General features: G+C 31.4%; 3 protein-coding genes across 9 annotated transcripts; 1 reads left to right on the top strand and 2 right to left on the bottom strand.

Moving 5' to 3' along the window:
* Positions 1–19,241: 19,241 nt before the first annotated feature.
* LOC121122981 (isobutyryl-CoA dehydrogenase, mitochondrial) lies at positions 19,242–21,993 on the bottom strand. Of its 5 annotated transcripts, none has more exons than XM_040718056.2 (6): positions 21,278–21,993; positions 21,083–21,178; positions 20,918–21,018; positions 20,684–20,880; positions 19,757–20,468; positions 19,242–19,693 (listed from the first exon to the last, which is right to left on the bottom strand). In XM_040718056.2, the coding sequence occupies exons 2-6, from the start codon at positions 21,174–21,176 to the stop codon at positions 19,529–19,531; spliced, it is 1,269 nt and encodes a 422-aa protein (XP_040573990.1). In that variant the 5' UTR covers positions 21,177–21,178; positions 21,278–21,993; the 3' UTR covers positions 19,242–19,528. The 5 variants fall into 5 exon arrangements, with proteins under 5 accessions (XP_040573990.1, XP_071746625.1, XP_040573992.1 ...); XM_071890524.1 differs by having other exon boundaries at positions 20,684–20,866; XM_040718058.2 differs by having other exon boundaries at positions 20,684–20,853.
* A 1,914-nt stretch (positions 21,994–23,907) lies between these two features.
* LOC121122402 (short-chain dehydrogenase/reductase family 16C member 6) lies at positions 23,908–27,288 on the top strand. Of its 2 annotated transcripts, XM_040717381.2 has the most exons (3): positions 23,908–26,139; positions 26,319–26,554; positions 26,613–27,288. In XM_040717381.2, exons 1-3 carry the CDS (start codon positions 26,128–26,130, stop codon positions 27,190–27,192), a joined length of 828 nt encoding a protein of 275 aa, XP_040573315.1. In that variant the 5' UTR covers positions 23,908–26,127; the 3' UTR covers positions 27,193–27,288. The 2 variants fall into 2 exon arrangements, with proteins under 2 accessions (XP_040573315.1, XP_040573314.1); XM_040717380.2 differs by lacking the exon at positions 23,908–26,139 and having other exon boundaries at positions 26,146–26,554.
* LOC121122401 (snake venom 5'-nucleotidase) lies at positions 27,274–71,830 on the bottom strand. 2 transcript variants are annotated; one of them, XM_040717378.2, is made up of 4 exons: positions 71,305–71,830; positions 28,698–29,123; positions 28,140–28,638; positions 27,274–28,077 (listed from the first exon to the last, which is right to left on the bottom strand). In XM_040717378.2, exons 1-4 carry the CDS (start codon positions 71,572–71,574, stop codon positions 27,542–27,544), a joined length of 1,731 nt encoding a protein of 576 aa, XP_040573312.1. In that variant the 5' UTR covers positions 71,575–71,830; the 3' UTR covers positions 27,274–27,541. The 2 variants fall into 2 exon arrangements, with proteins under 2 accessions (XP_040573312.1, XP_040573313.1); XM_040717379.2 differs by lacking the exon at positions 71,305–71,830 and adding an exon at positions 29,434–29,830.
* Between the last annotated feature and the right edge of the window lie 259 nt (positions 71,831–72,089).

Genomic DNA, 72,089 nt, shown 5'->3' with positions numbered 1-72,089 from the left:
AAAAAATTAACCCCCTTCCCCCTAAAATCAACACTGATCATGCCATCTGTCCTATCTTTGTGTATATGAATCTTTCTTTAAAGTTTAAACAATAAATTAACTATTATAATATAAGTATATTTGCAAGGATTTGATATTTTTCTCAAATTATCCTACATTTTCGTCACTAGAATTGCACAAATCTTGCCATTTCAAGATTCTTACTTTAATTCAGATATCACTGTTTGTATCTGAGATTTAATATTAAATACCAGTGCAAAATCTTTTTTTTTTTGTACTTTTAAAGCTATTTGATTAAGCTTATTTTAAAAAAATTGCCATGTATACAGGACCAATACTCTTTTGGGTCGTGTTGCATAACAGTGGTACGAACGATTACGCTCTGGTGTAGTGGAGGTGAATGATGCGCACGTTCTCGCAGGACTGTCATTGAAAATGTCGATAAAATCATGGAAAATATCGAGATAGACCTTTCTATTAGAAGTCGTACCATCACCCTGGAGCTGAACGTGGATTATAAAATCGTTTTGAGCCATAGGAATAGGAGAGGAATTGTGTTTCATCAGACAATGCCAGGCCGTACACATCTTTTATAATGCGCCGGAAGCTCGGATGGGAAGTTCTTAGTACGGACCTGGCACCGAGTGACTACCACCTGTTCCTGTCAATGGCCAACGTCCTTGGGGGACAAATTTGGCCTCAATAGAGGCCTGTAAAAATGAGCTCCAAACAAGAAAGGCAATATGAATTTGGATTCTTGTTGGGAACAAGTTTTTAAACAAAATGGGGCATATTTGACTTACATCACTTCTTATAAAGCATTGAAATAAAGTGAAAAATATGGAATTACTTTTTCCCCAAGCTAATATATACTAGCGAGAGTGTCCAGCATTGCCCTGAATTATTAACCGTCAATGAAACGCCAAACCTAGCTATATTAATATAGAATATAACTCCCCCAGAAATCCTCAGTTTTATTCTTCATTTTTCATGCGCATGCACATCCACTTGCAGTTACACTTTATAAATGTATGGACTCTTTTAATGTTAAAATAATACTGTTAATTAATTGATAAGAGCGTTAGAAAATAAATTAATAGTGTTCAAGTTGCCAACAACAACACTAAACAAATGCTTAGTATTTACAACTCCAGCTATAAACTCCCCTTTTCTTTTCTTTTAACATGACACGCACGCTCAATGCCACTTTGTTGTTTACACAGTTCTAAGAATAACTCAAAAATGATGCATTTTCAATTATTTAAACATCTAGACAAATTTTGCTTTATTAATATTCGATAGATGTATATCGGATATAAAATTAATTGAGTAGAAATTCCTTGAGGTCAGCCTCACTTCCCTGACGAAAGCATAAAAGAGTGGTATTCCAGAGACAAGCCGTTAAAATAACAAAACTATTTTTGAAGATTTTTCTATTACGGTTGGTAAGATATATGTTGTTGCGTTTAGAGAGTCGCGTTTCGTGGAAGTGTAGATAGTCATTATTTATTCGTTCCAGTTCAGTCTTAGAACCAGTTTTATCATTCCTTGGGACTGATACTTAAGACCGTCGGTCTTTCAAACTGTTAGTACTAGAACTGATTAAAAAAAGAAATGAAGTTGAGTGACGTCATCACAGACCCCCTTTTATAAGTTTCAGGACTGATATGTAAAGGAATGAACTTGATCGAATCGAGACTGAACTGGACCTGACTGCATTTTATTCCTAAATAAAGACCGAAACAAAACTACTTGTAGGTTATCCTGGATGTTGGAGATATGTTTATCTTTTTATTTAAAATTATCTGGAGCATAGTAAAATCTCCATTGACACATATATGGTATAGAGTGATGAGGGCAATTCCTTTGAATTTGCATGGAAAGTCGTCATTACCTCACAATGAACCTGACTTCTACCATTTCTAATCAAATAGTTTTCGACACACGCTTTTGGTTTTGAGCATAGGTATGGCGTCTCGACCACAATTCTGGAACGAATTATAGTCAAGTACCGAAGTAACACTTTTTAGAATGTAAATACTTTTTTGTGTGCATATGGATTCAATCTACTTCTTTACTTTACAAAATATGTACTGTATTTTGTTATCATTCACATTATATGTACATACAAACATACAATGCACATCTTTTTTTGTCACAAGAGTTGTAACAACATGATGAAATGTAAAAATGATGCTTTGTTTTTCCAATTTTGTAATACATAAATTGAATACAAGGTTTAATATGTGAGACTTGGAAATTGTTGGCCTTTGAACCTGACAACTTTGTTTTGGGATACGTATCGGGCTGTACATGGATTGGTTTGTATTTAGGTCTTAAAATTGGCCCCGTCCAGTCCCTGTTATATATCTTTCAAAAACGTACCAAATTTTAAAGTACCCTTTATACGGCATCCTTTTCATTTATGTTACAGTAAAATACTTCACAACGTTAACTCACTAACACACACATGAACAGTGCATTTGTTGTTGCCAATAGATATTTATGCTCCTTTTATCCTGATAAGTACTCTGAATGTTGACTGATTGAATTAGTTCCTTTTTATCTGTGAACTATTCTGAACGATTATTGAATAATAATTCCAAACCTAACTACCAATTGATATTGAGCATCTTCTGTTTCTTCTCAAATAATAAGTTGCATGATAAAATAAAATTAACGCCGCCACCTAATTTTAACATCTGAATTAGATTAGGAAAACTTTAAACATCTTTTATCCAAGTGAATAGTTTGACATTATTCTAAAGGCCGAATTAAAGAAAGTTGGTGAAGACATCATACATGATGACGGCCTTTATTTAGCAAAGAGTTTTCTATGGGACAAATTTTGCTTACTTTAAATTTAGGACCGGAGGGGGGATTAAAAAATTCAGGACTTGTGTCTTTAGTATTTACTATAATCGAAGGAATCATACACGAGAGGAAATATCCATTGTTACCTGGCTAGCTGGTGTCTTCCTATATTTAGCTGATTTTAGACGTGTATAGTAGGAAAAACATCATTTATTTGATAACTGGAAATCTTAGCTGATTTTTGGCCGATTTTTAGTTATGTCAGGAATATAAATAAAAATGATTGGTTCGATTTTAGGCGTGTAAATTGATTACATTCAAGTTAAAAGTTTCAATGTCATAGATAGAGACGATATCTTTGTTAAATTTAAGCAAAAAATTCAGGCCCTCCCACCCAACAAACGATTTTTTTAAGAATGCCACTTTCAATAAAGGAGGTTTAAATTCATTTTTTCTTTTGTTGATCACCTCACAGATTTTCTAATATTTAAGCAATGGTACGCATATTCTCAGAAAATCCTCAATTGCCCCTCTAAAATGTTATATTAAGGAGCCCTAAAAAGCATAAACCCCTCTGCCTATAAACTATTTAATATATTTAGCCGATTTTTTAGGCGTTTTTTACTTTTTAACTAGCCAATTTTAAAATTACATATAGCCAATTTTGCTTCAACTAACCTAGCAACCAACTTTCATTGAATAAAATGTGAATTTTAAACACTTTTTTAATACTCACATTACGTAACTATTAACGTTGATTGTAAGTATATGCATATACCTAGATGGATGAATGTTCGTCCATTGTCCATAGAGGGAATTAACATATATGTATCTAACAAAACTCATTTATTTATTAATTCGATGGTTTTTTTCATTTATAATTGAAAAATATTGAATAAATAAGTGTTCAAAAGATCTCACTTCTCACCTTACAAACTTAAAAATATAAATTTTGTTGTCAGTGTTCTTAATGTCGAGCGTTGATTTGTTGAATACAAATTAGTTCTGTGAACACTCCTCAAAGGTTATAGAATAAGATCTTCAAAGTTGGGAAGTATTTCCCTATAATTGGCTAATTGACAACTAATTCTAGTTTTTTTGGTTTGATTGTATTCGTATCAAAGGTAAAGACTTGATAATCGAATATATTTATAGTGTAAATGCAGTTTATGTATAAATTGTTATCTCACGTGAAGTTTTCAATTATATTTGGTTAACAGGATTAGGGAGAAATTATATTATGTCATGCTTAAATTAGACGTGGGAAGACATACTGGAAAACCAATATCTTGGGCAAAATATCCAATATCTACATCGTATCAGTATAGGAGAAAATTATTAGAAATTCAATGTTTACTACCATATTTTATATTATGAAATCAGTAAAAGGAGGGATTTGAAAAAAAATATGTGTTGTTCTATTTTTGTAGCCAGAGAATACTTAAGACAAAAGTCACTTAGATAAATGAATGTATGTATTACTCACACATGAGTCATGACTTAATTACTTCTTAAAAAGAGTGCACCACAATGTTTGCCTCCTGAGTCATTACATTAGGTAAAAATCCAAGATAAGATTTATTTAGTACCAAGACTTATCAAGTTTGTTTTTCATAAAAATCGCTCTTTAAAAAAATGGTCATCTTGCTAACATGAATCTGTACTTTATAACTCAAATAAATTTATCTTTCATGAGTTAGCCTTTTCGATGCAGACAAACCTTAACCAGCACAAGCTAAAACAAAATAAACGAACATGCTCTTAAATTATTACGACTCCAAAATGAGCATTCAGATTCCAGAGCCTATGAAAAATGGGAAGCAGTCATATTTGGTTAGGATATGACTTTGTGACCAATTTTGACAAAACAACAAAAATAAATTTGAAGGATACAGATGAACCTAATCATTTGGAAAAAGTTGGGTCGGAAAATATTTTGATATCAGTCCATGTCTAGCTTAAATACGCATTCAAATCTTTATACAATGGTCATATATTATTATATACAAAATCTTAAGAGATGTCTTACAGATAGAGTGAATATATCATTTACTATTAGAAAAACAATAATTATAATAGGAGTTTAATTTGAGGTTTCGTAGAAAAGATTAGGAATTGCATAACTGATATGAGTCTCAAACGTGTGATTAATATAAATGGGATTTGTGTAATACCGAGAGGAGAAAGCAAGTGTGAGACATGTGGTATTACCAGAGATGGGTTTTTTGTAAGAGCTAGAGGAGAAGGTGGGAGCTAAATATATGGTACACCTAAATTAAGACTCTTGTTAATATTAGCTGCCTGTTTTATGATTTTGGAGGGAAAAAATAAATTACTACTATCACGTCGTTACCTGTATTGTATCACGCAACCTTTCCTCCGAATAGAAAGAAGGGCCGAAATCATCTGGTAGTTAGCCAAATAAGTCCATCATACCAACTGCTATATATCTCTTAAGTACTCCCAGACCATACATAACTTCTTAATTTTTTCTTGGCCTATTTACAACACATTTTATACACTAACATAAATTATAATTTATAAAACAAATTTAAGTGCATATATCGATACATATTTGAAACTAATCCAATGTAGAATAATTAAAAACACAGTAAAAAAATCAAACACAAAAATTTAAATCATTTAAAAGAGAAAACAAAAATAAAATAAGTCATCTGAGTCCCTTTAACACTTTGCTATATAATTTGATAGAGAAGATAACACCTTGGAGGGTGATGTCTCCTTGGACCCTCTTCGCATATATAATTTGCTGTACATTTGTTATGATGACGTCAATAAAATATTCTTCTTTTCCACTATAATAACCTAAAAACTCTTCACACCCGGTCTTGACCTTAAATGTATCTAACAAAGACTGCGAAACTCTCCCAAACAGATACTTCCATATCTCACACTGCCAAAAGAGATGGTCCGTCATTTCATCAACTAAATTGTAAAATTTAGCAAAAGCCCTTCCCGATCCTTATAAAACTTTGGACCCACATCCAGCGTTCCTGAAAGTAGGTCATTTTTGAGCCATTGACAAAAATTTAATTTTTATTGCTTTAATGCGACCAGCTCTTTTTATTTATCCCCTCACCGAGTATCCAAGAAAAGGGGACATTGTTAGCTCTATAAAGTATCTTTTAATTTCAAAAGTAGACATCAAAGAAGCTCTCATCCGGAAAGGTACTAAAGGTCTTTGGACACCTCTAAATTTCCATAATTTTGCACGAAAATTATGTTCCGCCATCTTATTTATTAGTGGGTTCTAACCCAGGACATCTGCTTCTATTTCTGGAGAGATTGTTTCCACTTCCGTGAGGCTCAGACGTTCTTTGATGGGCATAAGATCCCCCTTTCTATATATTTGGTCCAACTTAAGCTTTTTCTCTTCACCACTGATGTCGCTTCTAGAAATTAATTCAATATTCTTGAGACACACACGCTTTCTTATAGACAAAATAGATCCCTTCCTTCTGCACATATTTTTGATTTTTTGCAGCATTGATTGTACGAGCAGAAATACATCCTCGCCGTATTGCATCTTTGAAGATAAGTCATGAATTATGTTTATAATGTTTTTGTTGACTTCAGGATCATCCATGATACTTGAATTAAGTATCCACTGTTTTCCATTTCTTGTTTCCTTCGATGGAGGGTTTAATGTTAGTTGGATAGCCTTTTGGTCAGACAGCTTGGCATCGATTACATTATTTGATTTTATCGCCTTTCTTAAGAATCCCTTCGTCCGGAATAAATCTATTCTGAATAAACCACTTATTTTTTTTTTTTTGTCAATTAAGAAGAAAGTATGATGACTTCGTTGTTAAAAGATCTAATAATTGAGGATAATATTTTTGTTGCACTGGAGTGAGGATTCAATCCTTTACTAGTGGTATCTCTTTTCATTCTCAACTTTACGTTGAAATCTCTCCCAATTATTGTTGATCTGTATGAAAGAATTGACATAAGTTTATTTCTGGAAAATTCTGGATCATCTACATTTGGTTCATACAGTCCAATGAATTCAAGAGCTAGCACCTGAATAATTTGATTGAACCATAATGAGATTCCCTTCAGCACAACAAAAGGGAATTTTTGGATTTAGGCTCGATTTTATAAGTAAGGTAACGTTTTGGATTCCAGCTTGTTCAATCAAAAGACGAAAACAAGATATAATCTTGTGGAAATGAAAAATAATTCTCAAAATTACATCTAGTGTAACAGAGTATTACAACATCGTGTAAATTTAAAAACTTAATTCATCTAATGAAGGCACATTTTCATCTTAAACTTTGTAAGGAGTTGACATTTAGATATCTATCACCGTCACATTACTTCTTCGCCATTTTCAAAATATTAAAATCTACATAGTATTTTATTCGAAACTGTATTATAATATTACCTAAGGTAGCTATAGACTGGGATAGCCGCCAATTCAAATGTACAAGTGTAAAATCAGAAACAAAAATGATTAATAAAGTCAATATAATAAAGTATCATCAAAAATTTATGAAGAACCAAATATGATATATTTGAGTAGGATTTTTTAATTTATTCTCTTAGATTGAGACCTTTTAATACAACGTTAGTTATCATTCTGCATTATCAATGATAAAAAAAATGAATAAAAAATATTAATTTTAATCAAAATATGGAATGTATTTTTAGGATTTAAATGGGGTTATCAAGAATATTCAAATAAAGTTTTGTTTTGGAAGACACAGGAAATTTAGTACCTTTCTTCGTTGATATGATGCTTATTATTTTTTTCGCTTCAGACTTGAACGAATTTCATCATTTATTGACCTTACAAAGTTCCTGATATTGACATTGAATACTTTGCATGAAATCTTGCTCAAGAAATCCTGGTACTAGTAACCAGACTCACATTTTTTATCAAGAAATGAGAATACACTTTCATCGCCATTAATTCTTTGGATAACCGCACAATCAAAAATATTAGTAGCAGATGGACAGTCGAATAACTTTTTGATTAAATCTCGGCTCTTCAAAATTCTACTTAGGAAGTTGTTTACGTAGAAAATTGACAAAAGAGCACATTCGAGGGGGTAATAAGTCCTCTTCTATTAATCAACTCAATTAAACTGGTTTATCAACTTCTTCTTCGGTGGTAGCTTGAATATTATTGACATCGACGGAACTCTCTTTGATTAAAAGATTCTTGGAGCTGGAACAATATTTTTTTTAGAGACCGACCTTCCAATAAAACCACCGATGTAGTAAAAAGAAGCATTAAGTTCGGTATCTTCAATTTCGGTGTTACAGATGTTAAACACCAAATCCAAGCCTAATTTACATTCCAATTCATTGCTGTCTTCAAATATTCCGGACAATTCGGTTATTGGAACTTTGGTATATTTTGAAAAAGCTCTAAAGCGAAGAGTTTTTTCTCCTTGAAGAAGTTGTCTAATTGAGATGAAATAGTTTGCCCCTGCCATCCGAAAGAATGCCCACTTTGACTTTTTCTTCTAAGTTATTTAATGCATCTTCAATAAGAAATTCTTCTTTTTCTAGTTCTATGCTTTTCAAAAGAGACAAAATCTTTGGAATTTGCAGAGGCTCTGTAAGTATTCCATCTTTCTTAGCTAAGTACCAAAGATGATAAGTAGGTACAATGGAACCTTGGAGAAAAGCTTTGAAGCTCAGATTTTGTTTTATAATGATTCCTCTTTCTACCACAGGGAGTCCATTTTCACCCTCACAAAATCGGAGAATATCTATATTTTTGGGTTTGATTTGAAGAATTTGAAATCCGCTGGATAGAGAAATGTTCCCTTATGAAATGAAGGAAACGAAGCCGTGACTTTCAACTAGACTGTTCTTGAATCAATAAGTGATTCTAGACAAAAAACAGAGATGGTAACCAGATTAATGAACTATCTTTCAATTAGGAACGGACAGTTTCAAATGGAGTGATTTTGTCAGCTTCGAAAAAAGCTTTAGGCACTGAATATATCCTTTCTTTGTCTTTCTCAAAGTGAGAAGCTAAAGTGCCCGTAGATGATCTTCTTGATGTTGAAGAAGTTGATAGATAACAGCAACTTCTTTTAAGTGAGGCTTCAACACTTTCCCATCTGGGATTTTTTTTTTTTTTCTACTGAGATTCCTTTCCAAAGACTCATACGTGAAATCATCGGGGCGAAAATGAAGCAAGACAATTATTTTCAACTTTTTTTAATCCTTTTGATAGTTCTGATGGAATTAATTCACTTTTGTCTTCGAATGGGGTTAGCCGGGTGCCGGTGAGTTGAAACGTGAGGCGGGATTTTCTTCCTCGGTTGACCCAGAACACAACCAGGTGCAGCGAAGGCGCTTGGCATGGTTAATAAATCACCTTAATGATTAACTAAAGTATATTTCAAAGAATCCAAATGGATCCTAAACCAAATTAAATAGGGATATTTGGTCAATTCCATTACTGTTTTGAGATTAGAAAAGGAAAATAGTTGGTAAAATTTCCTTTTATTTATTTATTCATTATTTAACAAATTATTTTTGTGGTAACATATCCTCAAAGAATCTATTGTTCGCCGAGTACCTTTGAGTTTGTACAATATAATTAGTGAAATACCGAGAAAAAAAATTCCCTACGCCTAGATTGAAATTCTATGGAGGTCATGTAATTTGGAGCTACCTACCAGACGACAACAAGATATTTTGTCGAATATGCCGATGTAAGTACTCTTACAGCCCCCATCGAGAGTCAAATGACACTTAATGTCCTCGTCCCACATCAAGAATATGAATGCATACGAACAACATTTGACTCATGATGATTCTGACAACTTTAACACCGACCTCTTAAAGATGCTAGTTTCCTGTAATAAGCCTTTTTTTCAAAGTTTATTTTCGCAAAGTTTATGAAGGAACATCAATAGAACCATCCTTACTTGAAGGACTCTACATATATTAATTGAGGTTGTCAGCAAGGATGTAATCTCCAAAATTAAATGGAAAATTGGAGATAAGGATATTTTCATAGCTGTTGATGAGACTAAAGACAACCGGGAACAATCAATGACAGTAAAAGTGATGGGTTCTTTAGACGGCTGTTTCTTGGGTCGTCAACATGATAAACATAAAAGTTGCTAATACCGTTAATGTTGCAAATTTTGTCGTTCAGAGTATTCAACTAACTCTTGGGTTGGACATTGATGAAAATAAGTTATAAGTTTTTATCACGGATGGAGTGTCCTACTGTAAAACCTCAAAAGAAGCGACCCCCAATTGAAACATATTTTTTGTGTAGCTCATGGACTCAATTGTACGTAAAGAAGTCCCAAAGACAATGGAGCTCATTTCAGAAATAAAAGAATGTTTTTGAATGCCGGGCTAAAAAAACGGAACTTTACTGCTTCTAACCAAATTCCCATACCTCCAGCACCTATTGTCACACGCTAGGAAACTTGTTCGAAATCAGTTGATTACTATTTCAATAACTTCGAAGTAATCAGGGAATATTTATACAACCTAAATGAAAAAACACCAACGGTCGTTAAAGCTAAGGATTATAAATGATGAGTTTATTTATGAAGAATTGCCAATAATTAATCATAATCTCAATCCAATTACCAAGGTCATTACTGCTTTAGAAGGAAGACTTCCTTTACTTGCTAGCTTGCCTATTGTCGAACATTTACACGTCGATATCAAGCTAAAGCCATTCAAAACAAAACTAAATACATTTTTAGATGAAAATCCAGCGTACGACAATTCTGAGAAGATCATTTAAAGAAACACACCTATTATAAATTTCTCAAATATTGCTTAATAGTATTCTATTGAAAGTGTAGCTACAAATTAGTATTTATATATGATAGCCAAAATTTATTTTTACAAATAATAAAATAGCCAATTTATATATTAAATAAACGACGAGGGATCAACAAGAAATTGTATTGATGTTCTTTTGGAAACGGAGCATAAGTATAGAATAACTTATTACTTTGTTTATTTATCAAAAAGAATAAAGTTTGAAATAGCCATGACGTATCAAGCAAGATGCACGAATCAACAGGTGACAACAAAATACATAGGTTATTTTAATGTTAGCAAGGTAACGCTGTGCAATACAGAGTGGAACCTTCTACATTTAAAATAGCATTAGTGCAGGGAAAATTTATATCTATTAAATGTAAATGTCTTTGTGTGTGTATGACCAACAATCACAGCCAGACCAAAAATGGACTTTGCTGAAATTTTTCATGTTGGTTCTTAAGGCTCCAGAAGTGGTTCTAGTAACTTTTTTTAGTCTTCGGGAGCCATAATGGTCTTTAAATAGCGTTCTTAGCACTTTACCTGTACGAACTGAGGACGGAGGGGGAATTTTGGATATTATTAGGGTTAATTGATACTCAGGGAAGCGTCGATAGTAGAATTTAACCTGCCTCAGAGACCACCAGCCCACAAACCGTGAGTGTGGTGTATTCCGGAATATTAGGAGGGGTTCTTGGTGCCTAGAAACGTGGTGATGGTAGAGTTTTAACTGTATTTCGGCCCTGCATTTCACCTGTACAACCTGAAGGCCGTGGCATATTATGGATATTATGAGGGTTTCAATTCTACTCTGAGTCCTGGCAGGACTTATATAATCATATCTCCGCAACAAATCCTCAGGGTTACGCTACGCCTTAAATGGGTACATACGAATGTTCAATCAGGTTATGAATATAATTGAATCTATTCAGGATATGTTGTTCACTAATCAGGAATAAAATAATAATGATAATTGCTAAGGAAAATCAAAATTATTCTTCAGATTAATAATTCCAAAAAAAAACCAACAGGCCAGTTAAATTTTTTACCAGATTCACATTACTAACAAGTGATAATTAAGGTTGATAATTTTGGTAAGAATACAAAAGCGTGCGAGGAGAAGAGAAGAAATACTTATGGCATCATTGATTAAATAATATACATCTTCTTCTATCAAGAAAGTTATCATTCCCGCCTTTATTATTCAATATTAATATAATATTAGATGCTGATAGTCGATAGAAAACTGAATAGAATGCCTAAACTAACGTCGCCTTCTGTTTGGATTTCTGAAATGGAGGCCTAGGAATTTGGAAAATACTTATCGGATGAGAAACAGATGGCTTGTCGGATTTATCGATATAAATGTGCTTTTAGTCCCCTGTCTAGAATTACACGCCACTCATTATCCTCATCTTATAACAAGAGTATGAATATTCATCTATAAAATTAAGTTAACGATGAATACATCAAGTCAGACTTTAACTCTGATCTCACAAAGATGCTTATTGCATGTAATATAACCTTATCCATTGCTTATCATCCTACGTTCAAAAAAATTATGGAGAAATGACGGGAAAATTCTTCCCTTCCCGAGGAACCATCATTAAATTAATGGAGGATGTTGGTAATTATGCCATTTATAGAAACACCACCATTATAAATTGTGAAGTTGAAATAATTTTGAGCAAGTTTTGAGTCATCCACACCCAATTACGCAATGGAACTCTGAATTTTGTACCGTCTAATAGTAAATATTCATTTTTTTTAAATCTAATCATAAAATATGATTCTATTTTAGCCAAAATTATCAAGAATTATGATACACAACTCATTAAATGGCAAAAACAACTGCTTAAATGGTCAGAACAACGGGAGTAGTAGCTTTGGATGGTTCGCAACTAGTGTATCTGACATTAGTGTCTTCACTTAAAGACTTGGGTATGATCATGGGTATTTCCAATATTACATAGTCAATACATATTACTTTTTTATCACTTAAGGATTAGCTATGGTTGATAAGCGCCAAGAAATGGTGTTCAGAAAACTCATAAAAGGCAAAAACAACTGCTCTTAAATGGTCACAGCAATGGAGGTAGTTACATTGAGTGTAGCATTATAATTATATTGTGCGTATCCTTCATGATAATAGTACGCTGTTATACAAGCATAAGTAACAGCGAAAAAATATTTTTTGATGCCCTTAATAAGGACTAATATCGCCGGACATTACTACATAATTAGTTTTTGCACTAAATCTTTACGATGGATTTAATTCTAACATTTTTTTATTAGTATATTTATTGTCTAATTTTATGATTTTGAAATTCGATAGAACTACAAAATATCCTTTTAGTTTACTTCTTTTTATTAGTCCATGACCTGCAAAACGATAGGATTTGTTGATAGATAGGTTCTTCTTCAAAGTCCTTATTCAAAAATGTAATAAGACCACACTTGCATTCTAGTAGGTGTCTAATCATTTATATGTATATATTTAACCCATAGTTTCCAAAGATTTTGTAATTCCATTTCCACTCCTGCAGTCTGTGACACCGCATTAATCAGAGTAGGAACAAAATCCTTATACAGCAAATTCACTTAAAATATCAAGTGATGTCCAAGTTCCCATCTCTGGTAATAATTATCTACGTAACTTACGTAATTAAGTTAAATTAATAATTAAATTTGTGTATGGTTGTTCAAAGATTAAATGTTTGGTCGTATGGTTACTATTTGTTGTACAGGGAGTAAAATACTGGGGTTAGATGGTTCTGGGGGTAGATGGCCTGGGGATGAAAGCCTTGGGAGTAAAAGGAGGTAATTGATTTGGGGGTTAAAGGAAGGGGGTATTTGGTTCAACCCAAATAAATTATTGTTTTGAGTTTAGAAAAAAAACGGTTGTTCATTCTTCTTTCTTGATTTTATTAACTATCTATTAAGCATTCTTCTGATATTAATCACTATACTTTGCCGCTTATCTTAGGGTAATATTGAATAAGAGTAGGGGAGAGTGAGGATATTTGTTATGAAGGAGACATGTTACACTGCCAATAACTTTAAAGTGTAAAGTTATCTAAGAACCCTGTTCTTATAAAATAGAATATCTTCCTTTGTTCATCAAATCAACATAAAACCCGGGTTCCCTAAAGCTTACAGGTATAGAGAATTTCGACATTGAAATTTTTAACACAAAAAGTAAACATTTTTGGGTTTTGTTTGTTGAGATATACTTCTATTATAAAGCATGAGATTTTAATTTTATTTCATTAAATATCATAGTCAATGATGTTATTCAATTAATTAACATGCTTGTAATATATTAATCGTTTCAATATTCAGTTTACATCATTTATTCTGATTCAAACACTATGGAGGAGACTTGTTACATCCCATTTTTATTATATATACTCGTACTATATACTTATATATATTTAAATATAATATATTTAATTATGTTTAGTTTTTTGTGTAATAAACTTTAAGTAAACAATCACAATAAAAAAAAATATTTTTTTTAAAATTTTATTATTAACTATGCTCTATTTCTGTAAATGTTTTATTTGTTTATCTTATATATGTGATTATAAGTGTTTGTTTTATGCTGACAAACTGTAATAAAAAGTTTAAATAAATGCTTGAATATAACAAATGACAGTTTTTGCATGTTTCCTCCTGTTGTAACATGTCTAACCCTAAGCTGTACCATGTCTCCTCCTACAATGTATCATGTCTCCTCCTGGTGTATCAAGTATCCAACTTTTGGTTGGTTTCGAAAACACCAATAAACAGTTATTAATTATTGCACTACATCAAAAACACTCAGGAATTATTTGTCTTAGGTAACTACCTATGCCATGTTGTTCGGGCATTGAATTATCTTTTAAATTGTGGAACTTATGACAGTTTAAAAAAATACATGATTTTTTGTAACATGTATCCTATCTAATTAAATTAATCAAATCCCTTAAAAAAGTTTCAACTCTACCTGGATTCCAATTAATGGGATCTGCATCTATCCATTTTCCTTAGAGCTCATATTTCCATTTCCATATCCTAGCTGGTTCTAGGAGGATTTGCCTTGAACATTTTTGCCTTGTACATATTCACCTTGTACGTTTTTGCCTTGTAAGGCTTTTGCCTTTCTCAACATGAGACGTTTTGTCTTGTACTGTTTTGCCTTGCAAATTTTCCTCTTAAGATTTTTTTGCCTTGGATAATAATAGAAGGAATGCTACTTATTCTTAGTTATACAGGTTCGTTATTGGAATTTTTATCGTTGTATTCAGTATGGTGGGCCATAGGTACGCCCCTCACTTCTTGACAATTTATATAGTAATGAAATCTTTTTGGAAATAGCTAATAGTAATGAATACATTTTATTGGGCCCAGGTATAGGCTAAAAAAAAAATAATATCAGGTTCCTTACGACTGTTAGGTTCCAGACTATAGCTTTACAAAATATTCACAAATGTTCGATATAATAATTTAATATTTAAAATGAAGGAAATAATAAATCTTAGAGATTTTCTAGATATTCCTAGTCAACTTTTCAATTAATTCTGACAGAATTGTAAAAGTCCTTGCTCAATCTATTCTCTAACTAACATGAGGATTTCATCGACACAGGGTATATGCCTTTGGAGATTAGATCTTGATCATATTTAACCAAAATAATTTCATTCTTACTTTCATTAAATAAGTATTATCCAATGTTGTTTTTTTTCCTATCTTTCTCTAATACATTGAGAGTTGAATATAAATAATCTGGAACCAATAAATTATTCTGAATCATGCCCCAAGTTATATATTTTATGAAGTTGTTAATATTGATTTACTTATAACGATTCAATGCGGTTACTTTTAATAGAAAAGTAAAGGTTAAACACAACATAAATTATTGTATTATACAATGGAAAGGGGTTTCTGACTATTGTACACTTTTCCATATACTCATTTTATGCGATTTGGAGGTCAGTAAAGTGTTTGTGATCGTTTGAGTATCCGAAATAGTTCACTGAGCAACAATTTGTATTTCTTCGAAATGGAAATTGGTGATATTATTCTTCTGTATCTCTTGAGGAAGGAAACTTTAATGTAAGGGGATATTGTCCGACACAAGTTTATAAATTCTTGCTCATCAGAGATATCTCTGGTTCTAACAGCTCGCGGATACCATTTTCTTGATGTCTTAGGAAGATTAGCGGACTAATTGCACAATTTGCTTAAGTTCCTTAGAATTTAATAGTCGCTGATGTTCCATGTCCTTCCTAGGCATGGACTCTTTTTTTTTATGAGTTTGAAATAGACTGAAATAATCATTATAGTTAGTAAATGATATTCCAACTTTAAACTTCAAACTGTGATGATCTCCTAGTCCTATAAAATCCTCAAAGCTCTACAACTCTGCAGCTGAATGGGGGTGTTGATTTACTATTTATCAGCCACTAAAAAGGGTGCTATATTTGGAAAGGGTCTTGAAACTATGTTATTCGTCCATTTATTAGGATTCAAAATCATCACAGGAATAGGAAGATTCACAAAACACGCATAAGATATAAATACACAAGATTGCAAGATAGTTTACTCCCGAGACACAGGGAGGGAAGTACAGATAAAGGGTTGAAGCGAGCACAACAAAATCTATGATTGTGATAGCTGATAAATTAATGAAGTATCTTGATATATTATATAAAGATTAAATATATCATATTCACAAATACATGTAGACTTTCATGGACGAGGTCCCCATCTTGATCTATAACTCTAGTACAATCCTTGATGTGAGTAGAGAACGTCGCAAGGTAAAAAGTACAAGGCGAAAACATCTCAAGGCGAAACGTGCAAGGCAAAAAAAAAATATTCAAGGCGAATCCTACTGATACGATCCTAGCCACACTCCTTTTGATCCTCTCTTCATGTTCTGTTCAAGAGATCTCGTCACTATGTAGTTCACTCGGTGGATCTCATCTTCTTTAATAGAAGGATCGTTCATTGTGCAGATGTCCCTTCCCATCAACGTCTGTGATGGTGACTTGTGACCTCGTGAATCATTGCCTCTATGCTCAAAAATGAATAAATTTCTCCTAATTTTCTATGGAATAATCGTATAATGCTAAAAGAACTAATGAGTTCCATAAAAAGACAGAAACATCGACTGAAAACCCACGTGAGAGACAGAAAGGGTTCTCATCCTCTATCCCCTGCTCCTTCATTAAAATTCGTAAGTCCTTTTCTTCTCAAGTCTACTCTGCTTCGTCTCTTACTCTAAGAAAAATATTTCATTGATAATTCCTTCAGTTTCCCTGATGTATATAACACAGAAATAACTTATCTCAATCACAATTCCAATTATAAAGTAGAGTTTGAAATAGATTATTATATAACCTGGACCCTTGATTTATTTATTACTTGTATGCCTCTTTTTCATTTATATTAATAACTTCTATATCGTATTATTTTAAATTTGTCTGATTCTCTGCTTATAACTTCTAAAATGTATAAATGTATAGTTTATATAATTTTTTTTAAATTTTCAAATACGTATTTAACTTACTATTATAAACATACGTTAAAATATTTCAATAAATTATCTTCATAATGCTCACTATTTCAATGTAACGATAAAGACGCCATACTTTATATGATAATATACAAGCTTAAATCTCAACTTGGGAATAATTATTCTTAGATTGATATAAAAAAGGTGAACTTTTTCCATTTGTCTTTAACAAAGGCTTTAAAGGTTAAGCTTAGTATTGTAGTTTAAACAATAAATCTGTCGATGATTATTAGAACTAGTTTGTAAGTAATTTCCTTCAGCGCTTTTTAGCTTACTATTAAATACTTTTTTTTTTCAAAACGAAGTCACTTTATTCCCCCAGCTATTTTTAAAGAAAGAATCAGTGTAAAGAAAAAACTAAGTATAGCAATCGTCGTCGTCGCCAAGAGACGATACAAGTGCTATATTTGTAACTCTCCACGATAAATGAGAAATTTTAATAGATCAAAATGAAATAACTAATAAATAGTAATTAAAATGGCTGGTGTTGTCTTTTCAATAATACATTAAAAAAAGCGGGAAATTTTTACAACTTACAACTTGTACAAAGTTATTATAATTAATATTGAATTATGATAAACTCTAATTATAATTATTAAAAGGAAGGTTTTTTTAAAATCACAACAGTTAGAGGTTGAGTGAATTGAGATGGATTTTATTCCGAAAATGGGAATGCTGAAAAAAGAGGAAATTATGTTCTTAATAAAACTTAAATGTATAAATTATACAGTATAATATTATGGTCGTAATTTTTTCGGAAGGGCCGGGAAATTTTAACCTCCGTCAACATAGTTGAACAGAGGTTATGTTTTGATATATGTATGTTTGTTAATGTTTATTATTAGTCTTGAAGATTACGCCAAAAGTTACAGATCGATTTGATCAAACTCGATACGAAGTAAGAGGTCACTACATTTTGAGAGGTCAAGGTAACACAAAACATAAAATATCCACAATAGACCAGGCTTGTAAGCGTTCCGCTATTTTGGCGTTCTGTTCAATTTTTATTTTTTGGTTCATCGTTAAGTCATTAATTTCGTTCTGTTCCGCGTTCCGTTCTGTGTTCCAATGATTATGTAGTACCAGGCTTGTACAAATACACAAGGTATATATTGCAGATACATACATACACTAGCACACTCGTTAAATGAAGCTGTACAGTTTTTGAGGCATAAAAAAGTCGGATACTCCAAATGAAATTGCTAAATTAAAGTGAATATTGAAAAGCGAGCCAAAATTCACATAAATAGTTTTTTAAACTAAACCCCAACATTTGGCAACATTGACAAAATACATTGTAGCCAAGATTAATAGAAATACTATTACTCTTGATTGGATTGCAGACAGTAACTTTAAACACAATATCTAACTCAAATATCCACTCAATGTGAAGTCCTTTAAATCCCTACGAAAAATTACAACAAAAAATAAAAAACTGAAAGCATGAGAATTCGTTTCATGGAATACAAGAGAAATTAAATTATTATTCATTACTGCATAAAAGGGACATAAATAATAATTATGTACTATTTAGAGTGGTTAATTCACATTTACACGAATATTAATATCATGGGCGTCTGCAAGGGTGGAGGCTTTAGATACCTCCCCAATTTCAAAAATTGCCCTGAATTTGGATATTTTCTAGGATAATTATCCCATGGACACCTACACCCCTTCCGAAATTACTATTGTCTATTGGAACGGAAGGTTAAAATCTCATTTCTAGCGTTCACAAGCCTGCAATAGTCCATAACTTTGGAACAAATTGAGATACATTACTCATTTTTATCTTAAGCTAGGGGGTTTTGCACTCTACCGAGTGCCCATTCAAGTTTAAATAAGCAATTAGTGAGGAATTTTTTTTGAAATCATTCCCAAAGTTTATCAGCATAATTACCTACCAATAATATGAATTATAGCTATATATATTCAATCGGCTTATATTATTCATACGTACAGTTAATAATGTTTTTGAAGTATAGGGTTGACTCATCCAAGGAATAATTTAAAAATGAAAAGAGCGAAAAGTCCTTACGAAAGTTATTAAAAATATTAACTTTAAAATTAAACGACACCATTAATATTATGAAAAAAATGAAATTATTTTTATTCATTATAATATTTTTATGCACGGTATACCTGGCTATAGAGTAATGTAAGAGGATATTGTATAAAAATTTGTAACTTCTTATCTTCAAAATTTAATAAAAAGACAATTATGTAAATTTAACAAGGGAACTTGATGTATATATTATAATAAAATAACCTCTTTATAATGTGTAACTAGTTAAAAATGTTTGATAGTTTGATTCAAAAACCGATCTGAAATTATAAGGGGACGAACTTTAGAAATGAAGAAACTAATGGAACTTAAGACGTATCACGAGACATTTCATTACGAGAAATGATCATACGCATTACTTCACTCGTTCCTTCTAAAATACGATGAACTCGAATATCACGGAGGTATTGCTCAATAGGATAATCACTCAAATACCCATACCCTCCATACATTTGTAAAATTGAATCCACAATCTAGAAAATAATTGGAATATAACATACTATAATATACTATGCATAATTGAATTGTGATATTACCTGGAAGCATGTCTCTGTAGAATAATATTTGGCCATAGCACAGAGTGATACCTTATCGGGATGGTTTTGACTTAATGCATCAGCAGCATTACGAACCATGATCCTCGAAGCAACCAATTTGGTAGCACAGTCAGCTATTTCAAATTGATTATGTTGAAACTGAGATAGAGGCTTTCCAAACTGTTTGCGAACTTTTAAATGTTCTTTGACAAGATTCAGAGAAGCATTTGTGGCACCAAGAGAGCAAGAAGCAATGTTGATACGGCCTCCGTTTAATCCATTCATTGCTATACTAAAACCTTGGCCTTCTTTTCCAATGATATTGTCGACAGGTACTTCACAGTCTTCAAAGGTAATAGTTCTCGTAGGCTGAGATTTCCATCCCATTTTTATCTCATTCTTTCCAAACGAAAACCCTGGAGTACCTTTTTCAACAAGGACGCATGAAATTCCTTTTGGTGAGTTGTCTCCTGTGCGACACATGACCAAGTAAATATCACTAGTTCCAGCACCAGATATAAACGCTTTTGAACCATTAAGGATAAGTTTATGGCCTTGTCTAACAGCTTTAGTCGATAAAGATGCAGCATCAGACCCAGATCCAGGCTCCGTTAGACAGTAGGATCCAATTATACTCATATCCGCTAATAAAGGTATGTATTTCTCTTTTTGCTCCTTGCTTCCATAGGTGTCAATGATCCAGGCTACCATACTAAAATAAATACTTGTATTCAATGTATGTACACTTTACATATGTAGTTGGATTCAAGATCAGAACTAAGTACAAATGAAAAGATTAATTAAGACACCCATAAAAAAAAATGAAAGAAAAACTATTCAATTTGGTTCATAAATTATAATTCTTCCTGATGTGCCAAGTGAGAAATAATAAAATAAATTAATATCGTTAAGAACATTTTTTTATACTTGTGTATAGACATGAATGCTGTTGTCGTGACACATCCCTCTGACAATGCTTCAAATATTATAGATGCGTCCAATCGGCCAAGTCCAGTACCTCCAAACTCGGAGGATGCATAAATAGCTCCAAATCCCAAACCACACGCTCTTTTCATAACATCAACAGGGAAGATATGCTGCTCAAAATAACTAGAAATAAGAATCTAAAAAAATCATAAGATATCATCATCATTTCTTAACCTCTTGGTCCCATTTGGTCATATTTGGTGCCATTTCATTTTGAGCAAAATTGAGGGCCATCTCAAATATTTGAGATTGCTCTTCGTTAAGACCCACCATCGCTGAAATACAATTGAATTTGAAAGGAATTATGTGTTAATATAGGTAGAAATACATTTTATTTACGATTGCACGACGTAATCCTTTTGGGCGATGATGTGGATAATTTCCTTTTTGTCCCATTATACAAGGCTCTCCGAAGACAAAAGGACATCGACATAACTATCATAAGTTGGAATTAATAAACTATTAATTCCAATAATACGGCAATTACTGATTACTATTTTACAGACAAATTGATTAATATATAATAGTTCATACTTTACGATTTTGATGGAAATACGAATAATTAAACTGTAAAAATACTAGACGAAGAATTAAATATTGGCACTTATGTAAGTCGATGTATTATGTTATGAACTTATTAGTTCCATTCCAGGTAAGAAATAAGTGTTGATACTGGCATAAAAACAACAGAACTAGCTACCTACAGTAGAATGATTCACGTGATATTAATCTCAATATTAGCCACCTTGAATTAAAGCCACTGCATAAATACTTTCTGCATGGCTTTCTACAAGTGACATCCCAAGGAATTCAAAATCTCAAAATATTAATATAATTCCAATAAACCCCTCATCTCTCTTATCTGTCATCTGGTGTTCAATATGATGAGCCCCATCTCATTAAACACCAAGGTTAAAAGGATGAATACAAGGAATATCCATAAATAATTTTGTGGAGGAAGTGTGAAGAGGCTAATCAATTGCTATCAATGATGTAGCTAAGCCATATTCATAAGTCACAGTCTATCGACCATATAGTAACCAAAGTTATTTTGCATTCGCATAATATAAATTATAATATAGGATCTACACCTGAGTTATATTAATGTTATAATCTGGAGGGGTGGGACTGGAATTTTTGGACTTTTTTATGAATACCAAATTTGAAAAATACACTTTCTAAAAATTTCTCAATTTAGGGAGCTACAGCCCCTCCAGCCTCCTTCTGTCATTGTAGATACATCTGTAACTGATTAAAATAAACAATGAATACTTACATTAAAGGGAGAGAAAGTGTGCGAGATAAGATACGGTATGGGGTATTCTTATATTTTTTTGATTGTAGTGAATTTATTCATTATGATTAATAATATTATAAAATACATTTAGAGAAGCAAGATTTTTATAAAGGATTTAGAACATTATCAATAATCATAATAAAAAAATTATTATCATTATAATCCCCACTATTCAATTTTTAATCCTGTTATACTCGTTATTTTTTATTTATGTTATTACTATATCTTTTTGAATGTTATCATTTACTTCAGAAAACTTGAAAATTTGACCGAAATATAAAACGATCAAAATGATACTTCTCATTATATTCAACGGAAATATTTTTTAGCATACATAGTCTTCCTCTATTAGCTTTAAAATATTATAATTAGTGAAAATATTCTTTTTGATTTTTTTTTTGTTGTTGAAGATATTGAAAAACATTAGATAACAAATCGTAGACACTTAGAAAATAGACTAATTCTTTTAGACTTCCATGCCTTGTAACTACTACGTCATTCTGGAACAAAGCAGACACTTATTAATTACCCTTTCACCAATAATAGTAGTCAATAAAATCTTACGTTTTTACTATATACCTAGACATTTAGAAGTATATAATTGTAATAAGTGTAAATTATAGTAAATTAATCAATTATCAAATATATTATAAGGCTAAACAATCATGACCAAATAAAAATATAAACTTAAATCAATGAAACACATAAATAAATACATATTTGCATTACACCATTATTTACACGCAATAAATAAGAAAATAATTTTAATTGTTAATGTCATATTAATATGCTTTACAATTGCCAAGGAACATAATCCAATATATAGTGTCAATCAATACTGAAATAATCGTTCTTATATACATTTTTGTTACATCCTAAGCATTTAGCGTAATCCGTAATTTATTTATGGAATATTGATGTAGAGATCCTAAATCCTCAAGATTGAGTTATATTCAAATATGATGCAATTGATTTAGTTATTTATAAAATGACTCCCGACTCACCAACTTTTAAAATATGTTAACGAAATTTCATATACTAAAGTTATAAGATCACCGATAATTTATTAACATATTTTTCACGTAATAGTTCCCATGTACTATTTATACATATGATATTCATGTAATGTAAGTAATAGGAGAGTTGAATATGTTTTGCGGCTTTACTGATAAAGATTCATACTCCAGGATCGTCTTCTACTTTTTCCCAATGACAGAAGAGACTTCCAAGTAACAATGGAGTCGTAAGCGAGGATGAGGATTACAGAAATAATACAGCCTTATAAATGGACTCATTATCATAGATATGAGTTGTTTGTTATGTAATTCAATGACATTTAAGGGCTCAAATCAATGAAAGAGTTTTCTAAGAATATTAGGAGACTTTGGATGGAGTTTCAATGGAAGAGCTGAAGATCCCAATGTCATAAACCCATAGAAGTTGAATGGAACTATGAGTCAATTCATATATTCGGATGTTCCGTGAAAAAGATCCATCCAAACCATTCTTTTGTGATAGAAGTAGTTAATTTGATGACTAAAGTTTATCACAGAGTCAAAAACTGTTTTCTCAAAAAATTGATAAAATTTATTTCTTCCTCCTTCACCCGATGAAGTAGTTTGTTTGTAGGAGGTTTCGTGGTATTTCATTCTCTAGCTCTTGCTAAGATACTATTGGTATATAGCAAAAAAAATTAACAGGAATTTCAACGAACATACGACGTTTCCCGCATCTATTTAATTTCTAAAATACAATCTAAGTAATGGCAAAGGAATAAGTTTTGATCACGTGACTTGTATTAATGACTATACTGTTACTTTCACTACGCAACAGAATACAATTTGTACATGCTAAGAATATGTTTGCCATTAGGTAATTGGTGGGATCAACAACAATTTGAGTATAGGACGTCGGATCCTTAGCGGGATGGAATATCTTAACTCCGTAGACCCTTTATCTATGATATTTAATTCGAAAGGCTACTTGATCAACGATGGAGATTCTATAAAGCGGAAACTTCGTCTCAAAGTCCCATTAATCCGTCTTCACCGACTGAGGCTCATACGAAAGACAACCAACTCCAAATCCACTAAGATTTTGATTCCTAAGCCGGGACATCCTTTTTATTTTGAGCAGTTGCCTGTTCCAAGGGACACTCTTACGTGCTTCTACCCTGAAGTAGTCTTACATACCTTTTCGGAGGATAAAGTTAGTGAGACACAGAAGCCGGAAGACTTCATTCACATCCTTCTTCCCAAGGGCTACGACACCAAGAAACTCAATTTATCCTCTCTCTTTCTCAAATCTTCCATGCCCCAACCTAAAAAAACTAACTATCCCCTGGGAAGTCCTGTAAAAAATACCTTATTCCACAGAACGGTTCAGTCTTTCCTTCAAAAATACTCAGGGTTACCCCCCAAAACCCATGTTAATTGCGAGATATGTACGAGATCTTTTTTTAATGGGGATCTCTATAAGCACATATCAACCACTCACAAAAAAATTATCTTTGATAAGATTAAAAGCATGTAAAAATGCTATTGATTATTTTAATTTATGAGGGTCAATTTTATAATGACGATATTACTTGTATATTGTGAATAGAATACTGATGTTTTTGGTAAATTTAAATGTTATTCTTGAACCTAGTTTTACTTTTATATTCTTAGTATTACTAAGTACACTCCTTCATTAATTTTCTTATTTGTTATATAAATTATAGTTATGTATAAACAATATATTCATACAGAATAAAAAATAAATTTTTTGATTTATTTTGAAAAATACAATCAAATGCTTGCTCATTCTCATATGACTAAAGAATCGAAGATTCTCAACCAATTTTTTGGAGATATATTTAAAAAAATGTCTTAGTAGAATTTGTACTTTCCTTACTTCAAAGTGGCAAAGTCTTACACGAATTTGAGTTCATCTTTTGTGAAAGAATTACGGAAATGACAAGTTTTCATTCAAAAAAAAATATAAATTACAAATGTTATACGGTCCAATATTTCATAGACGTTACTTCCTTCAATCATGGGCTTTATATTTCAATTTCTGGGATATATTTAGGAATGATAGCTGAAGAATAGTGTCTTCATTTAATTTATAACTCTTAATTTGGCTTCAATATGGACTATTAAATAAAATTTTCAATGTTTTTCCTTAACCTAGGATTTTTGGGTTTTCTAAGTGGAATTTGCGACACTTTCAAAGGAGAATTCAGAACTATTAATCAATAGGAATGAAAGATAACTAATTAGTTTGTGAATACTAACGTATTTAGACATAAATTATCGTTATTTAATTATAAGTTATAAATATATGCTTACCAAACTGTGTATGAGAAAATACGCAATTATACTAAGTTAGAGATTATTTGCTGGTCAATATAAAAAATTTTTGAACATAAATCAAGAAAAGGAGAAAATCCAAATTAATTTTTTTATTGCATATATACATACATCCCAATATTTCATAGACATATTCAAGGCAATTGTAAGTTTTATATTCTAATTTGTTAGATAAGTTAAAATACACAATACATTTTATTCAAATGAAGAACTTTTATTTGATTTAAGTCTTAATATTAATTTTAAAATCCCTTTCAAATATAATATATCAAGTTATCATTCTTTTATTTTGACGATCAACTTTGCCAAATTTAAGTACAATTTAATGTGACTCCAATGGGTTAATAAGAATAACTTGTTCATAGAAATTTGTCAAAGAATACAAAATGTAGTTTACACTCATTTTTAGCTAGCTTTTGTATTCACGAGGGACATATCTGCATACACAAGTATGAGGTGGATTATTATGAAATATATTTAAAAAAAGTTCAATACTTATTTCGACAAATTTTGAAAAATGGAGTTTAGAAAGAGGAATAAAATTATTTAAGGATCAATATTAATAATACGTTAAATAACAGTTTGTCATCTGTATAGATATTGATGGTTATATTATGTTCTATGAGACTATAGTCGGTTTGAATGTGGTTTTTTAAAATGGAGAAATTTTTACGCGTACGTTGCATAGCTCGTACCTATGCAGGCTACACTAGAAATCCTAAAAATAAAATCACATGTACTCATATGTAAGTAGGTTATATTTTTCCTGTGTCTGCCACAACAAGGAACCTTTTGATTAAAGATGACACATGGAGAATCCTATAGAAGTTATCCTTGCTCAGCTCTATTTGATATCTCGAAGTGCTTTTATCGTGTTTTAAAAGGATTCCTTCTGTTTTTCTTAAATTATGTTATGCCTCCTAAGCCCAAGAGTTTATTTGGTGAGGTTGCATTGGTTACTGGAGCCGGAGGTGGACTTGGTAGAGAATTGTCTTTACAATTGACGGATTTAGGTGTTAAAGTTATCTGTGTTGATATAAATAAAGTGTCAGTTGAAGAAACGTGTCGAATTACTCAAAAGAAAGGTTCTCTCGGAAGTCGTGCATTTGTTTGTGATGTTTCAGTTCCAAAAGAAGTTGGTGATCTTGTCAAAAAAATTAGGTAATTTTATTGATGAAGGTTTTTCATAGAGTTTAACATTGTAATATTTTCTTTACAGCCTACTGGAAGATGAGCTTGGTCCTATTACGATGCTTTTCAATAATGCGGGTATAGCTCATTGTAAACCCTTTTTGAAGCATACCAATGAAGAAATTCAATCATTGTTTCAAGTCAATGTAATATCTCACATGTATCTCATTAAGGAATATCTGCCCAAGTTTCTTGGCGCAAATAAGGGGCACTTAGTATCAATTGGGTCTATTGCTGGATCTATCGGAACAGCGAATTTAGTTCCATATTGTTCAACCAAGTATGCTATTCGAGGATTAACAGAGTCTTTGTTTATGGAACTTAGAGAAATGTATCCGAATACTTCGGTTAAAATGACAACTGCTCATCCTTACACCATATCCACAAGTCTTATACCAAAGCCCAAAAATAGATTTAACTCACTGTTTCCCATTATGAATGCATGTGACGTTGCTAGCAACGTTATTGGAGCAGTTAGAAGGGATGAAGAAGTCATATCGATGCCACCTTTCGCTTCATTGGCCTCGTCGTTTTATAAATGTTTTCCTAGACAGGTTCAATTAGCTATATTAGACTTATTAGAATGTGGAGTATATGAATCAGGTTGAAATATTCATAGGTTACATGATAATAATATGATTCAGTGTTATCAAAACAATTAATTATATAAATAAATAAAAAAGAGATCGTTTATTTATTTTAAATTTCATTTGGTATTTAATTAAAGTGTATTTTCAACATAAATAGATGGATTCAATAAATTATTAAATGTATATATATTCGGGAATACAGAGTAATAAACTTTAGACTGTAAATATATTTCTTAACATGAGTATTTGGGATAATATACAAATTTTGTAAAGAAATTAATTGAATGACCAAATTTAAAATAATAAAACAGGATTCATAATCCTCTCTAAACAAATATACATTTGTGATGAAAAATACAAATCGAAACTATGAATAAAGATTCCAAATAGTCATTAAGGCTCCAGTCAAGACAGGTGATGTGGAGAACATGAATGCGTGGTACAGAGTATCGGAACTGGAATGTACTTGAGAGTCTTTTATAAATTTTAATCGCCCCGGAATCGGGAGACTTAAGGGTGAATGTGTTTTAATATAGGAAACGAAAAGGTCCTTGTCTAAAAAGCCAGTGTTTTTATGATATATGAGAGTATCTGGTATCATGACATATCCATCACCTCCTTGAGCCATGAAACTATTTATGGCAATTTGATAATGCACAAATGGCTCTAGAGGAATTCCATCGTTTGTGAAAATACTAACAACTCTCCTCCCTAAGGATTGGGATACATCGTAATTAACTTGAAGACCAGAGACTTGAAGAAATCTCCCAGAAGGATCAATATCATTGTATTGCGATACAGAATGTTCCATCATCATTATAATTGTGGATCCAGGAACAGTTATAACGTCAATGGTATTGGACCAAGGCATTGCTCGGAAAATATCTTCAAGAGTAATATCTCCTAGAAAATAATTAATTTCAGTTATAAAAACGCAGTTTGCACCTTACCGGCTTGAATATTACCTTCATTTTCATTAGGATCAAACGATCCTTTTATGCCTCCACTGTTTATAACAGCAATAGGTACCTTTAGTTCGGATCTCATTGCATCTGCTAATAAATTTCCAAAAGAACATTCCTCAAGTCTACACTTTGGTCGTCCTCCATCCATTAAATGCAGCGTTTTTCCGACTACTTTTTTCATTTTAGTTTCTAATTTACGCTTATACGCTTCAATGATTATGTCCAAATCTTTGTCACTCTCTAAACCCTGAGTGATTGGGATTGGATTAGAGTTAGTCCAATTTGATGGAACAAAATCATCATCAAAATTGATATCAATTTTTCCTAAATATAGCCCATAACCGTTTGTTTGTAGAATGAGTACAGGATTCCCTGTTATGGAGTTCCTTACCACTGTAGGGTATTTTCCTCTGACTAAATTTTTTTCGTACGATTTCTTAGGTCCATTCCATAGAAGAGTATTTGTATGACCACCAACTACTACAGATATGCCTTCAACCTAAGAAAAAAAATAATATGAATCTATATTTATCAATAATATGAATCGAACCACTATACCTCACGAGCGATTTCCAGGTCCTTTTCAAACCCAGAATGTCCCAATGCTATAATTATATTTACGTCAAGCTCCGTCCTTAACCTAAAGACTTCAGCACGAAGAGCATGTATTTCTTCTTTAAATATAACATTACCAGTGCTGGCAATTTCCTTCGTTTCTGGAGTAACATACCCTATGATACCAACCTTTTGTCCACCACCTAATTGAACAATTGTGCTTGGAAGGATTTCAAGACCAAGAGAGCGTTCATCAGTGAAGTTCAAATTACAAGCCAAGAGTGGATAATCCACGGATTTGGCAAAACTTTCAAGATCCCATACTCCGTCATCAAATTCATGATTTCCTAGGGATGATGCTGTAAAACCTATGCCGTTTGTTAAATTAGCAACTATGGGCCATTTGAATAAAGTATACCAAATTGTTCCCTGAGAATCATAATTGAAATATGTTAATTTATTATCCATTAAAAACGTTTAAAATATATACATTTAAAAAAATAATAAGTAAAAGAGAAAATAATATACTCTATACAGAAAGATCTATGAAGAGTATCATTATTCTTGAATAATTTCGTAATAAATCATAATCGCTCAAAATCTTGACAATAATATGAATATCTACATTAATGCGTATGTTCCATTCAATATGTATATTTAAATAAATTGATTACAATCCCCATCTTTATTTTCATATCTATCTTCAAATACATTAAATTAGTATGTATAAAATACGCACTATACTGATGACAATTTTTATGATGTAATCACAAATGATGTAAATCCTATGCATTTTTTAGCGTAAGAGTTTTGTTGTTATTTGCATGATTGTTTTTAACTTCTAGAGGAGAATACATCTCAGTATAAACTATCAAGGTAACTATATATAAAATATAAAGTGTGTTTGTTAATGAATGGCAGAGAGTAACACTGAGGAGCTGTTGGGGAGTTATAAAGTAAAGTCACTGTTAGACTCAGATTAGAATTGAAAATCCATATCGGAGTAATTCCTGCATATATCGATCCTTGATACAGAGTAGGATTTGTGTATATTTCCTTGGATTTTGCGTGAAGCTAATCTTTTAATAAATCATGACAGTTTTGCTGCTCTCCTCCAAAACTTTTTTCAGATTGTCAGGATTAACATGTTGATTCTAATATATTTTACATGCTCTCATAAGTACAATACGCAAAAAGGAGAATCTTCGCCTACTTGATTCGTCTAAACTGATTTAAAAATGAATATCATGAAAGAAATATATATGAATTTAAGTATAATTGTAATATTTTATTTGCATTTATACTATTTAAATGTAGAAGGTTCTCCTCTTTATGGCAGTAATTAATTTTCTCCCCCAAAATCTTATAAAAACAGCTAATATTATCAAAAGTCATAATTCAGGAGTACCATATATCTCGCTCACGTCTTTCTCACACGCTCTTACACAAATACTAGTATTGAGACTCAGTCCAGCACGGAATTTTTTTTCAGTTCGTTCTTAAAAGTGATTTTTTTCTAGACCGATTTGGACCGATTTTTTTTCGTTCTCACTGTATGGATCGATTTTTTTCGGTCTCGATTTATGGACCAATTTTTTTCGGTTTCATATATTATGAGAGAATACATATTTTTTTTAAATCAACAATCAAAAAAATCTCAAAAGTACACGATATGTTCTAGAACAAATACTATATGCATATAAGAGACAACGGGATCAAAGTTAATCCGAGATAAACCTCGTATGACGTCATTGTACTTGAAAATACATATGACATCATGTTATAAACAATTTATCTGTAAAATTGGTCTAGACCAATTTTTTTTTTGGGCGGAATTTCTTCTTTGCACCGATCTAGACCGAACTTTTCCTTTGGGCCTATATTGACCGAATTTTTATATGAGACAGGTTCAGACCAAACTTTTTTGTTAGACCGAATTAGTTTGGTCTAACAAAAATATAACAGTCTCAGATCGGTATAGCATTTCCAGACCAACACTAACCAATACCATCTCTAGTTATAATAATATGGGGCATGATAATTAAAAATAATTAGCGGAGATGAAAAAAATGTTATTATAAAAGCTTTTTGTAACTCCATTATTATTCTTTTTTACTCTCACTATGCACCTTTGTTGTACAACGCAACCTTTCCTTTAAAAAAAGGAAAAAAAGGTTTGAAATCATCAGGTAGTTTTTTCTGTGTATGTGTGTTAGTGAAGTAATGCATCACAAAGTCAACGAGTCCCAAAGTAAATTAGTGTTGTCAAAGATTAAGGAGGAACTTGTGGAAAAGGATATCTATATATATAAAGAAGGGATCCATTTAAAGAAAAACTAGGTGTAGTTATTAGAAATTAGCTCTTTATTCTTTTTGTTCATTATTTAATAAGTCGTGTGTTTGTTAAGATATCCCTCTAAAAGAAGAAATATCGGCTATTATTCGTGTAAATTGATTTAAAAATGCATAATAAAATAAATATATATATGAATTTATATATTATTATAATATTTGCACTGTTCTAACTCTATTGTAAATGTAGTAGGGTTCTTTACTTTATGGCAGGGAATTAATTTTCTACCCCCAAAATCTGATCTCAAGAAGGGCATTAATTCAGTAAGGCTCGGCTTTTTGTAGTTAATACCTAAACATATGCTTCTTTATTTTCCAAAGCTGTTGTCAACATTGTTATATTCTTGAAAGGAAACATATAAGTAGGTATGAAAATCCAGTATATTTTTTCGCTCGTCTGTTTTTTTATTGGTGTACATGTTTTCAACAAAAATTGTATATTTGTCGCAATGGAGGCAACTTTATCCGCACCGGAAGGACTACCTCGGACATCATGAAGGTCTTAGACATCATCAAGGCTACAGTCTGTCGGTTCAGAAATCGTTTGGCCGATGGAGATAACCTTAAGGACAACCCCAAGAGTGGAAGACCTACCAAAGTGAAGCCTGAAGTCTTCTTGGAGGCCTTTAAAGTCAACCCAACGATGAAAATGCCCACCCCCTTATTCCATTTTGTAAAAACAAATCCGGTCTGCGAGACTCAAAACAATACTAACAACAGTGATCAACTCAAGGAGAAAGATAAGTATATAAAAAAAGTCGTGGAAAGAAATTTCGGGTTCTCGTGGAGGGGATGATTTGTATCAGATAAACGGTTCAAATGTTTGTAGGCGACAAAATTGAATTCCAATTTGTACATATTAGTGATGAATAAATTTAAAAAAATCTCAATGCCGATTCCGATGCGATTCTAATAAAAATTATCGATGCCGATTCTAATTCTTTAATATTTTAAATACTATTACAAAATAGTATTTTCCTATCAAGGGGATCCACAAGATTATATTAAAAAATTGAAAAAATTGAAATATTTGAAAAATAAATTCAAAAATGCAATTTAATATTTTCTATTTGATTATTCACAAAAAAGTAAATTTTTTGGATTGTTTTTTTTCAAAATCCGCAACTATTCACAAAGAGTTAAATTTTTTTCTAAATCCACAGGTATTCTCAAAAAAATAAATTTTATGGAGAAAATCCACAGTTGTTTACAAAATAATAAAAAATCTTGTGAAAAAAATTCCAAATATAGAAATTTTATAGAAAAAAGCAAAAATTTCTTCATTTGAGGGGGGGAGGGATTTTTTTTTTTTTTTTTTCATAACATAGAAAATGAATTAATAAGAATCGGAATTGCAAATTAAAAATTGTTTTCCCGATTTCAATTCCAGGAAAACACCCGATTTTCCGATTCCTATTGATCGTCCCATCAGTACTATATATGTGTCCTCCAAAAATTCGTTATACTCAGGATTAAAAAAAACTATCCGAATGAAGAATATTTTTATTTGGAAGATAGTGTTCAATCCTACACCTCCACAAAAAGTCAAAAATTCTCTCTTGACAACTTTGAAAAATTCTGAATAAAGAGATGATTTTTCCCGCCCTCATTCCCCTTGGTTATTTTTTGGACGGAGGGGGAAGGGGGTAGGGGAAGTAATCGAGAAGAAGGTTCTTCAAGTCCACTATCCCAATATTGACGTCTTCAAGGCCTCCACTGAGCATAAGTGGGGTATTAATTAATCAGGAAGAATTTCGTCGGGATATTCGAGCTTCCACTACAGGCTGGAGAAATGTGTCATTGCCAAATGCTTAAACTCTATTACTTAAAAAAACATTTTATGTCGTTATCTTTATTATAACACGCAACCTTTTCTTCCAAAAGAAACCGAAAAATGTTCAGAAATTATCTTGTAGTTAGCCAAATAAATCAATCATACCAAATACTATTTATCTCTTATATACTCCCAGACTATCACTGTCATATTATTTCTTCACAATTTTTAAATGAATTACACATATGTATATATTATTTCGTAATATTTTAATCTTATATAGTATTTTATTCGATACTGTGTTATAAGAATATTGCTTATTAAAATTTTATGAAGAGAATTGCGATACATTTGTATTTGTGTTTGAAAGCCAAAATCACATTATAGAAATAATAAAGTGGCAAATATATATATATTGTATAAACGACTAGGGATCATAAAGAAAATGTATTCATATCCTTTTGGAAACGGAGTATAAGTATAGAATAATTTATTACTTTGTGTATTTATCAAAAAAAAAAAAAAAAAAAAAAAAATAGCCATGACGTATCAAGCGAGACGAGGGAATCAATCGTCAGCGGACAACAAAATATATATATAGGGTTTACACATTTACTCCGTCCAGTTGAGTAGGGGGGGGGGGAGGTACTGATTTAAAGATTTTTTAGGATAGGGGAGGAGGGATTATTGGATAAATGATCTCTGTTTCCCTGATCAACAAAACCTTTTCAATATGAAGTATATCAATGGTCTTCAAGATAACCAATATACTTTATTTACAAATGCATACTATTTACATCAATAGAACACATTTTACTAAATGAGAACCCTTGGTGCATGACATCTATAAAAACTGAAGAATTCACAGATTATTTTTTAGCATTATAAGGAATTTTACTCTTACTCATCCCAACCAGATTCCATTTCGAAAATGAATAAGGAAGCACAGTATAAAAAATTGATCGAAGTGTATAATCAAACTTATCCCCATTTAACGAAGCAAGAATGGAGTGGAACCGAGAAAAAACGTCTCCATAGGAGTACCAGAATATTATTCAATTGTTGGAGGACAAGTCTGCAAGAAGACGGGATAAATTGTACTATATCCAAGACGTCATAAATGTATTACCTAATGGAGTATTTTGGTATTAGCGAGGTAACGTCGTATCCTCCGGAGTGAGATGAGGTGGGATTAAATATTATGTACATACTAGAAGCGAATTACTAAATCCAATTAGACTAAGAAAAATCAAATCTTTAACAAGGTCTTTAAGGATGGATTATTTGAAAGATTTATTTCATTTTTGTCGTAAATAGGATTAATATAACTAGTTTATAAATTTCAATTATTAGCGGACGTAGTTAAAAATCTTATCCCACATTATGTATACTGTTAATATTGCGATTTCAAAACTCACTTCTAGCAATAAACAACCAAAGGATACACTAATAAGGGAAAGGAAGGATTATTTGAAAGATTTATTTCATTTTGTAGTAAACAGGATTAATATAACAAGTTTATAAATTTCAATTATTTGCGGACGTAGTTAAAAATCTTATCCCATATTATTGCGACTTCACAACTTGCTTCTAGCAATTAACAATCACTAACAAGAGATGGAATAGCAAAACTTAACAAATGTATTAGTCGTCCTAAGAAACATGGCTACGCCCACTACATAAATCATATTTCTTTTTCGAAATTTGGATATTTTGAAAAATTTTCGGTAAATGAGATCAATAATAATGTCCATAAGGATTTGGACGGATAAATGAATATAAATTAATTAAAAAACTGCGGAAACATGATATCAAATAAATAGCAGTAGTAACTTGCATTGCATGGATTTATTAGATGTTGTCGAACAGACAAACTTTGCCTCAAAGAAATTTTTAGTGTTACACACTCATACGTAGTTACTCAGTATATAGATGTTCTGTCCTCAAGAATGAAAGTATAATAATAACAGCATAAAAAGAATATTCAGGGAGTACTTTAGTTTCTAGGAAAGATAACATATATGTTATAAGTATAAAGTAATCACTTGTGCGTGAAAGACGAAAAACAACACTGAGGATTTGGTGTTGAGTTATAAGTCATCAGGGGGTCAGCTGGTTGCTGAAGGAAATATTTATGAAAATAGAGGGAAACAAATTTTTAGAGGATTTTTTTTCCTAAAAAAAGGTGACTATCCACAAATATAATCTTGTAGACGTCCCTGGTCCTTTTTGGACTCGGAGTTGAATAGAGGTTCCATAATAGGTTATAATTAATGCCTATATCATAACAAGATACGGAGTGAAGTTTTTGTTAATTTCATTCATCTTATAGCTGTTCGCAGTTACTTTAATGATACGTCATAACAGCCCAAATTTATTCAAATTCTCGGTGTTACCACGTAAATTGTCAGTTTATTTTTTTCCATGCCGAACATAACTGCGATTTACAACACTATTAGTTTGTCTGAATGCTTGTATATTTGTTCTTCGACACCTCATTTTTTAGTATGCGCTTAATTTCTTAGAACTGTGTGACCAAATGATCTAAAAAATAACAGTGTAGCAATGAGCGTGTGTAGATAAAACTCAGCGCGTCAAATTAGAAAAATAAAAGGTCAGTATATATCTATATTATTAGAACAAAATTTATTTGTCTTTTTGTCAAAACCTAATAACTACAAGCAATGTCAGGTACTTCCGTTAGTAAATAAACAAAGCAAAGTTTAACTGTCTGTCTACTGAGACCTCATTTTTGAGCGTGCGCTTAATATCTTAGAACTACGTGACTACTTGATCTAAGAAATAAGAATTTATCAATGAGCGTATATAGTACATTATCTTTTAAAAATAAGTAGGGTAACTTCAGGAGGAGGTATTTGTTGGCACCCTGACAACACCTCATAACGTTTTGAACACGTTTTAGTTTTAATATTAGATGACATGAATTTCATTTATTAAAACTAATACGAATTTGAAAAATTTAGCTTATATGTTTGTTGTTTAATAATAGGTGAAATCGTTTAACTTACTACCAAAGTGTGTATATACCTCCAAGTGAGCGTCACCTGCTGGAGAAAATAAATGTATTAAGTATCACGTGTTCTTCATCTATTAATTTAAATGCTTAGCTTTCAATTATAGATCAAACAAGATTACTAATCTTCAGTATGATTTATAACCATCCTGTTCGTTCTTAAATAAATAAAATAGATATCTGAAATTATTTATTCAAAATTAATATGGAGCCTTCCACTTGACATTGAAACGATTAATCAGAAATCTTTAAACGTCAAATGGAAAATTTACAACCAATGGAAAAGAGAACTGAAAATCATTTTTTGATTGATAAATCCATGAAGCATTTCAATCGCAAACAAAGGATGAATCTAAGGAAGTTTTTAATACATGAAAAAATAATTATTATAGGATTCTCAAAGAAGCCAAAGTTAAAGCAAAAATGTCCTAGGAACAAAATAGTAGAAGCAAGATCATCACGCTTAAAGAATGAGAAATATATCTTGCTTCTACTGTTTAGTTCATACCATATTTTATTCAAATAACTCCAAGCAATGCCAAGTACTTCAAATAGGAATTTAGCTATATTACTAGAGCAAAGTCGGGTTTTTTTGTCTGTCTTTTTGAAAATGTTACCTTAATTGGTCAAAAAGTGTTGTACTGATTAAGAATAAGTAAACATTATATGCAGTTACTCCATTTGATCTCGAAATTAAGGAGCGAAATAGAATCGAACCTACACATACTGATTTCAAGAGAATAATTTATCGCTAGCATCGCGCGTTTTCTTTGTTTGTCTCTCTGTTGAGAAATAATTTTTGACAACTAGGGTGTATAGCTATAGCTCAGCAACTCATAATAAAAAAGAAATACAGAAGTAGAGTGCGTATATTTAGAGTTGTAAATCTTAAGCATTTTTTAGCATGCGAATTTTTGTAATTAACAACCTGACCAATGTTTATAATTTCCTGAAGCTGTTAAAATTATTTTTTTGTTCTAGAGGGGAGAAAATCTAAGTATTGAGTAAGTATGCTCAAGAAAAAGGGAGAACAACACTGAGGATTTATTGGAGAATTATCTTCAATAACAATAATGCAAATCTATATTATTGAAGAAAAAAAATGTCCGCTCGTCGACCCCCTAATAAATCCAAGCAATGTCGGGTACTACTGCTACTATAAACTATTCCTTCAAGCTGTTCTTATTTTTTTCTTAGGTCTTCCTAGCAACACGAATATCATTACTATTAGGGTTGAAATTTTTGATAAATTTAAGAAGCCGCCTGTAATCCCTATATGGTTCATTGTTTCATTAATAATGATGATAATCTGGTGGTTTTTTTTTAGCAGGACCGTTTTTTTTTGTTTTTTTTTGAATTGGTAATCTGAAGAATGCATTTTCTTTTCCTTAGCAGTTGACATTATAATTTAATTCCTGAGTAGTGAACATCCATTCCGAAATAAATTCAATTATATTCAAAACCTGATTGAACATTCCTGTGTGCTCATAAAAGACGAAGTGCAACCCTGAGGATCTGTTAGGGAATTATAATTGTAAGTCCTTTTTGGACTCAGAGTAGAATTGGGGATCGACATCAGAGCAATCCTTGCAGATGTCCTTTTCTCTTTCCTCCCTTGTACCAGCTGATTGTCGATGATCTAATAAAACGTCATGTGCATTTTCCTTTCTCTCCTCCAAAATATTCTTCAAATTGTAAGGGTTACCATATTGATTCTTAGTTTTTTTTTTAACATGCCCATTCTACCGTGGATTTTCAACATTATTCAATACTATCACCTTTTTGTTAGTTGTTATTGACAATAAATAATAAACAATTGAGTGTTTCCATACGATGTAAGCCATTTTGGGGCCTATGTACCCAAATTCAAAATGGGACTAACAAACTAAAGGTCTTAAATCTTACTGTCTATCAAAAAGGTATCCCACTTTTCCGTAGTTCTATTATATACCTTACTTTAAAATGTGTAAAAGGATGACGTCTCTTTTAATTATCACAGAACTTATGACGTCAGTGAAAATGATCTATATAAGTGTATTATATTTTCAACGTCAGTTAAAAGAAATAAGTTGATTGCTTAACTTTTTATTACACAGTCAGGCTCAATCCAGGTTGAATATCCTTTCTAAAAATAAAGCAATGTGGCGTCATATACCCTCAGTATCAGTTTATATATTTTTTCAATCAATGTATTTCCTTCTCCATGTCTCTAGCATATTGAATTCAATGCTTAAAGAGGAGCAAAACCAGAGACAAAACAAATTAAGAATACTCCAACTACTAACCAAGACTTTATTAAACCCAAAAAAATCAAATCCGAACCAAAATTGTGTGAAGACATATTTCAATCATAATGCAAATCAAGACGTCAAAGAAAATGTTCTTTCTGATAAAAGGATCGATCTACTATTAACAATTGTTTTCCCCTTCTTTCCTTCCTTAAACGAAACTCTAAATTAAATTTATCGTAACCCTAAGTGTTAGTATGCCAAGAGATATAATTTCTGTAAGAGCGGAAGGAAAAGGTATGGCCAAGATATATGTTACAACTGAGTTGAGGCCCTTGTTAATATCAGCTACCTATTATTTGATTTCGAGATAGAAAATTAATAACAGCTATTTAGTGTAGGCAAAATATTGTAACTATATCTAAATTAATATTTATTTTTTTCATTATGCATTTTTAAATTAATATACAGCAAAGATTAGCGAGAATTCTTATTTCAGAGGGAGATATCAAAACCCCCACAACTTATAACAATACTGAACAAAAAAGAAGAAAAAGCACACGCAACAACCGTTTTTCCTTTCTAAACATTAGGTGTATCTTTACACAGATACCTTCTTTAAGAATGGCATACCTACAGTTGAGTTGTTTGTAATGAGAATACTACCTTTCAAATTAAAAAAGAAAAATCAGTGGTTGCGTGAGCTCTTTTTTTTTCTTTTTTTGTTCATTATTTAAGAAATTCATTTTTAATACGTAATATATTTTAAAAACGAGCGTGTGCCTTTTCTAAGAACTACACACTATTCATTTTCTTATAAGTAGTATGTATATCTATACTACTAAATGCTTTTTTTTTTACTTTTTCCATTCATTAATTATCGCCATTATTCATTCACTGAACATAAAGCAGAATAAACTAGTATAAATATGATTATTACTGAATTATTGTATCTATCCAGAGTTAAACAGAATAAACCTATTAGTAGAATATTATAATAGTATGTGTTAGTTATTTTCTCAACGACTAATATCTTCATCTAGGACAAGTGTGTATTTTTATTTTTGGAGTTTAGGTATCCGTTGTTATTAATAAAGACTCCATCTTTTAATCTCTGGTAATGAGGCATTTTATTTTAAAGATCCTTCCTTATATGTTCCCTCTAATAGTGAATCAAGCACTGCCCAATATTGACATCAGCAAAGATGTCAAGATGTTAAGGATTCGTATTTTACCATGATATAACAAGGTCAATTATATAAGTCACAAAGGCCAAGAATGTTATAAACTCCCACCATTTTTTTTATCCAATCATATGCGCAAGTTGATAGAGCTCAACCATTTAAAATAATTTTGATTTAAAATATGAATAATAAAAATTTATTATTTTCACTACTAATATAATTTATTTATTTTGAGTCTTCACTGTAAAACTTTGTATGGAAGTTATGAACGATGATGAAAGAAAAGTATTTTTTTTTTCAGTCAGTGAAATGACTTATCTTCTAACATATATATAGATATATAAAAGTAGAATTCAAGAGCAAACAGAGTAGTTCAAGCCCATATTAACAATTGTAAGGGGATCGTTATATGTAGAATTCTTTCGATTTATATATCAACTAAAAATTCAATATTACGAGTATATATATATATATATATACATATTCGTAAATGGAGCTGTTCACAAGTAATTTTTACGAGCACTATTAGAATCTCAATTATTGAGAGATAAGCTCAAGAAAAGTCTCAAAAGTAAAGTCCAATATACCAAATACAAGTCCAAGTCAAGTCAAGTCAAGTCAAAAGTTTTTAGGTACGTAAGTTAGTGAGTTTCAAGCCATAAATCTTATTAAAATCTGAACCTTGTCAATCTAACGACGAATTCTAGTCGAGTTTCGAGTCTTTCATATTGAGTCCTAATTAATTCTGAAATTTATTTTTTCTAGCCCAAATCAAGTCCTCGTGGAGTTTAAAGTTCCAAATTAATAAGAGCAATCTACAACCCGTGTCCGAGTCGTCTCCAATTCTGATTAGTGAGTTATAATTTTAATTAATTGATGACCGAATAAATTGAATAATATTTTCTTCACATCACTTTTATGTATTGAGTGTAACTAAAGAAAACAGCACGCACTTTCAAGAGTAGTGTGAGTCATTCAAATCCTGAAGTGAAAGATGGCTTTTAATCGGTCGTTGCATTTCCCTCTGAAAGAAGAATTCTCGCCTATCTTTGGTGTCAATTTAAAAAAAAAAAAAATTAAATAGCATTATGCTATTTGAAATTGTGAAGGTTCTCTTCCTTATAGCAAAAAATCATTCCCCCAAAAAAAAAAACAACAACAACACACACACAAAAGAAGCAGATGATATTAGAAGGGTCTTAATTCAGGTGTACCATATGTATTGCACCCACTTTCTCCTCGTCCTCTTTTTTTTTCTGAGAAAAATTTCAACTCTAGACATTCCTCACATTAATAGCTTTACGTTGGCAGCAAATAGGCTGACTACCATGGTTATCCTAAGATTTTTAATGTCATCAAGTAAATAAATTATTTTTTACAGGCCGAATGCGCTCTTTTTCATATTTCTAGTCATGAAGAAAGATCGAAAATGTTCAATTTGATGTTCAGTCTTATGTAGAAATATCAAATGGATTCACAACTTTTTCAAGAGATTTTCTGGAAAGGTTGTTATGAATTATGAAACTATTTTTTTTTTTTTTTTTTGTAAAAGTATTGTTTGCAATGTACCCAAGTATGTTATTGACCAGTAGCTTTGCATCACAAACAACTCCCCATTCAAAAAATAAAAAAACTTCGTTAACTTCAACTACAGAGGTAGTTCAAATGCGACATGTGGAGAATTGAATGCTTAGATATAATGATAGCAATATTATATAAGAAGATGTGAATGACTTCAGGTAGTATGCCTTTTTTTCGAATAAATGCATTTTAATAACTATATAATATTCTGTTCTTAAAATAATTGGGATTATCCAAATATTTTTTACTCTTTTGTATCAAAGAAATGACTACGATTAGAGGCTTACAAATATTAAAATATATGTGGCCCGTCAATGCAAAAACAAGCTAGAATGATTTTTCTCAAAATTGAGTGTGGATTAAGTTTATATTCTTTGAGAAATAGAAGGCGCAAAAATATTTCGAAATTAATTATAATTAAGTCAACTATTTGATCCATTGTATGAAGTAATGAATATTTAGAGGCAGAAAAAGTTTGGAAATTAAATAGAAATTAGATTACTTACATCTAATCAAAAAATACTAAACAAATATATTGTACATATATGAAACATATTTAAATTAGGGTTAATCTTCCTGTCTCTAAAATATCAATTACTTATTACAATTAGTCAAATTAATAACTACTTAATCACATTCAATTTTGAAACATTTTAACGCAACCTTAAATTGCTTAATAATTAAAAACTCTATAAGAAAATTAAAAGTCAAACTGAAAAAATCAATTTAAATCTATTTTGTTTAAGGCAAAGCTTTTGAAATTTTAATATACGTCGATTTCTTTAGTTTTAGAAATAATATGAATCTATAAAATATATTAGTTTTTATTTATAACCCTTCATTTTGCTGAATTTTTGTACAATTAAGCACCTTTTGTAGGAACTGTATTCAAGATAACTTAATTAATAGTTTATCTCTTGAATGCTTGAATGTTTTTTCTTTTTTTTTTCATTAATTGTTATTACCTAAAATTTCATTTAGGTATATAGTTATTTCATTTCGAAATATGGCTTTGAAAAGAAATTATACTTAATTCAAATGATTTAAAAAAAGATTTACATTGAACCCAAGATAAATAGAAGTACAAGGTTAGTACCATCATGTAATCGGTAAACAGGTAAAACCTAAAGGAGATAACTTACCAGCTGCCACAAAACCAAAACTATTGAAGGAGGCTGATATAAATTATACCCAATACAATACCCTTGTCCGTAGTTATCTCAGCTTCCCTTCAATAGGCTTTGGTTTTGTAGCTCGAGTTGAAAGGGGATGAAAATGGTTAGAAATCATCATCATTGATATATATTCATTTATAGGCTATATATACTAGAATTACAGGATATATATGCAAATCAACACTAATAATGATAATATTTACCCTGTACCAAGTGCCTGTACCCTGGCCCTAATGTTTGCGGATTGGCGTTGTCTTGATGATGTCTTGCTATCTCCTTTTCAACAATGCTGTCCACTTCTGCTCGATCGCCAGCTTCAAACGGTCGAATTGTTCACAGTAAAAGGCATAATTAAGAAGAAAAAAATTAATCGAAATTCTATTGTGCAATACGAAACGAAAGAGTATCGATCCGGTAAATAATACAAAAAATTTTGATCGCTTTCAACGTATTTTTTCCTTTCAGGCAGTGAAAAAATAAAATATGGCAAATTTCTTTATTTGAGACCTCCATACTAGACGCACGATAATTCCTGACTGGACCTGCCGATCTCAATACTATCAAAAAAAGCGTTTGAAGTATACACTTCCACCTTAACAACACCTAATCGTATGATCCGATGTGATCAATAATGAACAATAAATCCTTAGCTAACGAGAAAATTCGAAATTACTTTTTCTCCGACCTAATAATATGTATAAGTACATCATTAAAAGGGTGTACAGAACAACATTTGACGTGAATTTATGCAATATCAGCACCCTCAAGCAATCTATACTTATCCATGGGTCATACATACAAGGATGCTTTATTGACCCAGTTAGAAGGACATTTTTGTAATATTAATTGGACAAAATAAAAAAATAAAGTAAAAATAATTTTGTCAGAGATAAATTTGTTTTCTTAAAAAACAAAATCAGTGTATTTTTGAAGTATATATTAACCTCAAATAAAATGTGGGTTAAATAACAATACATAGTGCTGTGTGTGATTCGGTCCAATCCAATCTTAGGACCGGTCCTATCAGTCCTTGGCACCCGTACTTAAGACCGATGGGCCTCCGGACTGTCAGTACTACAACTGATTAAGAAAGAAGAAATAAACTTGATTGACAGCATGAAGGACCGAACTTTATAAGTTTTAGGACTGATATACAGAACTGAACTGGACTGGATTGAAACTAAACTGGACAGGACTGCAGTCTTCAGTCCTAAATAAGGACTAACAAAACACTAAAAATGCTTAGATGAATGACTAATCCAAAACATATTTGAACATTCATTTCTATCATATATGCTGCTAGATAGGCAGTTTCTTTTTTTTATAATTGTTTTTTTAGGAATAAATAAAAACTGCAAATTCTATATAATATATTAGATGTATGCACGTATTAGTGTGAAAAGGTAATCAATAATTAATCGTAAACTAATTAAAGAAAAATATTAATTCGTAAAATTGATATTTATTATTTTAATACATGGAACACTTTGGCTCTGTTCCATTAACTCCGATTAAATTTAAACTAGCCGTTTATTAGGTCTCATCATTTAAGTTGTCATAAATCAATTGTAATTGTCATTGTCTCATTTTTGGTACACAATGGTTTATAATAGATAGATTCCAAACAATAGATTGCATTTGTTTAAAAAGAGATGAAACTAATTGTCATTAGGGATGTCAATCAATGATGCTAAAACCATAGGGACCAAGGGATCACTTTTGCGAATTTTTATCGTTGTCGTGCTGTTAAAAAATTTCAAAAATTTCTATAAAAATGTTATTCGTTCAATTTATAATCTTTCACAAATTTATAGCTGAAATTTTTTAAAAAGGTTTTTGTCTATTCTAAAAAAAAGTATTGGTCCAATTTGGTATTTTGCAACAAATCAACCAAAATACTATGTCTATGTTATCAAAAAAAACCTTGCATCTAGCCCCCAAAAAAAAAAAAAAAAAATGTTGATGATAGCTTAATAATTTCTACCTCTTAATAGAGTTAAGGAATTATTCTGAGAACAAAAGAATAAATTTGAACCAAATTTATGTCAAGTTGGTGCAATATATTAATTATCTGCCATCACACTTAAGTTGTTTTTCTCCTTAAGAATTCTAGAAATTGTTAGGATTACTGCGTTATATATTTATTTATTTTTTTACGTACCGAAAGTCCTCAAAATTTTCAACTCTAGTAAATTGTTAATAAATGTGAGATATAATTGAATCAAGACAATCCTGTAATAAAATTATTAAGGAATTGAACAAATCTTATTTATTAATCAGTATTCTGATAATATATGATGAATAGAAAAATGTATAAACAATTTTTTAATAGGGACAGCTATACCACTAGAGCTTTAAATCGTAAGCATTTCCAGTATGTAAAAAAAAAAATAATTTGGAAATAATAAATATAATACAACTAAATAATTAATTATAATTAAATGAGATTAATAATCAAGTTGGTTGGAGTTCAAATTGCAAGTTTGCTGGCATTGATCCACAACATCTCTCTATTTTTGTCTTTAGAAAAGCTAAGCATTTTCATGGACGAGTAGACTGGATACTGTCTATCCGTAGCCGATTAAGTTTTGGAATATACTGCACTACACATGTCCATTATGAAAAATATATGGCCATTAATTATTGGTTAACTATACTGAATAATTAAATCAAGTGATATCTCTACTAAAAAGAAACCTTTAAAAAATATATATGGCAGCCAACAATTTTAAGCCAATCAGGAACGACAACGAACAAACAGGCTGTCCTTCTGCTGCATGTCATCTCTTTCCCTCGAGTGCTTCAGTGCAGGGGTTCCCAGCCTTTGCAACTGAAAGCACACTTGTGATTGTCAAAACATTTCCGAGGCATACTTCCTTAAATAAGTTAGTAAAAAATATAGCCTGTTTATACAGCAAATAATAAAATGGGCTGTAAAAATGTGTTTATATATCCCGAAATTCTCGTATATATAGCCTATAAATGAATATATATTAATAATGATGATTTTTGACCATTTCCATCCCCTTACAACTCGAGCTACAAAACCAAAGCCTATTGAAGGAAGCTGAGCCAACTACGGACATGTGTATTGTATTGGGTATAGACTTTGGTTTTGTGATTGCTGGTATGTTATCTCCTTTAGGTGTACCTGTTTACCTCGCTAAATAATACTAAAAACTAATATATTACTACTGTATCCGCAGCACACTAGATGGCGCTCTGAGGTACACCACTATATTGAGCAACTCTGTTTTAATGAATACTGACTTACATAATTTTTATTTATTTCTTGCTTTTATGTTGATGTACCTCAATTGTATACTTCCTCATACTTATGTAAGTAAAATTTCCTTCATATATATGTACAGTAATGTTGAGTAGACCAATTTTATTTACAACTATAAATATATTGCTGCAAGTCTTAGAATAAATATATTTACATACATAAAATATTGTCCTCATAATTTTCTTACAATAAAAAAAAAGCACTGAGGAGATACGAACATTATTGTCCCTTAGGCTTCAAAATATGTATTTTATATTGAAGTAGGTTTTTTTTTGTTTTGGAAGTAGATAAAACAAAAACACACAAAAACAGTGAGTAGTTACAACAGCGTTGATTTTAAACAAAAAACACAATTTTAACTCATTCAGGGGTGTTAATTAGAATAGCATATTTATACTGGAAAAAGCTCAATAAATGAAAATCAGAGGAAATGAGCAGACAATTAAAGGATACGGTGACTCTGAATATCACCTATTAAATAACTTCCTATTTTTTATGGGTCAAACTTTTATTTATTTTTTCCCTAACTTTTCTTACTTAATAAGTAGCACTGAGTCAGAAATGTTGGAATGTTCGATCCAGTCCAGACTTAGTACTGGTCCTTAAGTGTCAGTTCGTTACTTTTTCCTAATTGTGTCATTGGTTTATAAAGCCAAATTGAATATTTATTAAGAGTATATTAATACATCTCTAGCAAAAAATATTGCTTTTTTCATTATAATCAGTTCCACAACTTGTTTTTCAACAAGACAACGATCCAAAACATATATCCAAGCTCTGCAAAAACTTATTCGAAAAGTAAGAAGCCTCTCACATCTTATCAATTATGCAATGGCCAGCTCAATCTCCTGATTAAAGTTATTGTGGGAACACCTAGACAGAAAAGTTTGTGAAAAGTGCCCCACCAGTAAGAAATAGTTGTGGAACATATTGAAGAATGCTTGAAATGATACCTGCCTATCTTAAAAAAACTAACAGAAATAATCCCAAAAGTCTGTAAAGCAGTTAAAGCGGCAAAGGGATGATTTTTTGATGAAGCTAAAATTTGAAAAGTAATACATTGAAATTTTACAAATAAATGTTTATACCTATATTGAACCTTAATTTTTCTCCATTTGAATAGCCTAATTACTATGTTACCTGATGATAAAGTCATGGATTGTTAGAAAATACGTGAAATTCCATTTTTCCCAAACTTTTTTTTGTCAGTGTATATAACTGAATAATTAAAATGAAAAACACCCATAGTGACGTCCTTTAGGATCAATTTACCCTTCTTTAAAGAGAAAACATTATAATATAAAGTAACTACGAGCGTGAATGCTCATTAATGACAGATAACAACACATTTGTTGGAAAGTTATAAGTAGTGGTCCATGTTGGACTCACGAGTAGAATTGAGGATGGATAGATGGGTAATTCCTGATTATATCCTTGTAAGAACTTGGCGTTTGTATTTATTTCGAATAAGTATCATAAAGAGATGAGTGAGAAACATACAACATTCTTTCCACCTATTCAGTGTCTCATTTAAGGGGGCCACTCCTCTGGTACAGAGGCCTAGATGGAATCTTCGTTACTCCAGAACTGCACATTTATTGTTCATATAATGTAAACTTAAAATCCATAAATTGATAAAAGTTTTGTTTTAAAATTGTAATTACTTTTTTCTCGTTAAATCCAATTCAATATATACTTATTTAAGCTAGAAATTCAACTAATACAAAGTAACAATATTAAGAAAACTTTAATTGGTCACACTTCAGACACCATGTGTCTATTAAAGTAGTGATGTGTCCCCTCAGAGAATTATAGTCTCGACTTAAAATGTAAGTCGATTTTCAAATTCGAAAAAATCCAATTCGGCTTGATTTTTATCCCTAAACCTCATCAAATGTTTTGAAATTCATAGTGCAATTTTTTTGTTGTCAGCAAACCGAACTATGTTCATTTTTGTTTTTAAAGCTGTTAATATTATTACTTCATTCTTGAGGAAAGAGCGATTCTGTACAAAGGGTAATCACGAGGGTGTGTGTCAGTGACCATAGAGACCCAGGAGCCTTTACCCCACTCATTTTCCGGGAATTTTAATAGTTATTGTGATAAAAACATTCCGTATTATTTAAATAATTTGAAATGACAAAATTGTCTAATTTTTTTTTTTTTTTCAAATTGTCTTGAATAAAAAAAAAATCAAATTTGCCAATTTATAAATAAAACAAACAATCTGTCATAATTGTCAAAAAGCCTTCCCTCCCAAAATAAAATACTTTGGACGTCCCTAATGACATCATTAATATATAGTTTGACCCAAGATTAATAGAAACACAAGTTTTTAGCATAACGCATGTACAACAGATGTTTGACTTCCACCACGCTGGTTGCGTCTTTTGTCAAAAGCTGTTTTTCTTGCCCAGCAGTCGTTACTATATATAAAATTTAAAATCCTAACAATAGTGACGTCATAGACTATGAGTGGTGCGTATTTTGTCATAATCTGCCTATCTTGCCCAGCAATCCGTACAATATATCAAATTGAAAATTCTAGCTAGCCCGATTACATGATGGTCTAACCTTTTATTTCTATTAATCTTGATTTGGCCCTTTTACTTGCAAATCCATTCCGGCCCAGGTGTTGTGTGCTCATGAATGATGGAGATTAACACTGTGGATTTGTTGGGGAATTTTAAGTGTAAGTTCTTATTGGGCTCAGAGTAAAATTGAGGATAAAAACGGAGTCATTCCTCCCTATGTTCTTGCAAAATATGGAGAGGGATTTTTGTTTCTTTCCTTCATCTCACAACTTCCATTTCCTAATTTATCGACAGAAGTTATAGAAATGATCGGTATGAGCAAACTAAAAAAATACTATCTGCAAAGTGATGTGAGAGTTTATAGCTTGTTGTTTAAACTAGTTTAAAAAAATGATGCAGTCCCCTTTATGAGAGTAATATTTACTTTTTAATTCAGGGAGTTGTGTTATTTTGCCATAAGACGACTTCACTCTTTGTTGCTTTGTTTACAAATGAATCTAAGTAAACTACGCTAATGCCTCATTCCATGCCTACAATTATCTTTCCTTTGGCCTTTCAAGGACATACACTATTTTACATAAAATTATAGAGCTTTACAATGGCTAAGAAAGGTTTTTTATGGAGGAGAACAAATAGCTTGAGTTAAAGAAAAATTATTATTGATCATGTGTCCTACAAGGATAATTAAAAAGAATATTCTCAACATCATATCATGATTTAACGACTTTTTCCCTAATTGACAATATTTATTTGTATTACTCGTAATATTACTTATCTTTTGAAGTGGTCAAAGTCATTTCAATGTCAAGAGTTCATTATGAATGCACATAAACTCATGAAAGTATGCAAAATCAAGATATCACAGTTTTTATATCTTTTTGTTTTGTTTTGTAAGTTCGTTTGATTTTTAATGACACATTCATTTTCATTTCTGAGATTGATCATGACTATTTTGTTAGGAAGTTATGATGTATATAAGATGAATTTCTTTAATCTGAAGGCGTGACAAGAGCCATTGGATGAAGCTTTGAGTCTAATAGTAGTAAAAATGAGTAATAATAATCCCGTCATTATAGGCAATTAATCAAGTCTGTTGATTGTATATGGAGCCATAATATGTACATTGTGGACTGAATTGAGAGTAATGATGTTTCTTGGTTGTCTCTGTATTTTTAAGTTATGAAGAGTCGATACCAGACAAACTTTGCTGTAATAATATATAATGTGTTTCAACAAATCCTCAGAGTACTCTGTTTTTCATGAGTATACTCAATATTTAGTTGTTTTCTCTTGAAGAATGAAAATCACAACTTTATATTAAAAAACTAGCAGTAGTTCCCATGATTGTTTTGAGTTACTGTACGTCGACGAACAGACAAACATGGTTCTAATAATATACATTTGCTTAATTGATCTAGAAGATAACTCTCCAAGAAAATGATAGTGTTACACTCCATTTTTCAAGAGTATACTCATACGTAGTTACTCAATACTTAGATGTTATCTCCTTAAAAATGAAAGATAAACAATAATAGCTTGATAAAATAAAAATAAAATATCGTTCAGTTTGCCACAATTGAAAAAAACTTGCACTCTTAAAAATCCTTAAATATATCTTATACACTTTCTTTTCTTTTTTAATATGAGGAGCCCTGACAAGCAACAATTTTTAATATTCAATTCCGATCCAATACAGACCGCGGAGAAGATAGAGAGTGACAACTAAATAAAAGTCGCCAAAATCCTCCACACGAGGCACTCTCAAAATTACATTTGTAGAAAATATTACCAAAAACTTAAGCCTAAACAGTGTTTTTAATTTTCCAAATTTGCTATTTATTCATTCTAATATATTTTATTCTTGAGAAAATCTAACTATAAAGTACATGTGCTCAATGATGAGGGAGTATAACACTGAAAAAGTGTTCGGGAGTTAAAAGTAGGGATGTGAAAATTGTCCGAATTTTCGTGAGTATACATTTTTTTTAAAGTTATTACTCTTTAAGCTATTAGTGTTCTTATTAATTATTACTCCCTATTCAAAAATTTCAAATGTATTAGCAAGTTAAGAGTACTATACTTTATTTAATAATCTTTTTGAGGTGATATGTCGTTTATCAAAGTAATTAAAATATAATTTTCTTTTTTATTTACACATACGAGGATTTAAACAATTTTCACATCCTTGGTTATAAGTGCATGCTTTGTTAGAGTCAGAGTAGAATTGAGGATCGACATTGAAGTAATTCCTACCTAAATCTTTGGTAGATACAGAATGGGATGTGTGTTTATTTCATTCTTCGCCCTCTCATAGCTAATTTCTAATAAAACGTCATGACAACTAAGCTGCTAATCTCTCAAAAAATTTTAAAGTTGTCATAATTTGAAGAACATTTGTAGTTTTCATTTTTTTAGCATACTGGCAGTTCATATTTTTGACAACCTTAACGATAATTCATGATACTGTCAATTTGACCATATGCTTCCTTGATAATCTCATTTCCTCATGGAACTACACAATCTTCCCACCATTTTTTCCTAAAAATAACCTACTGCAGGGTAGAAATATATTTACAAAGTCATGGTGGTGAGCATAGTCTGCATCGCCTTCAAAAACCGTTTCAAGGCCCTTTTCTAGCCTAAGATGGCTATAAAGATGTCTAAATCATAGAAAACCAACTTACTTAAGTATTTGAAATATACCATTTGATCTTTTTTGGTGGGCGATGAGGAAATAGTTATTGGACACCCGATATAAAGAGAGTTTCTTCATTCAACTATATGTATCATATAATCAGTATACGAGTATACTACTAACAATAAATTATAGATCTATGGATTCAATATTTATGTATCTATATGTTAGGGTGGGTGGAAAATTAGAGTTTGAGAGATCGATGTTGGGGTATATTTGGAAATTTAGTAATACCATGCCAAATTTCAGGACAATTGAACGTATTTTAGAGGTACTTCCATTTAAGTTGAAAAATTATTTATGCATATTTTATGAGGTTTTAAAAAGATTTTCACCATTATTACCAATTATGGTTAGAAATTTGATTCCTGGAGAAACCTGATTGGTATATTAACCCATAATAATCAAATGGTGCAAGTTTTGTTCTTATTGAGGAAAAAATTGGATTCACAAATCAAATGTATTTTTTGTTAAATATTGTATTATTTTTATATTTATACATCATGAGCAAAACAGTAATATTTCAAGTTATTCTAACATAATAATTATTAATCATTTTCAATACTTTATAAATAAATAGTAAAACTTCATAAAAATCAGATGGATGATCATGTCTTTACGATAGAGAGAATAAAGTTATAACCGTGATCCTCACAAAAAAAAATCAGTTATACGAAAAAATACATACACTTTTCAGGAGAACAGGATTTAAAATTTCGAAAAAGTTGATCAACCCCATCAAAACGACACATCCTAATATATTTATACATGTACATTGTACGATACTCAATACTCTTCAATTCTCATATCATTCTTTTCAAATTGACAAAAAAAAAATTGAATATATTTATGTAACTTAAATACTTTAATTTATCATTTCAATTTAAAAGAATATTGTGGAATCGTGTACATCGGTCCTGCAATTAGAAATGTAGGGTAATAATCACCAAGAAGAGGGGGAGGTCAAACTATTGATGGTGACTGGTGATTCATTCAAAGTACCTCCAACCATACACCAATAACAAAATCCTAATTACGTCATTATGATATGTATATACATAGGCAGATAAATATGTGCATAAATACAAAAATAAATGACTCAGTTAAAGTTATGAGCCCTCAAAAAGCAAAAAACTATGTTTTTATTCAATAACAATATTAAAAGTAATCTATTAAAATAAGTTATTCTGAAAGTTTTCTATGAAGTCAAAAATATGTATATAATTTTTTTTTTTTTTTGAGAAAACATATGTACAATATAAATACATACATTAAAGATATCTCTCCCGATATCCCGGGATCTCGTTTTATCGGGGTTTCTCGGAGTTTTAACTCTACAGGAAATCTTGCAATTAATGCAATAATTTATTAAATGAAACGTTAAATATATATCAACTGAAGAATCACTTGGTTTGAAGTTTTTACGATTTATGCCTCTTTAAAATATAAAAAAATGCGAAATCCACGTTGTTTGAAAACGCATTATGCGAAGACCCCAAGAATATATAAATATATATATTATTATACATTTTTTAAATCAATTTGTACCAAAGATAGGCAAGAATGCATACATCAGAGGGATAAGTTAACACTATAACAACTGATCAAATTATGTACAAAAAAGAAGAAAGAGCACACGCAACAACAGATTTTCATTTTTTTTATATTGCTAAACAGTGCTTTTTCTCTACAAAAAAAACCCTCCCTACTTATATCATAAGTGGGTGAATGTTTTTTACATACTCTAGAAAATATTGACACAAGTTAATGCAAATATTTGAATTCTGAACAACAATGAATCCCAAACAAATAATTTATTATATTTTCTGTATTCACCTATATAAGACCAGATTTTAGGCTCAAGTAGATATGACTGAATCAAATTTGGACCGAATACTTTGTCATTGAATAGGTAAGTATGTTTCATATAAAATGTGTCATGAATAGTTTAAAAAATGTTAAACTTATATAACTTAGTGAATATTTTTAATTATTGATCAATTGTTAGCAAATTTTGCATTCTTTGGTAATCCTTCATTTACGAGAGAAAGAGTAAAAAAATCATCGGTTTATAAAATATGGCACGTTTACCAACATTTTTTTATTGATGATAAAGTGTTTTATGTTAAGGCCAAACTCCATTCACAAAATGATCAGGTTCTTGCCAAAAAGGATCTAATTTACCCTGTAGGATCTATTAGAAGCCAAAACCACCGCCAATTACGATCTTAAGTCCAATATGGCGGTTAAGTAAGACACCTTATATTTTAGGGTCTTTGTGGGGTCAAAATTAACAGCACTGAGTAAAGGAGCATCATTTTGGAAAAATGTATGCTGACACGGGATAATTACCACTTCAAGGGACTTTTCAAAAAGATGATGTTCCTTTCATACATCCAATATGACGCAAAAATGGTGCGACCAAGCTTTTAGAATAGTAACTTTAAGCAAATCAAGGTTGTAATTTCTGCATAAGGCAATAATTTTGCCTTATCATTTGTTTCCTATTGATTCCAGTAGAATTTAAGCAAAGTTTTAGACCTCTAATTTTAGAATTAAAGTTAAATCAGTTTATACATTTTAAAGTGTCTAGGGTCAACCTGTAGATTGTGACACGATGTATTGATCCCAGTTACTGCAGAAGGAAGGGGAATTATGTTTAAGATTGAATTTCAAGGGATACACCAAGTGAATTTGTGGCTAATACAGTGGAAATCAGATTTGAACATTCGTCGCAACACCCAATTATTCCTAGGCAATCGATTAATTGAAAATTGAGATCTTCAATTCTATGATTTATAGCTGAAATTAGGACTAATAATATTTGTGATACAATTAATCCATTTTTTTTGTAGAAGAGTCCTCAGAAGCTAATAAATTGGTAATCTAACGAATGAATTTTTTTTTCATCAGATGTTGTCATTAATATTTAACTCCTGATTAGTAAAGCTCCTTTTCTATTACATTCAAAACCTGATTGAACATTCGTATGTACTCATAAAAGACGGGGAGTGCCCTTGTGGATTTGTTGCAAAATTATAATTTTAAGTCTTTGTTGGACTCAGAGTAGAATTTGAGTAATTCTTGCAAGTGTTCTGGTTTATTTCCTTCTCTCCCTCACAGCTGTTTTATCTAATGAAACGTCATAACAGCTAAACTGCTTTCCTCCAAAACATTATTCAAATTGTTAGAACTACCATGTTGATTTTAGGTTACTTTTTTTAACATGCCCAAAATACACAAGATTTGCATCACTAATGATTATTATTATCAGATAAATAGACAAAAAACCCAATACACAAAAAATAAATCAAATCAGACTATAAATATTTATTTATTAAATAAAAGAATCCGAAAGTGAACGTGGTAATCCTGACAAATTGAATAACGATGGGAAGGAAATTAAGACAAATCCCACAATTCTAGCAAGGACTAAGACAGGAATTACTCCTACATTGTTGATCCTCGATTTTACTCTGAGTCCAACCGAGATTTAAGTTTATTAATAGATTAAAATAGTTTTGTTGCATGAACTTTTGACTAATTCTTCTTCATTATTTAATGGGTCGTGGTGGTGTTAACTTCTTCTTCTTTGACGTAAGTATATTCGCCTATCTTTGGTGTAAATTATATATGAATTTTAATTATAATATTTTTCCTGATTAATGCTAGTTTAAATATAACAGGCAGCTGATATTAACAAGTTTCTTAATTCCGTATTATCATATTTAGTGATATAAATCCTGTTTATTTGTTAGCTGGCCTGTTTTTTTGGGATTAGCAATCTGAAGAATCAACTTTCTTTTCCTTATCACTAATGTTTAACTCCTCAGATGTTAAGTTATTTTCCCACTTCATTCAAAAATATTAAAAACCGTGTATTTTCATAAAAGACAGAAAGTTACCTTGAAGATCTGTCTCCGAGTTATAATTGTGAATCCTTGTTGGACTTTGAGCAGAATTAAGGATCGACATTGTATTCATTCTTGCCAATGTCCTTGTTTATTTCCTTCTGCCCCTTCTCCCTTATCACAGCTGATTGTAGCTGACCTAATTAAATATGTTAGTTAAGCTGCTCTCCTCCAAAAATGCTTTAAATTGTAAAGGTTACCTTGATGATTTTCGGTTCCTTTTTTTTAATATGCCCAAAATACACAACTCCTCGTGTACTTTTTTTTTCTTTTTTTTGTACAAAACTGACATCCTTACCTATGTGTTCTCTCATCAAGAATAAACTAATAACAACAGTTTCGTAAAATGAAATAAACTTCCAAGGGTTCCCAAATAGAAAAAGTATCGCCCTTGTCCAATGTCATATTTTACACAACGGTAGTTATTATAATCCACCTAATGAAAAACTAAAAGGATAAAGATGGCCGGAAGGAATTACATTACTTGATATGACATATATAATAGATATGTATAATATTTAACATATTTTTATGCATATTTCAATTGAACCCCTCACTCAATTTACATTTTACAAGATATTATTGATAATAATAATCATTTGATATTTAAACAGACACACAAAAAATATGCAAATAATGATTGAAGATTTCATTTAAAACAGGTACATTAAGTAGATGTAGATTTTTCTATATATATATAGACTACTAGGAAAGGGTGTCTGCCTTTTAATATAGGGGAATATAAACAAAAAAGAGACAGAGAGAGGGATGTAGAAAGAGACACAGAGAGAACAAGGAAGAGACAGATGGATATAGAAAGAGAAAAGGAAAAATAGGTTTGATTTTGGTCAAAAACAGTTTCTTACTGACCTTGGAGCCCCAAAAAATATCATAGGAACATGTTTGGTTATTTTACATTTGTACTTGCTAAATTTCAGACTCATTTGGTCGACAGTTTTGGATTCCATGTGAGATAACACCAAAAAAAAAAGACTTATAAATATACTAACGGTAGTACCCAGCATTGCCCGGAGTAATCAAGTGTCGGCTAAAAGACGAATTTGCTTTAATAATATAGAACATAACTCCTCAACAAATCTTCATTATTACTCTCTGTTTTTCATAAGCACACTCAGACCTAACTATTCAATACTAATATCAATTCGTATGACGTAGAAGGAAATAATAATAAAAAGAGTTTGAACAAAAAATTTGAATATTATGGGATGACTGAATAGGGCTTTAGTCTCTAGATCACTGACTAACAAAAACATTAAAAAACTACTTTGTTATTTCTTATATCAAAAATATGTATATGTTACACATAAAGGGCACTTCATAAAGTGCACCCTATATACATGTTCGATCCAATATATAGGGTCCGTGGAAAGTTCTGTTAAATACTTATTAAAGTACTAATGATATAACTAATTACATAATTTGGATATAATTATAGACATAGGTCGACGGAAGTTTCAAAAACATGCGACATAACTTTCATGTTGATATGGTCACTCTTAGCCTTGACCACAGCCCACAGTCTCTCTGGAAAGGACTTGCATACTTCATGTACCATGTCCACGGAGGTGGAGTCACAGGCAGCCATCAGTTTGGCCTTCAGGTCTTCCAAATTCTTGCTGGGGGTCACACAGGCTCTGCTCTGAAGAATGGACTACATGGAGTAATCCATGACATTTAGGTCGGGGCTGGACTGTCTTGTCTTTGAATCCAGTCAAATTGCCCTCACATCCCCACTGCGTCTCTCTGGATGTGTGAGAGGGGGAACCATCCTGTTGGAAGGTCTATGGGTCATTCTGGAAGTGATTTTGGGTCCAGGGAACAAGACATTCCTCCAGGATGTTGCTGATGTCCTTGGTGTTGATCTTCACCCGGGTGCACAAACACCAAAGGGAACTTCCCTGTTTCAGTAACAGCTGCCCAAACCATCACATACTGTGGCTTCTGCACATTGTTGACTCCATGGTCACCCAGCTCACCTTTCTGAGCCAGAATCCGATCATTTTTTGGTCAAAAGCCTGCTCCACAGTGAAAATCTTTTCATAACTGAACACAATGTTGGGAGCCATTCTGAAGATTGGTATTGCTTCTATCAAGTCTTAAAGCCTTGACCTTACTTGACAGGTGCTATTGTCTCTTCAATTTGTAGGGATACATCCCAAGGTCATCTTGGATAATATCTCTCAATGGTGTTGCACCTAATATCGGTCTAGAAAAAATCACTTATCACCGAAACAAAAAAAAAAAGATCTTGGATAGAGATTCAACACTAGTAACCAAGGATGGAAATTCTAATCCTGCAATTTTTTTTGTCCAAAGTGAATATTTTTCAATATTTCAGAAGCAAAAATGTGCTATCAATTTTTTCGGTGCAAAACAATACTATGTGACTTTAATAATCCTATCTACAATGTAGTGTTCTTGGATTTGGGAGGGGCGTCTAGTTGATATCTTTTGAAAATTTTATAAAAGCCTTGGCGAGTGATAAATCCCCTAACCCTTTGGGCACAATAGGGACATAAGTGTCCCACCAATTTAACTGCCTATAACTTTTCTTGTAATAATTGAAAATGCTCTTTTTTACTTTAAAATAACTATCTGTATCTGTTCTTTCATTTATTTGATTGTCATATTGATCATTTTAAAATAAATATCTTATTTCAACAGATTTTAGTTTTGGTTATTTTTGACAATTTAATTTATATTTAGACAGTTTTTACTCATTTAGAAGTTATATTACGTTTTTTATATTTAATCTCCTGTGAAAATTTTAAGTTCATACGTAATTTTTTTACTATATTATTTTTATTTTTGAAACAAGGGGACGTGGTTGTCCTTATTATATTGAATATGTTAGGGGTAACAATATCTATTCATTACGTTATATTTATCTTTTCTTTTAGTCGTTATATTTATCTTAGTCAAACTAGCAAAGATGTTAAGGAGTGCAGTATAAACGAATAGCAAAAAGTAAATCTATAGATCGTGACGTGATCGTGCATTGCTTGTGAAATGGGAATCTTTTAGAATACTCTGATACAAAATATCTGGAAGAAGAACCTATTTCAGACCCTATTGAAGGATAAACTCAACTTATAATCCCGGAAGCAACCATGAACATCAGGAAAATACGGAAAAAACTTCAAAAACTACAATGAAATGGGCAATTCAATCAAAATTTGTCCTAAAAAAAGATTCTAACTTGAGGGTTCAAGTTTTTCTTGATCTTCAGGTAGATCCAATCTCATTGCTCATTTTTGAATCATCTACAAATTTTCTGGCTCTTTTGGAATAAATCTGTCAACAAACAACAAACCATTTATGTTCTCCAAAATTGAAAAGACTTTGTAATAAATATAAAAGAAATCCGCACCTTTCTGTGAATTAATCTCATGATGTCAGTGATGAAGCTACCTAATTTGAAATCTTCTTGGAGCGTTGATAATTTTATATCATCTGAGGGTATCAAAAAAACAATGACCAGAACTCAATTTATGTCCCTTCTTCAAAACCTTCACTTCACTAATAACTTAGAAGCAAATAAATCAGACAAAGCTTACAAAATAACAGCAAATATTTAACATTTTAATGAAGCATTTCAATCCGCCATGTCCGATGCTCCAGAACAGTCGATTGACGAAGATATGACTGATTTCAAAGAAAAAATGTCCTGCAAACAATATCTTTTTATCTCTTGGATATTTGTGTTGTTAATTCGCACATAGTTTAACAAAAAAAAAAAATGATACAAAAGGAATTGAATTATTGGACTTCAAAATTATTATAGCATATTCACTTAGAGGTCAATACAGTAGTCGAACGCAAAGTTTACAAAGAAGTCATGCATCACGACGAGAAATCATTCCTCAATCTATTCCACTGTATGTACCAACAGTTATAGAAATGGCAACAATAAAAAAATAGAGAATAAAAGCCATATTCAATGTAATGCAAAGTATTTTTATGCATTTTTCTATACAAAAATCAAGAAATGGTTATGGTGATTATTATGCTAAAAAAGACTAGTTCTTTATATACGATTATAATAGAAAATTATTTTATTTTTATTTTAAATATAGAAAATGTTTGTATTTCAGGAAATTATTATTAGAATCAATAATATTTTAGTTTAAAAATTTTTATTCGTCTTTTTACCCTTTATGACGATAGGAACATCGGAGTCCCTAAAATATTTCGAAACCTAGATATGAAATCTTTACAAGTTAAAAAAAAAAAATTGTTTTGCACATTCCATTGAGTAAAAAATATCTTAATGTTGAATGAATATATCATCAGGGACCTTAACTTCCCGAAAGGCTTAAACGCAATACAATCACAGCCGACTTATTTCTATTATTATAAAGTTCAATAACAGAGTGTTTGTTAACTTAACCATGACTGATCAAGATTAACTAATCTACCAACTCTTTACAAAAAGATCAAGATTTAATCCAGCTTTTTCAACCAATGAAGAGTTGAGAATATATTGTAAATATAAAAAGAAAGGTGGCGGTAGCAAAAGGGTTGACTATGAAAAGAAATGTGATGTAAATAAATCTAAGCTTCCTTGCAAAAAAAAATAAAACTTTAGAAAGAGCAGCAGTGTACAATATGTAGCAAGTTTTGGGGTTTAGGATACGAGGAAAAACAAAACTCATTCTTTGAAAAAACTACCACAGCAAAGCCATCAAACTTAAAGGCAGGAAATTTGTGTCACAGTGTTATCATTCGCTTATTGCTGATTCCCAGATCCAAGTATGTTAGCCTTTTTACTTCTCCACAAGATGTATATCTAAAACAAGGGTTGATGGATTCTTCCAGAACAAAGACGAGTTAGGAAACTCAAGTAGATGTAAGGCACAGTTATACTCAAATACAACTCCTGTTGATGTGAAAAACAACCCATATGACCACATAAATTATATTTAAAGAGTGGAATCCCATTACGTCAAAGCATCTTCTAAGAGGGGTTATATTGATTGCTCATTGTCAATCTCCAAACTTTACAAACTATATCGGGAGTGGTGCATTGCTTAGGGCCTAGAGTTTGTCTACTGTAAAATAATAAAGACACACACTTATCTGGCATTTCATTTCAGACAAAGAAAGATAACAGTTACAAGTACATGATGTACGATACCAAAAAGGAACAAGGACCTATGACAGATGAAGAAAAGGAGAAACTGGCTGTACATGAAAAAAGTAGGTTTGTTTATGGAAGCTCTAACTTCCAAGTTCATCAAGTGAGATAAATTTAATTAAATAGTTGTATATCCTTCAAATTTAAACTTTTTTATACAATCAAAACTAGAAAGAACAGTTACGCATTGAATTTAAGATATTTTATTATTTGAAAAAAAAAAATCCAATGTAAAATTTTTTTGAAAACAATTTCAAAAATCCAAACTTATTAACAAAAAATTTTAAAAACGAAATTTCTGATATCAAATATTATTTCGAAATTCCATAGCTATTCCCAAAAAAAATCAAAAACCCATAGCTATTTACAGAAATTTACATTTTTTGGACAAAAAAAGTTTGAAAATTTTTTCAAACATTCAATTTTTGGAAAAAAATTTGAATAATGGACAGCTTTTGACAAAAATTTTAATTTTTAGGAAAAAAACTTCAAAAATCAACAGCTATTGACAAACATTAAAATTATTACGGAAAAAATTTCAAAAATCAACAGCTATTCTAAAATTTTTTTTTTTTTAATTTAAAATGTCAAAAATTAAATTTTTTGCTCTGTTGCATAATTTAACCAAATGAAGATAAAAAATTCTAGTAAAAAGTAGCTCCTCCAGCCAACCCCTGAGGACGCTCCTGTCATTATACATACCTAAGTATACAAAATATGTGTATTTAAATTAAGCTTTAAAAGTTACTTAAATAGTGAATGAAATGTTTCATTTCAAGTTTTCGAAATATGACTCCAAAAATGGGAGTTCAACCTTAATGATTAAATGTGGGTTACCATTTGTAAACATTTTTTTTCAATCACAATATAACTTCAAGTGCAACAAAAAATAAAAATATATTCTTTTAGTTATCTCAACCAGCTTTTCATAAAAAATAATATTTCTTCTTTTTAGCTCGACAAGCTAATATTTTGAAGGAATGACTACCAATTTATCAGAGAATATGAACACCCACAATAAAAAATAATCAAACCACGTCAACAAGCTATCATATCATACCGCTGACTCAAACCCAAAATGTTGGCTATTCGCAAAATGACAACGATTTATTAGAACTCTTCCAAAATATGATGTAGAAAGGTTGTGAGCCTTTTTGTAGCTGCAACTTGAACATTATTGTTCATTTTCTAAAGCTGTTATCATCATAGTTGTAAATAATATGATTTATCATTATGCTAAAGACAAGAAACCAAGAATTAACGTGGTCAGCCAGAGTATTTGAAGAATGTTTGGGAGAGGAGGAGCATATGCCGCCATGATGTTTCATTAAATTATCTACTAGCAGCTATGAGGTGAAAGAAATAAACACAACCCCCACACTGTATCTAGTAATGACTTAGCCAGGAACTACACCAATACCGATTCTCCATTCTAATCCGACTATATCAAAGACTTGCACAATAAATCTTCAGTGTTACTTTTAGTATTTCATGCACTATTAATTATGTTTATCTCCAAGATTTTAAAGCTTCAAAAAAACCCTATTTAGGTAGCAAGGCACTCCCTTTTCCATTATCATATTATTTGTATCTAAGGTAATCTACAATGTATAATAAAATATTAATAAATCTACAAATTATAGCAAGTGTTATAAGATAAGAAAAATTCTCCCAATTATAATTAAGAAGTTTACAACAGAAAAATATAAAATTATGTCTCAAAGATGTAACATGTTCTCACTAATCTCACTTTTTGTGGGTTACATCAAACATAACAAATTCTATAATATGCCAGGGTTAATGTATATACAAAGAGATAAGTAATGATAGAAATCAGGTGTGTTTTTTAGCTCGCCTGTTTGTTTGTTTTTTGGAAATGGTAATCTCTGAAGAATTAATTTTGTATTAACTGTTGTAATTATTATTTATCTCGTGAGTGCTAAACTTCCTTTCCTAAATAGATTCAATTATATTCAAAAGCTGATTGAACATTCTTGTGTGCTCATAAAACACAGAGAGTAACACTGATGATTTGTTTCAGAGTTATAATTGTGAGTCCTTGTAGAATTGAGGATCGAGATTGGAGTCATTCTTGCCAATCTTCTTAGTTATTTCCTTTTCCCAACGCCGTTACCTCACTAACACAAAAATACACTATGTATTTTTTGTCAGCTATCAATTCAGCTGTTGATAATGTATTTTTTGAGAAATAAACGAATGAACCAATTATAGTGATGTGCCACTAACAAAACTCGTAAATTGTTACTGGAGTTCATGGAATCGCCGTAGCTCACAGATAACGCGCTCGGGAGAAATTATTCTTTTGAACTCAGTGTGAGTAGGTTTGCGCCCAGGTGATTCCTAGAGAAAGAAATATACTTTATGTATATGTACTTCACACAAGATTCTTAGGTTACTTGGAGTAATTTTAATACTAAAATGTTTACTTATCTCCATCCAACCAATTAAAAGAACATTAAAAAAAATTGCTACTCGGGTCTTATGAAGTAAATATAAAACGAAACAAACAACTCGGCTCGTAAGCATAAAAACCCGAGTGTTACTCGGAACTCGTTGAAAGCTTGGAACTAGACAAGAACTCGGAACTTGTCAAAACCTTCAAACTCATCATAACTTTGGATTTTCTGCTTTTACTTTTCAGACCAAAGAACATACAATAAACTTGGCTGCATTAATATAGATTAATATATATTTCTAAATGCACCATTAAACATAAATTTGAATGGTTAAATTTGATTTTCATTCTACTAAATACTCATTCGTTTGGTTTATCCCTTGAAATTTAAGCTTAAACATAATCTCCATTTCTCTAGAACTTGCAGTATTTCCAAACTAGAGTATTATCTTAGTAAATATCATTATTTTCTTTGTTTAAATAGTTGTTACATCTAATTAAACTTATTTTTAAGTGAATCTTGCAATACTAATTACGAAAACATTTTTTATATTACAAGCTTTCCAATAATTCTTTACAATATATATATATTTTTTGTCTGACGAGTTTTTTAGCGAGCAAAAGTGTTGGAGTGAGTTAAGAGTATTCAAGAGAGTATCGAGTAAAGCGCGTAATTCCTAGAGTATTTTTTCTAGAAACTCGAAAATACTCATGCAGCAAAATTCAACTAAATTAGAATAACTTTGCTCTGTTTAAAAAAAAAACAGGAATACAATTTCTTGTTGATCCCTCGTTGTAAATATATACACGTATATATTGGCAATTTTATTATTAATATGAATAAATTTAGGCTATTATATAGAAATACAAATGTTCAGCTAATCTTTTAATAAAATATTGCTAGGCAGTATTATAACCCATTATCGAATAAAATACTTTATAGGATTTTAATATTATTAAATATATACCTAAATTTTAAAAAATTATGTATAAATAGACAATGATACTCTAGAATGACATATAAGAGATTAATAGCAGCTGCTGTGATTTACTTTTTTTGGCTAACTACTAGATGATTTCGGGCCTTTCTCTGTTTGTTTGTTTTTTTGGACGAAAAATTGAGTGATACAATAAGTCTAAGGACGTGTACCCATTCTCCCTAATGAAAAATCATGACAGCTAGGCTGCTCTCCTACAAAACATTCTTTAAAGTGTAAGGGTTACCATGATGACTTCCCGTTTCTTTTCTTTTTTTAAATGCCTAAAATACATGCAATTTTTATCACAAGTTATTAGTGTAAGTCATAGTTGAACTTTCATCAGAATTGAGGATCGACAACGGAGTAATTCCTCTCATGTTCGGATTGAGATTTGTGTTTAATTCGTTTCTGCCATAGATTCTGGCAGTTAATCTAATAAAATGTCATTATAGTTAGCTACTTCCCTCCAAAACATTGTTCAAATTGTCAGGGTTACTACATCTATCATGTGTCTTCAGGCAATTTATTTCTAAGAACGTTGCATATTGTAATCCTCCAACCTCCACAGCTATCCTTGTTGGTGAATTATAAAAAGCAAAGCTTTTCTAAATATATTTACTGTACACGTATTACGCATGATAGTTGTGGTAACCTTAACACGCAAATTATAATAATGAATCGGCAATTATTATTTTCTAAAAAGATTAAGCTCTAAAAAATTTATATTTTACTTTTAAAATATTGCTACTCGTTTTTCTTTGTTTTAAGATTATTTCTAAATAAGAAAAAATAGACTTGAACGTAGACTTTCTCCAATGTTTGACTTCAATTATAAATAAAATAGATATTTTATCCTCCAATTTTGGAAAAAAAGATGATGTAAAAGTCAATAATTTATCTTTATAAAAAAAAACTTTGTTTGGGAATAATTTAAAACTCAGATTTTTGTACCATTCCAACAGATATAGAGACTCATTCAAAGTATGAGCAATTGATATTTTAGTTTAGTATTAAATTTGAAGGAATTGCATCTTTATTCAAGTGTATAACTCATGTGATGCGTCAACGTAAAAGTAATCGTGAACAAAAGTCGAGAAAATACCAATTTATTTAATTACTTCATATATTTCATTGACACAACTGAGTCAATTATAGTCTTTGGATTCAAATTTGTGGGCCCAGTTAAGATATCCAATATCTGTAACTATAGTTCAAAATCTTCATTTGATTTATGATACTAAATTTGTCCCTAATATGGTCTTTCAAATAAAATCCTTCAATTTCTCACTCTTTTATTGTGACAATCCATTTTGATTACTTTTCTTGCAATTTGCAACACACCAAAAGAATAAGAATATATTTTTGAAAAAAAATTGACCATAATTTGTTGAGGCATACAAATATATTCCAATGTCAATTTTGAGAAAAATCATTATGACTTACTTTTGTGTTGTTGGTGCACATACTGGGTGAGGACTCAAAATTATAAGCCTATTCGAGGCCGTCTCGCCTCAGTTGTATAAGTCTGACAATTTTGTACTTGGCACCATTTGAAAGAACTGACAAAAGGCTAATATTGTCTAAACCACGAGCTCAGGTCAAGAGAACCTACAGAACCAAACATCCAGCTCAGATCATGGTCCTCAGCGTCGTGGCGTCCGACAGCAGCAAGATGCTTCCCTACTTCTTCAAGGGCAACAAGAACGTCTACTATAAGGTCCTGAAGTACCATGTTTCTTATCGTGGTTGAAGAGCACGTTCCCCGACGACAACCATGTGTTTACCCAAGACGGCTCCCCGGCACACATATCCAAGAAGGTGCAGCATTTATGCAAGGGAGCATGGCTGCCTTCTGGCCTTCGTCCTCAACCGACGTTAACCCCCTGGACTTTGGTGTGTCTTGGAGGGCAAGACGAACAAGGCTTCTCTCCCGAATGTTAATGCCCTGAAGGCTGTTATCACGGAGGAATGGAACAACTTGTCCTCGGACTTCTTCAAGGCAAGCTGTGCTTCTATTCGTCCCTGTATTGAAGCCACCATTCAGAATGGAGGGGACATAATGAATAAAAAGTGTAGAAAATTGTTGAATTACCAACTTTTGCTTCAAAAGTTTGCCATAAAAAAGGCAAAAAAATGAAAATATGTCAAAGTGAAAACGGTTTTTAAAACTTTCTAATTATTGAGTCCTCACCCTGTATACAATACAAGCATAGTTCCATATTTTTGATTTCAGCTTTAGGTTTACTTAAACTTACAAAAAGTGTTAAAGGATAAAAAATTAATATCATATTAATAATTAAAACTTCATATAGGAGGAGAGTTGGACAACTTGAGAATCTTTATTAATAAAGAAAAGAAAAGTACATATATAAAATAAAATATGGAATGACGTAGCTCAATGACCATCGCGCTCGAGATAAATTATTCTCTTGAACTCTAATACTAAGGTTCTGCGTCTCAGTCGTTCTTAGAGACAGAAATATACATAATGTATATGGATCTAAAATACATTTCTTAGGTCAGATGGAGTAAATGGAATACTATAATGTTTAGTTATACTCAGTCAGTGTAACTCTATCTGACCAATTAAAGGAACATTAAAAGTAATAATAAAAGTAACTTTAGATGAGATTTAGCAACAAGTATGTGTAGCAAGCTCAGGGGACGTATTAAAAAAGAAAAAAAGGGTATTTATATATTTAGAGTTATAAATCCTAAACATTTTTGTCGTGCGAGTTTTTGGTTATTGGTAACAAGAACAATATTTTTTTTTTTTCTCTTCTTAAATATTTATCATTTTTGGGAGAAAACATTAAAAATCAAATAATATAAGAATATGCTAAATTAAATTGTGTTTCAATTATAGCGATAAACATATGTATTATTTTCTATTATTGCTTATCGATAATTGTTAGTGTCTCAACATGCCACTGAACTGTCTCGACTTTGTCTATCAATGGAGTATAAATTTCCCGCATTTCAATAAATATTACAGATACACTCTGGTATAAAATTGGTGCCAAACGTTGCATATTGGTTAAACTTTGCAAAAAATGTACATCTCAATATCGCTTCTACATGCTCAACGAAGTAACAAAAACTGGGAATTATTATTGGGTCAACTAGCCCCCATCAACTCCCACCTACTACTATAAATGAAAACATATTTCAATCATTTAAGGCAATTTTATGGAAGAAGTACGGATTATTAGCTAGGTTGTGCACTTATCGTGCTAGTAGATCTAGCAGTTCAAGCAGTTCCGGTTCTTGAACTACTAGAACCAGAACCAACAAAGTCGAACCGATACCCGAATATATATCTTATCGCTCTCGGTTCTCTTGCTTTTGTTCCTATATAGAATATATAAAAAAATACGATATAAATTATAATAAATAATCAATAAGTCAATTTTCTCAGGGGTGGGGTATAGATTAAGGATCCAGGTCCACTTCTAAGCTTGTCGAGGCCCTATAATATGATAACTATAATATTTCTTAAGCCAAAGTTTTCTAAACTTTACTATGCCAAGGCTCCCTTATGGCCTACACTAATAATTTTTTCGCTGAGTCCCCTTTTATACGAAATTTGTGTACTGTACTATGTATGTATGTGTAGACTGGAAGCAATCCTCAATTCTCCATCTTCCTGCATACCCTCTCCCACACTCCCTAGCCTGACGGCCTACTTTGAAAACAATTGTCTTAAGCAACCTTAGTTTTCGGCGACCCAGTTGGAACTTTGGACACTATGCACTCTGCCTATAAGGTAGCTGCAGCCCTGTTTGTATCTAATAACATTTCCTGGACCCGAATGTTCTAGCTACGAACATTGTTTTAAGTTTCTGTTACCAAACTGAGCCTGTTTAAAAAAGAACTCAGACCGATAAAGCTGAACCGATACCGAGAAAAATAATTTTTGGAAAAAAATCGAAAAATTAAATTATTTGGAAAAAAAAATCGAAAAAATTAATTAAATTTAAAATATTAAATTTTTTTAGTGTAAAGCAAAAATTCCTTCCTCTAGCCAATCCCTTTTGGACGCACCTGATTTCTGCCTATGTCTGCTTCATACGGACGTGGACTTGTGTTTATTTTTTTCATCGCAGAGCTACGAGAAGCTAATTGAATGAAACTTCATGATAGCTTAGCTGTTCTCTACTCAAACATTCTTCAAATTGTCTGGGTTACCAGGTCAATTTTCGGTTTCTTATTTTTACATACTGGAAATTTTTAGAATTGCCAACCCTATGCATAATATGACCGAACCCTGCACGACTCCTAAGGATGAAAAACATTTATTCAATTTTATTGAACTAAATACTCTGCATATTTTCTATTTCTTTCATTCAGAAAATGTTTTGTGATCATTTACTATTGTTAATGTTTAGAAACTTTTGATTCTTTTTGTTTTGTTTTAATATTCTGTGTCCAACAGTTGCGTAATATGACAAGGGAACTACCCCCTGACCCCTTTTCCCCTTAATAGTACTCTGATTTATTGAACTCGAATTAAATTTTGTGAGTAACTGATGAACACACATATGCAGCCGATCAACAGAAAAGCAAGCTAGAATTATTATTCTCAAAATTGAGTGTTGCATTCTTCAACGAATTATCTTCGATTTCTATCAACAAAGTGCTCTAATTAACCCTTTGGGTGTACCACAAATTGGACTTAATGTATTCAAAACTGATCGTCACAATAAAAGAATAAAAAATCGATAGATATTATTTGAAAGAGATCATCAAAGTTTCAGCCATTTTGGACGAACAGTTATTATGTGACAGTCATTTGAGTGAGTTGATGTGAGTCTTTTGTGAAAATGGAATCTTAATTTTTGTATTAATTGAAAGCTACATTTAATGTCATTCAATTATTCATAAAGAGATCCACTTATCTTTATAAACTCGGCCTCCCGGGGCAGGAAGCTATGTCAGGACCGGGCGACCTCGCAATTCCCATTATACTTTTTCAGGTTTTACACTTTTAATTTACATTCACTGGATGGATGAAGTAGCCCAGGAAGAAGTTAGAGCTTCCAATAAAACAGTGCAGGATGTCTTGGCCATAAAAATATCCTCACTTTTGGAGACTGTTGGGTCGAGCATGAGACCTGTGACAAGTATCATTCGACTGTGGAGGCTCTGAAAAAGTACATTACTCGTACAATGCTAAAGCTGGATCTGCACAAGTTCATTCCGGCATACAAAGCTTCCAGCGCCGCCGGTTTGGCAAGGTTATCAAGAGAGTCGGATATCATAATGTCATTAAATGTAACTTTCAAATAAATAAAAAATGGTTTTATCACATTTAGTTGGTTCGTTATAAGCCTTAAAATATTTTCCCGATTTATCTGGACCACCCTGTATTCCCATAGGAAAATGCCGTTAATATCAGTAGAGATACTCAAAATCTGCTTATTGAAAAATAGAGCAAAGGTAGACTTACATAAATAATATATTAACCCATGATATATTTGGCCTAAAAAAAATATCACTTTGGGTGATCCGTTTTAGAAATTTAAAGGCAAATAAATAAAGTCAAGTATAATAAATAATTATTTATGGTCTGATTTGATTTATATTTTGTGTGTACCCATTACATGAAGAAGAGTGGTGAGGAGGGGGGAGTGGGACTTCTTCAATCAGGTAGTTTCACAACCTGTTTCCCATTTCGTTATCATCAATATCAAATACAAGATGTTTTATACAAATTAATATAGAGAACTAAATACGAGTGTGGCCTGAAAAGTTTCCGACCTGACAAAGATACAATAAATTTTTTCGGAATTTATTTATAAATATTTTTCGACATAGTCTCCTTGAAACTCTACACACCCTTCTCAGCGATGCTCCCATCTCTGTAATCCGTACAAATAGTACTCTGCGTTTTGTCTGCAAAATAATTGTTCACTGCCTCTTCATTTGACGAATATCTTTGCAGTCCACTGTTTGGACTGTATTTTTGTTTTGGGCGTATAATGGTGTATCCAAGTTTTATATACAGTAGTTACTTGGATTTATTGTGCCTTATACCAGAGTGATACTCCAGTTTGTCCGTTTTTACAAAAACACACAGCTCAACTCACTCAAACGACTGACATATAAGAACTGTGTGTCCAAAATGACTGAAACTTTGGTGAGTAAGTGTCAATAGATGGTAGAAAGATACGACTAGCTTTAATTTACGAGTGCTGTCATCTTCATGTTGAGGTTGGAAACTTTCTAGACCACTCTCGAACACATATGCAAGCTAGAATGATTTTTCTCAAAATTGAGTGTGGATTACATTTACACTCTACGATAAATTATCCTCAATTTTTATCTATAAATTGTTCAAATTAACCCTTTGGGTATACCCCAAATTGCGCTTCAAGTATTATTACTATAAGTATACAAGATATTATTTGAAAGAGACCACCATATCCGGGCCAATATAAGTTACTTAAATCAAATAAAGATTAAAAAGTAATGGTAAAATTCTTGGGTATCTTAAGTCATCCCACAAATTTAAATACAAAGCCTATAATTGACTCAAATATGCTCATGAAATATTGGGCTCTATGTATAACATATGAAGTAATTAAATATATAGAACTTTTCCCCTTCTCTCGATTTTTCAAAAAAAAAAATCAAAAATCCACAGCTATTAACAGAAAAATAAGTATTTTATAAACTTTTTTGAAATTTTAAATAAAATTTTAAAACATAAATTTTTTAGCTAAAAGAAAACATTCCTTAACTGGGAGGGGGGCTACAGACCCTCCAGCGATCCACTGCAGACCCACTTGGACTTTAAAAAAAAAACCTCTTCAGGTCACTAAATACAAAAAAAAAAAGCTCACATGATTAAAAATGCAAAGGATTTAGGACCTTAATATTAAATATAGACTTTCTGATTTCAAAACATTGTCAATTATTATATAACGTGGTAGAGGAACCAGTCTTACTACTTTGTACAAGTAGAGTTGTGTCCCCGTATTTGAAGGGGAAGAAAATTTATGGGAAGTGACATTTTCCTCCGTTACATAAATTAAAAAGAGCCACTTGAGCCACAAACACACGCTACTCAAACACTTGTCAAATCCATTCTATATGTAGTACTACCTTAGGAGCGAACATATGAAGACCCTAAGAGTGATGTATGTATATACTAGTTTGTACAGCCTCTTACAAATTAAGGAGATAACCAGAGCTGTAAATCCTAAGCTCTTTTTTTTTGAGTTAGCAGGGGCGCCTGCAGGATTATATTAAGGGGCTTGGTTTTTGGAATTTTTTGAAAAAAAAAATAAAAATCCATAGCTATTGACAAAATATTTCAAAAATTGAATGTTTTGGAAAAAATTCCCAACATTTGACAAAATTTTTTTAATTTTTTGGAAAAAAAATTTTATTCCTATTTTTGAGTAAAAAAATTTCATCCCGAGGAAACAATAATTCTAGTTAAAAGCAAACATTCCTTCATTTTCGGGTGTGTGGCTAAATATGCCCTCCAGTCCCCTGCCCAGCACGCCCCTGGTTATTTTTATTATTATTGACGAAATAAACTTTTATTTTTCTAACCCTGTTATCATTTTTCTTTCATTTTAAAGAAGATACGATCACTTCTGCGTGAAAAATGAAGAGGAGCACTTAGGATTTATTGGAGAGTGTAAGTCCTTGTTGAACAGAGTAACTCCTGCATATGACCTTGCTTGATACAGAGTGGGACTTGTGTTTATGTTCTTCGATTTTTATTGTTGTTGTTGTTGGCAACCTGAAGAGTGTTTATTTTTCTAATGTCATTATTTCTTGAGGAGAGAACATACAAATATAAAGTGTAACCACGAGTGACTGTACACATAAATGACAGAAAGTAACACCAAGGATTAGTTCGGAACTTTAAGTGTATGTCCTTGATAGGCTCAAAGTAATTCCTACCCATGTTCTTGCTTTGAACAGAGACGGACTTGAGCGTATTTCCTTAATATCATAGCTACTTGCAGCTTATTTAATTAAACGTCATGAGAGCTAAGCTGCTCTCCTTTCAAACATTCTTCAAATTGTCGGTGATACCAAGTTATTTCTTCGGTTTCTATTTTTTTGAGATACAATTTACAACTCAAGATATTACAAGCAGGGCCCTAATGACCGGGGTGTATGGGGGACTTGGGCTCCCAGTATGATTTATTAGTAGTATTTTTCCGTACGTTAATATTGAGGCATTCATAGTCACTCTGTCCAAACCCTCCCCCAAATAACAAAAACCTGATTACCACAAATAACAATGGATAACAATGTAATATGATTCCTTCCTTACCTGAAAGATATCTCCAGCATTAAGGAATAGAGTTTTTCGATAAGGATCTTTACTTTCAGAGGATTGAAGGTCCTCTACAAGTCTTTTTAATCGAGAGAATCCCCCAAAGCAAGCTCCACGGACAGAGTCCTTACTTCGACATCGGGATCCACGTGAAGTGACAAGGTCAAAGCGTGAGTGGAGATCATTTGTATGTAGGATTCGAAGTTGAATTGCGGAAGAGAGGAAGAGAAGGAGTAGGAAATGAAAGAGGGATATGAAGAAAATCATTTCTTAAAAGTTTGTTGTTGCTGTTGTTGTTAATTTGAATAATTCTTCATTTTTATTCAGGGGGCGCTATTATTTTTTCTTTCTTTTTAAATTGATGTCTAATTTACTTATCTAAATATGAATAATGTGTGTAAAATAACCGACACTCGGAGTGGACAACATTCAACTAATAGTGATATTATTAAAAAGAAACATGTACATATTTTTTTTTTCCCATTCACATTCAGAGGAGCAGCGACGATTCTCAAATGAATTTAAAAAAGAAAGAAAATAGAAAAGAAAAGAAACATTATGTACTGAGGTTGCTCGCCGAGATTTACAGTTGCAACTCAAATACGTACGTATTTGAAGTGAATCATAAATTAAAAGCAGAAGGGGGAATACTTAAATATACGACTCATTACAGAGACATCAATGATCCAAATCCCTCTTAAGATAGAACAAAATGTCGAAAATAACATCTCATTCATCAGTCGAGCCAAAAACAGTCTATTCATATATCTACATATTATATA

This window comes from Lepeophtheirus salmonis, chromosome 8 (assembly GCF_016086655.4).
Source record: "Lepeophtheirus salmonis chromosome 8, UVic_Lsal_1.4, whole genome shotgun sequence".
Classification (NCBI taxonomy): domain Eukaryota; kingdom Metazoa; phylum Arthropoda; class Copepoda; order Siphonostomatoida; family Caligidae; genus Lepeophtheirus; species Lepeophtheirus salmonis.
This window is presented reverse-complemented; position numbering and strand designations above follow the sequence as displayed.

Bases quoted from the DNA above. Each gene is read 5' to 3' on its own strand.
- LOC121122402 (XM_040717380.2), top strand. From the start codon at position 26,196: ATGACACATGGAGAATCCTATAGAAGTTATCCTTGCTCAGCTCTATTT. The intron at 26,555-26,612 runs GTAATTTTATTG...TTTTCTTTACAG, and splicing joins GATCTTGTCAAAAAAATTAG to CCTACTGGAAGATGAGCTTG.
- LOC121122401 (XM_040717378.2), bottom strand. From the start codon at position 71,574: ATGATTTTCTTCATATCCCTCTTTCATTTCCTACTCCTTCTCTTCCTC. The intron at 29,124-71,304 runs GTAAGGAAGGAA...TATGATTCTCAG, and splicing joins ATGCTGGAGATATCTTTCAG to GGAACAATTTGGTATACTTT. The intron at 28,639-28,697 runs GTATAGTGGTTC...TTTTTTTCTTAG, and splicing joins ACCTGGAAATCGCTCGTGAG to GTTGAAGGCATATCTGTAGT.
- LOC121122981 (XM_040718055.2), bottom strand. From the start codon at position 21,185: ATGATAGTTATGTCGATGTCCTTTTGTCTTCGGAGAGCCTTGTATAAT. The intron at 20,881-20,917 runs GTTAAGAAATGA...TGATTTTTTTAG, and splicing joins TGACCAAATGGGACCAAGAG to ATTCTTATTTCTAGTTATTT. The intron at 20,469-20,683 runs GTATAAAAAAAT...TATTTATTTTAG, and splicing joins GCATTCATGTCTATACACAA to TATGGTAGCCTGGATCATTG.